This window comes from Triticum aestivum, chromosome 6B (genome assembly GCF_018294505.1).
Source record: "Triticum aestivum cultivar Chinese Spring chromosome 6B, IWGSC CS RefSeq v2.1, whole genome shotgun sequence".
In the NCBI taxonomy this organism is placed as follows: Eukaryota; Viridiplantae; Streptophyta; class Magnoliopsida; order Poales; family Poaceae; genus Triticum; species Triticum aestivum.
In genome coordinates, this window is record NC_057810.1 from 204,698,345 (window position 1) to 204,770,433 (window position 72,089).

Genomic DNA, 72,089 nt, shown 5'->3' on the forward strand with positions numbered 1-72,089 from the left:
ACCACTTTAGGCCCCTGCTGTCCCTACGCCCATATCGCTACTGTTAATGTAAAATCACATGAAGCATTAAGCAATGCCACCTAATGTCACTATAAGTAATGGTCTAGTGCCGTCAATAAATTGAAGCAATGCCACCACCATTTTATGAAGTGCTTCAATCTTGCTTTATTTCCCATGAATTGTGTTTTTGCAGTTACACTTAAATCTCACACCGCTAACATTGCTTCACCCCAGTGGAACTGCACAAATTTGATTGCACATTTACTGATCATGTGCTACTCTGATGACAGTAATACTAATGCTATTGTTCTGCATGTTAATATAGTGGCAGTGTTGATGTGATGTGATGCTACTTACTTAAGGGCACTTTCATATTGTCAATCTAGTGCCAATTATAACACGATAGATGCTGCTGTTAATCATACGCTACTGCAAATATCTATCACTGTTTAAATAACCGTATTTCGTATTTGCGCAAACAGGGATGTCTGTCTCCATATCGTTTCTTCTCTGCGCAATCAAAAGTACACACCTCAGATTTAGTACTACTGCACAAAATGAGATGGCTATTCCTAGCTGCCGTCCTCTAACCACCAGTGTTCCAGGTATTCCTACATTGGTAGTATCTAGGTAGAATGACCAATGCAATCTAAAAGAAGCTGATTCGTATGTTTTACTTCCTGATTGCAGTGCAGGGATGAGCGAAAACAACTGCATCCTAGTCCGGAATGCACTTTCTACCAGTTCATCCATGGACCGAGGACTAGCTGGCACAGCTGCACGACAGTTTTTTGGACAGGTGCGCGGACAAGAGGCATTGTGGTCTGCTTATTTCAGTAAATAGCGGTGCTTAAATTTAGTGGAATGCACAAGAATTTCAGCTGGTCAGTACACTGCATGGTTTAGTTCAGCATTCTAGCTGAGAACACAATTATAATTGGTTATTCTGGAAGGGGAATTTTTGTTTTTGCCACTCTAGATTTTGCCAATTTTCCTTATGCCACTCTAGATTTTGACATTTCACATTTGCCACTCTTAGTTTTTGACAATTATCACAATTGCCATTCCCGTGGCAAAAGCAAAATTTTCAGAGTGGAAATTGTGATACATTTCAAAAGCTAAGAGTGGCAAAAATGAAATAAAATTATTCTGCCTTTGCAACGGAATGGCAATTGTGACAATTGTCAAAAGCTAAGCGTGGCAAAAGTGAAATGTCAAAATCTAAAGTGGCATAAGGAAAATTGCTAAAATCTAGAGTGGCAAAAACAAAATTTTCCCAGTCTGGAATGAGAGAACCTAACCCTGGATGGTGGCAACAAGAAAAAACCAGAGTGGACTCCAGGAAATTTAAGCCTACCGGGAGACTGTCGGATATTGGGTTCCGGCAAAACCCTTAGGGTTCGAACACTGGGGTGCGCATGAAGATTTCTCCATACCGTAACACGCCCCCAACCTCGCTGCGATCTCTAAGGTAGCTCGATGAACAACACAAGAGACACAAGATTTATACAGGTTCGGGCCACCATTTTGGTGTAATACCCTACTCATGTGTGTGGTGGTGGATTGCCTCTTGGGCTAATGATGAACAGTACAACGGAAGAACAACCTCGTGAGGAGGGGTGTTCTTGAGCTGGTGAGGTGTTCTGCTTGGGAAGGATTCGATGAACTCAACCTGTCCCTTCTACTGTGGTGGCTAGCCCTATTTATAGAGGCCCTGGTCCTCTTCCCAAATATTGAGCGGGAAGGGATCCAACAACAGCCATTTTGAAAGTGGACAACTAGTACAGGCTATCCTGACTAAAGGTGGTCTTCGCCTGCCAAAGGCGCTGGTGGTGACGCTATCTTGGGCTCCATGGTGACCTCCATCCTGCCGTCCTGCTGGTCTTGGTCTTGTTGCACCGATATGGAAACCTTTGCCTGATGTGTCGGTACTCCGTGGCTGCGCTTGCCCCCTTAGCACCAAAGGGGAAACGAGGACACTGCGCGGCTGGCACCCGCCTGGTATTGAACATCATGGCTTGTGTCACAGGGACCTCGCGAGGTAACCCTTGCCTTGATCTCTCCGCCTCCTCGCGAGCCTGCCTGGTGAGGCCGCTCCTGAGGAGGCCTTGCATTGTCCGCCCCGCGAGGCTTGGCCCCTCGCAAGGGTCTTGAGCATTTGGTTGATGAAGACAGGCCGTACTGGGCCACTGGTTAAGCCACGCCGCAGGCAGGCAAGTCTGGGGACCCCCATTCCCAGAACGCTGACAGTAGCCCCCGGGCCCAAGGCATGCTCGGACTTGGCTTAGCAGCGAAGCCAAAGGGCAAGTGCAGAGCACCACGGGCCCCAACAGCCTGCGGCCTTGGTTGATGAGTGGCAACTGATTGGACATGGGCGTCTCCACTTCCCCACGCTGCCTCGGCAACTGCCCGACTTGACGAGTCCCTGCTGCATGCCAAAAAGGTCATCATTACCTGCGATCGTAGATGTCAATAGTTGGCCTTCCTTGGGCTATAAATGGGGAGGGGCGAGAGCCCCCGTCGCCCATCTATTTCCATCCCGCTCGCTTCTCCTCCCTTGGTCCGTTGCTTGTGGTGTCCCTCATGGCACCCGCGAAGAGGTTTTCGGCCGCGGAGAAGGGGAAGGCTCGCCAGGAAGGTCCTGGCTCCCCTCTGCCCAAGCGCGGAAGCAGTCGCCCTCGCAAGCACTCCGCGACCCCTAACGTGGATTCCCGTGGTCGCAGTGGTGGCTCTTCATGTGGTGGTGGTCGCGCATGTCGAGGCAGCCCGGTTGGTGGGGCAAGGTGTGCTGTGGCTGCGCGGCCTCCCCGGCCATGCTTCCACTCGATGGAGGTGCTGCCGGAGTTCGTCGTGTGGTCGGATAACCCGGTCGGCAACTAGCTTCAGCTTCCTCGTTCCTTCGTCGGCGAGCTGCCGGCCGCTGGCCCAGGCGGGCTCTGGCTACAGGCGGACGACTGCTGCAACAGGGCCTCCTGGGTCGCGGTGGAGATATCCATCGCCAGCAACGCAGCCCTGGCCCGGGGCTGGCAGATGTTTGCCCGCGCGCGTGGTCTGGGAAGGCAGTGTACCCTCCACTTCAAGTATGACGGCAACGCGACCCTCTACGTGAGGGTGTTCAGAGAAGATGGCTGCCGTGTAGGGTGCTGCCCTGAAGACAATGGTGGCGACGAGGTGCTCGGTCTCGGTGACGGTCGTGACGAGGGCGAATGCGAACCCGCTCCTGGTGGTGACCGCAGCTCGTCAAGCTTCAGCGGCTCTTCCTCCGGCGACAGCTCCTCCAGCGGTGGCTACGATCAACCACCACACTGTTGTGCCCGCCTCGAGGGCGGCAGTGGGTCATCCCGTCGCTGCGCTCCGGTGAAGCGTGAGGTGGAGTCTGACTGAGCTCAGGAGGACGCTGCAGATCCCTCCGTGTGAGCTGTTGCAAGGCGCGTGTGGCTTTTGTTTTGTTTTCCTTCTTTTCCTGCATCGAGAGAGAGAAGTATGGGGCCATGTGGGGGGCGTGCAACAAACTATGATTCCCTAGTTATTGTGATGCATCTATTATTCATGTGCTGTGTTATGGTGTCGTTGTTATGCGTCTGCGCGTCGGAACAACTTGGCTTGGCATGTTTGAAGTAGTTTCTGCCTCGCGAGGTGCCTGCTTCAGACCTCGCCGGGCGCCTTAAGAGCTACAAAAAATTCGTTGGGAGAATCATTTCCGAACCTTGGTCGCAAGGGTTGCCGACCATGGCCCGACGCTTCGTGTCGCGGTACCCAAGGGGCACAGACTGAGAGGGGTGCTCCCGCTGCGAACTCGAACGAGAAGGCCTCGTGAAAATCAGAGGGAAAAGGGTCGCAAGGGCACCCGTACAGCCCCCTCACGAGGCTTGTGAGAGAGATTAAATCATACAAAGAGCTGAAGATAGAAGACAGAGGCAGAAGACGATGGAACAGAACCAACAAAGAACACCAGAAGCAACTAAATCAAGGTTTCAACAAGGAAGAGCAAGCCAACTGCAGAAAGCAAATGAAAAGCCGCGTTCGGCACCTAGTCTAGTCTTCGATGTCTTCTCACCAGCGCGGAGCTAAGTGCTGCCACTAGGCGTGGGAGGGAGCCCCCGAGGACCGAGGGCGGCACTCCTGAGACTCCGGGGCATGTACAACCCCACTCATTATTACGTGAGAGTGTCACGGGCGGCGAGCTTCGCAGGCACTAGGCCTTGTTCACAGGCACCGGGCCTTTCTTCGAGCGGCGAGCTTCACAGGCACCGGGCTTTCTTCACAGGCACTAGGCCTTTCTTTAGGGGTAGAACTTCCGAAGGTGCTGGATGTTCCAGGCGTTCGGGATGGGTACCCCCTCCTGAGTCTCCAGGCGCGCGACGCTAGGCCTGGAGACATGGACGACCTTGAACGGGCCCTCCCACATGGGTGAAAGCTTGCGCAACCCTTCCCTAGAGAGCACCCGCCTTAGTACAAGATCACCTACCTCGAGCGTCCTAGAGTGGATGTTGCGACAGTGATACCGCCGCAACACATGCTGGTACCTTGGCGCTCGTAGTGTGGCTTCATGGCGGCGCTCCTCCCCCAGCACGAGGTCCATCCCCTGCATGACATCCTGCTGCGCCTCATCAAACACCAGGACCCGTGCGGAGCGACGCCTGACCTAGTGAGGGAGAACCGCCTCAGCTCCGTAGACGAGGAAGAACGGGGTCTCGCCCGGTGGCTTGGTGGCGGTAGTGCGGATGGACCACAACATGGACTCGAGCTCGTCGTGGCAGCCCCTACCACAAGCCTCCAGCTGCTTCTTGAAAGTCCTGGTCTTGAGGCCCCTCAGGACCTCCGCGTTGGCGCATTCGGCCAGGCCGTTTCTCTGGGGGTGCACCAACGAAGCGTAGCAGATCCGCGTTCCAAGGTTAACACAATACGCCTTGAAGAGGTTGCTAGTGAACTGTGAACCGTTGTCGGTGATGATGCGGTTAGGGACCCCAAACTGGCTCATGAGGCCTTGATGAGCTTGACCGCGGACTCGGCTGGGATGGTGCGGACGGCTTCCACCTCCACCCACTTGGCGAACTTGTCGATGGCGACATAGAGGTAGCGGTAGCCCCCGGGCGCTCGAGGGAACGGGCCCAAGGTATCCAGCCCCCAGACCGCAAACGGCCACGAGAGTGGAATGGTTTGTAGGCCCTGAGCTGGCTGATGGATCTGCTTGGCATTGAATTGGCAGGCTTCGCAGGACTTCACCAGCTCGGTCGCGTTGTTGAGTGCCGTAGGCCAGTAGAATCCGCTGCGAAATGCCTTGCCGACAAGGGTTCGTGATGACGATTTGTGTCCGCATTCTCCACCGTGTATGTCGGCCAGCAGCTCCTTCCCCTGTTCCCTGGAGATGCAACACAGGGAAATGTCATTCGGCCGCCTCCGGTATAACTCACCGCCTTGGATGCAGTAGGCCGTGGCTTGTCGGGCCATGCGCTCCGAGTCCTCCTCCTTCTCCGGCAGCGTCCCTTGCATCAGGTATTCCTTGAATTCCATGGTCCAGCATCCCTCCTGAGGCTCCAGCGCCAAGAGTAGGCATCTCCCGAGGTTGTGCCACAGGCTGGGGCTCCTATGGCAGGTGGCTGAGGGAGTCCTTCCCGAGGTTGTGCCGTGCTTGAAAGTGATGGTGCCGCCGATGGCTTGAAGAGTCGCTCCTCGAAAACGCCAGGCTCCTGAGGCAGCCGTCTCTACGCCCTCTTGGCGATGTCATCAGCCTCTTGGTTGGTGCTGCGGGGCACATGCTGCAACTCCAGCCCCCAGAACTGCTTCTCCATCTTGCGTACTTCCGCAAGATATGCCTCCATGTGCTCGTCCTTCGGCTCATACACCTTGTTGGAGAAGTTGACGAGGAGTTGTGAATTGCCCTTGATGATGAGGCGCTTCACTCCTAGTGCTTCTGCAGCTTTCAGGCCTGCTATGAGGCCCTCATATTCTGCTATGTTGTTGGAGACCTTCTCGCCCTACTGGAAACAGAGCTGTACGACGTAATAGTGCTTGTCCTGAGTGGGGGATATAAGCACCGCTCCAGCCCCCGCGCCCTGCCGTGAGAACGCACCATCGAAGTACATGACCCAACCATCTGGTGCCTCACTGTCGGCGTTCTGGGAACGGGGGTACCCAGACTTGCCTGCCTGTGGCCTGGGGCGTGGCTCAAGGAGTGGCCCAGTACGGCCCATCTTCATCAACACATGCTCAAGACCCTCGCGAGGGGCCAAGCCTCGCGGGGCGGACGACAGGAAGCTTCCTCGGGCACAGCCTCGTCAGGCTGGCTCGCGAGGAGGCGGAGAGATCAAGGCAGGGTACCTCACGAGGTGCCCATGACGCAAGCCATGACGACCGAAGCCAGGCGGGCGCCAAGCGGGCGCCGGCCTGCGCAGAGTCCTTGTTCCCTCTTTGGTGCAAAGGGGGCATGCGCAGGCAAGAGTATCAAGCAAAGGCAACCATTTTAGTGCAACAAGACCAAGACCAGCAGAACGGCAGGATGGAGGTTATCGTGGTGCCCAAGCCGACATCACTGTCAGAGTCTTTGGCAGGCGAGGACCGACTTTAGCCAGGATAAGTGTACTAGATGTTCCCCTTCAAAATGGCCAATTGTTGGTGCCCTTCCCGCTCAATATTTGGGAAGAGGACCAAGGCCTCGCTCTATAAATAGGGCTAGCCACCACAGAAGAAAGGGGGCCGGATTCAATCCTTCCCAAGAGGCATCACCTCCACAAGAACTCCTCCCCTCGCGAGGCAGTTCTTCCCTTATATTGTTCATCACCAGCCCTTGAGGCAATCTACCACACCACAAACTAGAGTAGGGTATTACACCACAATGGTGGCCCGAACTAGTATAAATCTCGTGTCCCTTGTGTTGTCCTTCATGTAGTTTAGATCCTTGCGAGGCGATGAGATGTGAGTAGGTAGGAGGTGTGATCTCCGTGCACACCCCAGAGTTCGAACCTTGAGGGTCTGCCGGAACCCGAAATCCGACATTTGGCGCGCCAGGTAGGGGTGCGCCGGAATCCGCCTTCCGCCGCCCTGTGTTTTGCCGCCCGTCGCATCCATGACAGACGCTCGTCGAGCCCGCGCCGAGCGCCGGGCCGCTCTCGTCACTCACGTCGCCCAGACGGCCCCCGTCGGCGGATGCCCCCGCTGTTCCCCATCGCCTGCCGTCAACGCCACCACCGGCCTGGCGGGAAACGAGCAACAGGTGTCGTCTCTGCATCCTTCGGTGCAGCGAGAAGGCTGCACCGCCACCCCGTCGCTGACTCCAGCCGGTTCCTCGTCCCACGCCCATCGCGCTCCTACGGACGCGCACGCCGCACTGCTCCTGGCGCGGGAGATCCTGCACTACCGTCCCATCGATGACCTCTACGACGAGTGGCTCGCCCGCATCACCGAGCTCGTCAGCGCCGCTGGGGGCTCCCCTGCGCCATCCCTCGCGCTGCATCACGCCTCGCCCTGTGCGGGCAACGAAGCTCCGGGGGCGCCTCAGTCGCCTCCCCCTCAAGAAGTCGCCTTGGCCCCAAGGCGCGTGGCCCCTGGACAGAACCCACTCCGTCTGGCGCTACCATAGTAAGAGAAGAGTTGCCAAGAGATCCCTCGTCCCCAAGAAGCTGCCCATGTGCTCCCCGCACCGGCCCGTCACGACCGCGCTCCTGCTCTAGCGCACCAAGACCCCTCGCTGCTCCTGGCGGCAGCGCACGGAGACTTCCAAGATCAAGCTCTCTGTCACCAAAGGCCTCCCGTGGCCACTGCAGGCTGCCGTGCCTTCACCACCGAGCTGTGCAGCGTGGCCTGGCTGGGCAAGTTCAAGCCAGATCTACCCCCGCGCTACGATGGCACAGCTGACCCTGCGGAGTTCCTCCGGCTCTATGAGCTGGGCATTGAAGCCGCCAACGGGGACGAGAAGGTCATGGCGAACTGGTTTCCCATGGCGCTCAAGGACGGTGCCGGCACCTGGCTCCTGGCACGATTTCCTCCTAGGAAGAGATGCGCACCCGATTCATCGCCAACTTCCAATGCACCCGCGATCGGCCCCCGGCCATGAGCGACTTGTGCCACATCAAGCAGCAGCCAGGAGAGACCCTGCAAAAGTTCATCCAGCGTTTCAACAATGCTCGCCTTAAGATCCCCAGGGTGTCTGAGGAGGCCATCATCTCAGCCTTCTCCGACGGCGTGTGTGACATCAAGATGAAAGAGGAGCTTGCGATCCATAAAGACCTGTGCACCTCCCTGGAGCTGTTCAATTTGGCGACCAAGTGCGCCAGGGCTGAGGAAGGACGCCTTTCCCTCCTTGAGCTGCTGGCTACCGACCCAGAAGAGAAGAAGCCCAAGGTCAAGGACGTGAAGCGCAAGGAGGCTGCCGTGCTTGCAGCAGAGCCGGACACCAAGTGTGGCAGGGATCAGCCTGAGTCATCCAAGGGCAGCCGGTACTGCATGTACCACGACCTCCACACCCACAACACCAACGAATGCCAAGAGCTCAGGGCCGTGCGGGACGTGCGTGCCGGCCGACGCCCCGAGCGCAATGACCGGGGCTATGGACGAGGAGGAGGAAGAGGTGGATGACGATGGGAAGACCGTGGCCCTCGCCAAGGGTTGCGTGACCGACCTTGCAAGGACCGCTGGCAGGACCAGCCTCGCGAGGGAGGTTGGAGGGATCAGCCTTGCGAGGATCGCCCACAAGGCAACGCGGGCCTCCCTCCTCTGCCACCACGGCTGAGGAGGAATGAAGACCATCATCAGGACGAGGGGGCTGGAGGCTTCCAGGAGCCGCGCACAATCGCTTGCATCTTGGGCGGCGCTTAGGCCCCGGCCTCTCAGCGCATCTTCAAGCAGTTTGCTCGTGAAGTGAATGCAGTCCTCCCCAAGCTCGAGGCCACACGCCCTCTCAGGTGGTCAGCATGCGCCATCATGTTCAGCTCAATGGATCAGCTCAAGTGCGTGGCCACAGCTGGAGTCCTCCCGATGCTTTGTTCCCCAATCATCAGCAATGTGCAAGTCACAAGGACCCTCATCGATGGCGGAGCAGGGCTCAATGTCCTGTCCGTCGAGACATTCAACAATCTCCAAGTGCCATACAATCAACTTCAGCCAACGAAGCCTTTCACAGGAGTCACTGATGGTTCCACGGTTCTGATAGGGCAGGTCCGCCTTCCTGTTACCTTCAGGAAGCGCGACAACTACCGCACCGAGCTCATCGACTTCGACGTAGCGCACATTCACCTGCTGTACAATGCCATCCTTGGGTACCCAGCTTTGGCCAAGTTCATGGCCGTGACTCATCACGGCTATAGTGTCCTCAAGATGCCAGGAAGCGGTGGAGTCATCACGGTGCCTTGTGAAGAGAGGGATGCTGTGTGTTCTCTGGAGCATGCTTTTCAAGCCGCGTCAATTGAAGACCCAGATCACAGGAGCGGAAGGCTTCCCGAGGCAGTCCCTAAGAAGAAGAAGACATTGCCTAGTCCGAACCCTCGGGAGGTAGGCCCCTCAAGGTCTGCACCTGTTCAGGGGGCGCCTCCTTCTGTCGCATAGGAAGGTGCACCCAGCGCCCTCCTCAAGTAAGGCTCGAGGGCTCTCTCCTGGAGGGCCATCGACTTTGCTAAGATCACGAGGGAGGCGCTCGGGCACCACTTGGAGGCGTGTTTCAAAGCACGTTTCCTTGAGGAAGGAGCGAGGCAAGGAGGGCCAAACCCTCAGGAGTTCGTCAGCGAGATCATTCAGGAGCTGCAGGAGTCAAGAGTCATGAGTAGCAGCTGCCGCTTACCCGTCGTAGCTCCCCATCCGGGCGAGGATGGTGGGCTGCACGTCTGCATCAACATGCCAGGACTCAACCGAGCTGCCTCTCAGGAGCGCCTCTGGCCCTCACGCGTGGGACGCTGCGAAGGTCCACCCCACAGCTATGTTCGCATGCCTTACGGCTTGCCGAACATGGCTGTTGTGCGTCAGCGCCTCATGAGGAGCATCCTGGAGGCTCAAGCGGCCAGGCATTCCACAGTCCTGGCAGAGATGGAGATGGTCCGCGAGGAGCCGCCAGCGCCTCCGGAGCCTCTCGAGGCTCCTGGGCCTGGGGGCTTGTAAAGATCGGCTTCCGCAGCGCACGCCGTCCGCTACTTCAGCCTCCCTTCATCTTCAACATCATCAGGTGACATCCTTTGATTTTCATTTTCAGCTGGGAGCGCCCCCAGGGCTGCATCATTCCCAGGCCGTGTGGGTCAGTCCCTGCGGCATGTATCCCTTTTCTTCATGTTTTTAGCTTACTTTATTGGGGGCGCCCCTTGGGCTGCATTATCCCCAAGCCACTCGGGTCTGACCCAGCGGCATGTATCCCTCTCGCGTTTATTCAGGTCGTGCGTTTGACCCACCATGATCATTACTTGATGCTTGTGGCGGCACCCTTCTTCCCTTATGCCGGCCGCTTGCACGTTAAAGAGGGGTACTGTCACATCCCTAGCTTCTGGTAATGCTCTAGGCTAGCTTCATGTGTGCATCATGTCTATATTCCGAAAGTTGAAATGAGGAAATTGAAAGCCTCGGAAATCATTTTAATAAAGGGGCAAGAAACCCTAAAATTGCAATCAGTAAATCCAAAATGCCCTAGAAATAGCTCTGACAATTTTGGCAAGAGTTATAAATCAAACCAAAATTTTGGGACATTTCTAAGGAATTATTTGGGCTCTGATTTTAAATCAATATTTTATTTGAATTTGGAGTTATATTCATAATATATAATGAATATATTTTCAAATGCCCTGAGATATTTTATGTTTATGAGGAGTAGACCTTAAGTGACATAAAATTATCCAGGGGAGTTTTGGCACTGTTTTCAAATTTGTTTGAATTTGAATTCAGTGGCAATTAAATAGAAAACAGAACAGAAATATATATAAAAAAGAGAGAAGCCCAGACACTTACCTGGCGCCCACTTACCTGGCCCAGCTCCTCCAGCCGGCCCAGCCCACCGCCGCCTCCCTCCCCTGTCGTCTTCCTCCCTGCTAGGAGGACGGGCACGCGCCCGGCGCGCGGCCACGCGCCCCGGCCACCTCCTCCCTGCCTGGCTGCCTCCTCCTCCCCCTGGACGTCTCCCGAGCGCCATGCACTCGCCCTCGACCCTCTCTCACTCTCCCGTGTCTCTCCCTCCGTCCCTATCCCCCTCTGCTCCCTCTCCCTCCCGCGACCGAACGGAGCTCGTCGCCGCCGCTCGCCGTAGCCACGCCTACCGGCCACCCCACACCTCGCAGACGCTCCGGAAAGCTCCGCCTCGTCTCCCTCTTCATCCTCACCCAGACGAAAGGCGCCGGAAGCCCCTGGATGCCGCTAGCTCCGTCGTTCCCCTCCTCGGCCACCGAGGATCCCCGTCGTCAAATTCGTTGCCGTTCGGCCTTCCCCGAGCTCGCCGTCCATCTCTTCGGGATCCACGTGAGCTCCTCCGTCGTTTCCCCCTCCCCGCTTAGTCGCGGTCGCCCTCTAGCTGTCGTCTCCACCATGGTCGAACCTTCACCGCCGCCTGCACTCGTCACCGGTGATGCTCCGGTGACCATTTGGTCCCGGGCATGCGCCCAACGCGCTCCCCGCATCGCGTAGAGCCTCCGTGGCACTTCGCAGTGCTTGTTTGCGCACCGCAGCCCCATCCCCACTTGCACCCGAGCTTCGGCCGCCGCTGAGCTCGTCGCCGGCACCACTCCGGCCACTCCCCGGCTGCGCCACCACCACAGTTGGATGCGGACGAGCGTCCGCATCCCGAAGCTGTGCTCCGCGCGACAAACCGAGCCCTGTGGGCAAAACCCGAGGCTCGCCACCGCGGCTGGCCTCGCCGGCGTCAAGCCGCCGGTGGGTTTGACCCACGTTGACCACGGCGGGACCCCCCCGCCTGTGTCCATGACAGGTGGGGCCGGCCTGTTAATTAGGTTAGGATTAGTGTTAACTAAAAATTAGTTAGACTAATTACACTGACACGCGGGACCCACTGTCAGGTTTGACCGGACAGTGACCTGTTGACCTGCTGACGTCACTATGAGGTCATGCTGACGCAATAATTCCTTTCTGGAATTTAAATAAATCTTAAATGATTTAATATTTTCAGAAAATGTCCACAACTTCTAAAATTCATAGAAATTCAACCGTAACTCAGAATGAAATAATTTATATATGAAAAATGATCAGAAAAATATGAAGAATCTGTTTATGCCATGATCATGCATATTTGAACAAGTTAACCTCATTGAATAGGATGAATCATGATTAGGGTAATTTGTGAAAGGACACTTGGAGTTGGAGTTTAACCTTGTTTGAATTCCACTTCAATTAATTTGGCTTACAGCTGCATTAGCTCAAAACACCAGCATATCGCCATGTCATGAGCATGCATCATATTGTGCATTGCATTAATTGTGTTCTTTCTTGTTTGCCGGTATTTGTCCCCTCTCAGTAGACGACGTTCCGACGATTGTTCGATGACACCGATGAAGAACTATATTATCTTCAGAAGTGCCAGGCAAGCAAAACCCCCTTGTTCATTCCGATACAATCCCACTCTCTCGCTCCTGCTCTCTTTTACTGCATTAGGACAACAACGATTCATCTGTTACTTGCTGCAGTAGCTGAACCCCTTTATCCTCTGCATGACCTGTCATTCCACAGTAAATAGATGAAACCCACTAGCATGAGTAGGAGTTGTTTGAGCCCTGTTGTGCCTACTCATTCCTGCTTGTTTGTCATGCCTGCTACTGCTTAGAGTTGAGTCTGGTCTGATTCATCGGGGATGAATCAGAGGTGTGTGATTATGTCCTACGGTGCGTGAGCTAAGTGTGTGAACACGATTTGGTAAAGGTAGCGGTGAGAGGCCATGTAGGAGTACATGGTGGGTTGTCTCATTGTAGCCGTCCTCAGGAACTGAGTTCTGTGTTTGTGATCCATGATTCAGCTACTACCACGCATTGGGCCCGAAACCAATGGACCCTCTCGGCTTCTTAATCACCCTTGTCCTCTGTCCAGGAGTTGCAAGTAGTTTCTGGTGTTTGTAGTATGCTGGAGACCGTGTGCAGCGCTGACCGTAGGGGTGGGCTGTGATGCGGTAGGCACGTGGCACGGTGTACCGGGCGCCCGTTTGGTGTCTCGGGAACCCTGTTCACATCGTTTGGGGCTGTGAGTGAAACTCCGGCCGGATCTCCTCATGGATGGAACCCGAATAGGCGATAAACCTGGACTAGAGACTCGAGTGTTTAGGCAGGCCGTGGCCGACACCCACGTTGGGCTTCCGCTTGAAGGTTGCCGAGTACATGTCGTGTAAACGACGGTAAGTGGTGAGAGCGTGTGTGAAGAAGTACACCCCTGCAGGTTAACATCATCTATTCGAATAGCCGTGTCCGCGGAAAAGGACTTCTGGGTTGCTTATATCAGTTCATAGACAAGTGAAAGTGGATACTCTAAAATACGCAAGATAAGCGTGAGTGCTATGGATGGCGTTCTCGTAGGGAGACGGGAGCGGATCCATAGTGGTGTATTGATATGGTGAATATGTGGACTCGTGTGCGCCACCTCAAAAAGAGTTGCTTGCAGACGTAGTTTAGGTTAGCCACCAAGTCAAAGCTGGCTTGCTGCAGTTAAACCCCACCATCCCCTTTGTTGATAATGATGCATATGTAGTTAGTTCTGATGTAATTCTTGCTGGGTACATTTGTACTCACATTGCTTAATTTATGTTTTTGCAGAGAGACTTCAGTCTCACTAGTAGTTCCACGTGGACCTCGATGTTTAGCTTGTTACCTCAGCTACGATCTTGTGCCCTCGGCAGGATCTGGTAGATAGTCAGGCTTCTCAGCCTTTTTCATTTATAATTGTCTGTACTCAGAAATGTTAAGCTTCCGCATGTACTTTGACTTGTATGCTCTGATTGTTGGGTCATGAGACCCATGTTTGTAATATCTCGCTCCTCGGAGCCTAATGAATAAATATTTGAGTCGTAGAGTCATGTTGTGATGCCATGTCGTATTTGCACATATCGAGCATATTGTGTGTTTGTTATTGAAATGCTTGGTATTTGTGGGATCTGGCTATCTAGTTGTTTATCCTTAGTAGCCTCTCTTACCGGGAAATGTCTCCTAGTGCTTCCACTGAGCCATGGTAGCTTGCTACTGCTCCGGAACACTTAGGCTGGCCGGCATGTGTCCTTCTTCGTTCCTGTGTCTGTCCCTTCGGGGAAATGTCACGCGATGAATACCGGAGTCCTGTTAGCCCGCTACAGCCCGGTTCACCGGAGTCCTGCTAGCCCAGTGCTACAGCCTGGATTCACTCGCTGATGACCGACACGTTCGATGCTGGGTCATGGATGCCTGTCCCTGTAAGTTTGTGCCACTTTGGGTTTACGACTAGCCATGTCAGCCCGGACTCCTTATCATATGGATGCTAGCGACACTATCATATACGTGTGCCAAAAGACGCAAATGGTCCTGGGCAAAGGTAAGGCGACACCCGTGGAAATACCGTGCGTGAGGCCGCAAAGTGATATGAGGTGTTACATGCTAGATCGATGTGGCATTGAGTCGGGGTCCTGACAGCGTTGGTATCAGAGCTTGACTGCCTGTAGGATTACCAAGCCAAACTGGTCGAAGTTGAGTCTAGAAATTCTTTAGTTATATAAGGGAATTGATTGTGGGATGGAACGTAAGGCTCTTTTTACTCCTTATACCTTATGCCCTTCTGATCTGAGTCATCTTATCTTTCCTACGGGGATTAAGAACTAGGCTATCTCTTCTTTCTATCAGGATCACGTGTTACTTATCCGTAGACTTATAAGATTGTTGGACTTAAGCCTCGTTTCAGTTCCTATTACTTCCGTATGTTAATTATTGATCTCGAAACCCTGATATTGTGCATCTGAGTGGTTATGCCACCATTTTTGTGAATGTCTTAAATCTTTTCTGAGCATTTACAGCCGTTATGCTGTCCGAGTCATCCCAGGTTTCTAAATAGTCTGATGCATTTGCAAAATCCTTTCCCTCTGGTTTCGATGTTCCTTTATGCCAGCTCAATCACACTAATTGTTGAGTTGAGGTATTCTATTGCCTTGACATTTATGTTGGAGTTATTATTATGACCCTAGGTGTCTCAGGGGATCATCTAGTGGTCTAGCCATGATTTGTGTCCTAGTGTGATGATTCTGGCCTTATTCTCGAAAGCATCTTGTGATGCTACTTAGTAGTAGGTATTCTATTCCTGGGTTTTGAACCCGAGATTCACCCTACCTACATCATGCTGATAGTGTTGCTAGTTCCTTTAGGATATTAGTAACCTTTGCGATAGTCCTTGAAGTCCGTGGTATCTTCTTCTTCCAAATACCATGAACTACTTATGGCAGAAGTTCCTCGTTGAACTGAACGATCACAACCAGAATGCTCTTGATGAGTTCTCCATTTTATATTGCGACTCTGCCAGTCCTACCTTTCCGCATGGGTTATCCGGAAGAAATGTTGAACTTGGTTCGACATACTAATCTACGCATCCACAACTCAGAAAGTTATATGTTCCTTTGAGTTGTCCCTCTTTAGTTGTCTACTGACCTTCTCTATCAATTGATAGTCAAGAGTATGTATGCATTCATTCATCGATGCCTATTATTCTTGTGGTCCGTCAAGCCATTCTATTCTGGAATGACTAGGAGAAACAAACTCCAGTACCTCATCCATATCTAGGATTGGGTCAAAGTAGTTGTATTCCGCAGATCAAATGCCAATCCAGCTTTTGGTTCTGTTCTACCTTGGAGTATTACCCCTTTTATGTCAGAATTGTCATGAGAACGGCACCAACTCTCATGAATTTTGACACAGTGATACTTCTCTCCATCATTATTCATTTCTCGGTTCCCGTGTTGATGCAACCGGAATACCGACAAATGAATTGTGATGTGTGAAATCAATACTCCCAGCAACCTCGTTGCTTGGTAGTTAAAGGATAATAATTTCATTCTTAGCGTGTTGGTTTTTGAATCATCCTTCTAAGACTGATCGTGCTATCTAGTCCTTATTTTGGTGCACCCTTCGATTGATGAGTTAGGATCTTGTCAAGTCCTCACTCATTTGATCATATCGTCTTGCCCTCAAAAGCGAGATTGTTCTCGAGCTTAGTAACATATCGGTGGTTCGTGACTTTCCAAATATCTTCTTGGAAGTGTTACCGGGTTGTTTCCTGACTGTTATGTTGAACTCGTGATCAAGTTGGTTTCTTGTGAACCACCTTCTCTCCAAGAATCGGTGTTAGATATCCCTGAGCTAGTTGGTTAAGCTAGACAACAACTTGGAGAATTGGAAGATAAAAGCTTGCCTAACTTAGTTCGTTCCAAAGGGATATTCTTGTGTAGAGTGTGTTGAAGAAAGATGATATCTTCATCGATTGGTCCCTGTGATCAGTTGCTGGACTTATTATCTTACCCAAACCTTTGATTGAGTATGGGCTATCGTCAAATCAAATCAGAACCAACGATATTCGTAATGTTGTCTTACTCGTGGTTTTTCCTCGAGCATACACCATTATATTCTTTGGTCTAACCAATGCTATCACCGTGTTCACTTAACTATGGAATTCCTTTTAAAAGGGAACCCGGATGAATTGTTGTTGAGCCCATTGACAACATCCTTATCTCCTCCATGATTTTGTTGAACATTAAGCTAGTGTTGGAAACTTGTGTAAGCATTTTCTTCATGCCCCGTTCAGGAAGTATATGTTTGGATGAAAGAAGTGACTTCCTTTGATTCACGTGCATTTGATGTAAGTTGCCATCGTGAATTCGAGGAAGATTGTTTTGTTTCCTTTGGAATCATCCCAAATCAGTCATGCACACGTGCGAAGTATTCTGTAGTCTGGAGACTTGCAACCTTCATTCTATATGTGTCCCTAGCACACTAAGCCACTGATTGACTTGTTCAAGGAAAAGAAGTCTATGCTTGGGATCTAATCCATGGACTTGCGTAAAGACTTCGATATCCTCGATTATGGTTCCCCACCTGAACTCGGTAGTGTTTAATTATAAGACTACCACGTGGCCATGCTTGTCTGGGACAACGTGATCACATGTTAGTAGCAGAACCAGCTCATGTTTGGAGCTTGCTATCGTAGTTCATTCCCGAGAATCTCGCAACGTCATCTCGTCGATTTGTGTTGCAAACTTTCATTTTTCTTCCTAGACTCGATGAGTCTGGAATATCCTGACACCAACCAGATCTGAATCTCAGGCAGATATGATGGTTTGGAACATTTTCCAAAAACTATAATATCGGTCCCTCGGAAACCGGTAAAGTGGATGTCGTGGCCAACACACCCAGCCGGAAGACCTGTTATTATAATATCTTGATTGAGGAAGTTGGCCACCTCCCCATAAGGATCTCGTAGAACTTATTCTAGTAGTTGTTCCTTATGGATTTTTGTGCTCCCAAAGTCCGACCTTTTTACTTGATGTTCTAGATATCAAACCATATCTATGGGTGGATTACGCTAGCACATCAAGGAGAACATTAGAAGCGGAGTGCTAAATGTCTCTCGGTCGATCATCCAGATTTTATTTGCTTGGCCTCGCTAAGGTGAAATCTGAGAAAGTGTTATCCTCCTTTGCATCTGCATCGTCCATCGCTATTCATCATGGTAGTATGTTGTGTTGTCAGCACCCTTGACGCGGTTGTTGATAAAACCTTGATGATTGTGGAAATGCTCAAGTTCTTGAGAGCATGCACAAGCGCTATGTGTTATCGTCGGCACTAACTCGGATTCCTCTCAGTTTCCTCGACAATGCTATGACCCTTTCAAACAGTGAATTCACTCTCTATTGTTGGGTTGTTCCCCCAGTTACCAGAATCATTCCCAGCATTTGCATTTTGTCCCCAGCTTGCACCGCCAATGTGCCATTCTACCATGGGTCTCTTCCATTTCCGGTGGTAAGCAAATTCATCCATTACGTTGTCTTCAACAAGGTAATCCACACCATCCAAGTCCGAGTATGCCATTCTACCGACCCCCTCCAAACGATCGCTCGAGATTTGCCTTAAGCTGGTATGAAGAGGTTCAATGATCTTTGAATCAAAGGTAATTCTTTTGCCACTTAAGGGGATATTTCTACGAGTCACCTTCCCTAAGGTGCATCGTTATGGTATCATGGCAATTCAACTCCTCGCTACGTTGACAACCGATCACCACATTCTTAAGTCTGGAATTGTTGTCTACCTAGTGAACCTTTGTCATCTGCTCCACTCCATCCCTCTAGAGGTGTGCTTCGTCTCTCAGCTCGAGAGATGTTGCTATGTCTCATTCCGAGAGTTAATCCTGAGTTGTTCGACCTTCGAGAAGATTGATCCTTCTAGAGTTCCCTTCTCCCCTCGTTGTCATGTTGGTTGGAGTTCTCGGAGCAAGACATCAAGATAATGATGGTGATCAAATCAACACTCTTATGGAATGCACCATGGATCGTGAAGATTATACTAGTTTGCGTTTCCCCTTCGTCTTACCCTACACTTGAATCTCGGGTCGAGATTCTTGTTTAGTGGGGGTGAGTTGTCACATCCCTAGCTTCTGGTAATGCTCTAGGCTAGCTTCATGTGTGCATCATGTCTATATTCCGAAAGTTGAAATGAGGAAATTGAAAGCCTCGAAAATCATTTTAATAAAGGGGCAAGAAACCCTAAAATTGCAATCAGTAAATCCAAAATGCCCTAGAAATAGCTCTGACAATTTTGGCAAGAGTTATAAATCAAACCAAAATTTTGGGACATTTCTAAGGAATTATTTGGGCTCTGATTTTAAATCAATATTTTATTTGAATTTGGAGTTATATTCATAATATATAATGAATATATTTTCAAATGCCCTGAGATATTTTATGTTTATGAGGAGTAGACCTTAAGTGACATAAAATTATCCAGGGGAGTTTTGGCACTGTTTTCAAATTTGTTTGAATTTGAATTCAGTGGCAATTAAATAGAAAACAGAACAGAAATATAAAAAAAAAGAGAAGCCCAGCCACTTACCTGGCGCCCACTTACCTAGCCCAGCTCCTCCAGCCGGCCCAGCCCACCGCCGCCTCCCTCCCCTGTCGTCTTCCTCCCTGCCAGGAGGACGGGCACGCGCCCGGCGCGCGCGGCCACGCGCCCCGGCCACCTCCTCCCTGCCTGGCTGCCTCCTCCTCCCCCTGGACGTCTCCCGAGCGCCACGCACTCGCCCTCGACCCTCTCTCACTCTCCCGTGTCTCTCCCTCTGTCCCTATCCCCCTCTGCTCCCTCTCCCTCCCGCGACCGAACGGAGCTCGTCGCCGCCGCTCGCCGTAGCCACGCCTACCGGCCACCCCACGCCTCGCAGACGCTCCGGAAAGCTCCGCCTCGTCTCCCTCTTCATCCTCACCCAGACGAAAGGCGCCGGAAGCCCCTGGATGCCGCTAGCTCCGCCGTTCCCCTCCTCGGCCACCGAGGATCGCCGTCGTCAAATTCGTCGCCGTTCGGCCTTCCCCGAGCTCGCCGTCCATCTCTTCGGGATCCACGTGAGCTCCTCCGTCGTTTCCCCCTCCCCGCTTAGTCGCGCCCGCCCTCTAGCTGTCGTCTCCACCATGGCCGAACCTTCGCCGCCGCCCGCACTCGTCGCCGGTGATGCTCCGGTGACCATTTGGTCCCGGGCATGCGCCCAACGCGCTCCCCGCATCGCGTAGAGCCTCCGTGGCACTTCGCCGCGCTTGTTTGCGCACGGCAGCCCCATCCCCACTTGCACCCGAGCTTCGGCCGCCGCCGAGCTCGTCGCCGGCACCACTCCGGCCACTCCCCGGCCGCGCCACCACCACAGTTGGATGCGGACGAGCGTCCGCATCCCGAAGCTGTGCTCCGCGCGCCAAACCGAGCCCTGTGGGCAAAACCCGAGGCTCGCCACCGCGGCTGGCCTCGCCGGCGTCAAGCCGCCGGTGGGTTTGACCCACGTTGACCACGGCGGGACCCCCCTGTGTCCATGACAGGTGGGGCCGGCCTGTTAATTAGGTTAGGATTAGTGTTAACTAAAAAATAGTTAGACTAATTACACTGACACGCGGGACCCACTGTCAGGTTTGACCGGACAGTGACCTGTTGACCTGCTGACGTCACTATGAGGTCATGCTGACGCAATAATTCCTTTCTGGAATTTAAATAAATCTTAAATGATTTAATATTTTCAGAAAATGTCCACAACTTCTAAAATTCATAGAAATTCAACCGTAACTCAGAATGAAATAATTTATATATGAAAAATGATCAGAAAAATATGAAGAATCTGTTTATGCCATGATCATGCATATTTGAACAAGTTAACCTCACTGAATAGGATGAATCATGATTAGGGTAATTTGTGAAAGGACACTTGGAGTTGGAGTTTAACCTTGTTTGAATTCCACTTCAATTAATTTGGCTTACAGCTGCATTAGCTCAAAACACCAGCATATCGCCATGTCATGAGCATGCATCATATTGTGCATTGCATTAATTGTGTTCTTTCTTGTTTGCCGGTATTTGTCCCCTCTCAGTAGACGACGTTCCGACGATTGTTCGATGACACCGATGAAGAACTATATTATCTTCAGAAGTGCCAGGAAAGCAAAAACCCCTTGTTCATTCCGATACAATCCCACTCTCTGGCTCCTGCTCTCTTTTACTGCATTAGGACAACAACGATTCATCTGTTACTTGTTGTGGTAGCGGAACCCCTTTATCCTCTGCATGACCTGTCATTCCACAGTAAATAGATGAAACCCACTAGCATGAGTAGGAGTTGTTTGAGCCCTGTTGTGCCTACTCATTCATGCTTGTTTGTCATGCCTGCTACTGCTTAGAGTTGAGTCAGGTCTGATTCATCGGGGATGAATCAGAGGTGTGTGAACATGTCCTACTGTGCGTGAGCTAAGTGTGTGAACACGATTTGGTAAAGGTAGCGGTGAGAGGCCATGTAGGAGTACATGGTGGGTTGTCTCATTGCAGCCGTCCTCAGGAACTGAGTTCTGTGTTTGTGATCCATGATTCAGCTACTACCACGCATTGGGCCCGAAACCAATGGACCCTCTCGGCTTCTTAATCACCCTTGTCCTCTGTCCAGGAGTTGCAAGTAGTTTCTGGTGTTTGTAGTATGCTGGAGGCCGTGCGCAGCGCTGACCGTAGGGGTGGGCTGTGATGCGGTAGGCACGTGGCACGGTGTACCGGGCGCCCGTTTGGTGTCTCGGGAACCCTGTTCACATCGTTTGGGGCTGTGAGCGAAACTCCGGCCGGATCTCCTCATGGATGGAACCCGAATAGGCGATAAACCTGGACTAGAGACTCGAGTGTTTAGGCAGGCCGTGGCCGACACCCACGTTGGGCTTCCGCTTGAAGGTTGCCGAGTACATGTCGTGTAAACGACGGTAAGTGGTGAGAGCGTGTGTGAAGAAGTACACCCCTGCAGGGTTAACATCATCTATTCGAATAGCCGTGTCCGCGGAAAAGGACTTCTGGGTTGCTTATATCAGTTCATAGACAAGTGAAAGTGGATACTCTAAAATACGCAAGATAAGCGTGAGTGCTATGGATGGCGTTCTCGTAGGGAGACGGGAGCGGATCCATAGTGGTGTATTGATATGGTGAATATGTGGACTCGTGTGCGCCACCTCAAAAGAGTTGCTTGCAGACGTAGTTTAGGTTAGCCACCGAGTCAAAGCTGGCTTGCTGCAGTTAAACCCCACCATCCCCTTTGTTGATAATGATGCATATGTAGTTAGTTCTGATGTAAGTCTTGCTGGGTACATTTGTACTCACGTTGCTTAATTTATGTTTTTGCAGAGAGACTTCAGTCTCACTAGTAGTTCCACGTGGACTTCGACGTTTAGCTTGATACCTCAGCTACGATCTTGAGCCCCGGCAGGATCTGGTAGATAGTCAGGCTTCTCAGCCTTTTTCATTTATAGATGTCTGTACTCAGACATGATAGCTTCCGCTTGTGCTTTGACTTGTATGCTCTGATTGTTGGGTCATGAGACCCATGTTTGTAATATCTCGCTCCTCGGAGCCTAATGAATAAATATTTGAGTCGTAGAGTCATGTTGTGATGCCATGTTGTATTTGCACATATCGAGCATATTGTGTGTATGTTATTGAAATGCTTGGTATGTGTGGGATCTGGCTATCTAGTTGTTTATCCTTAGTAGCCTCTCTTACCGGGAAATGTCTCCTAGTGCTTCCACTGAGCCATGGTAGCTTGCTACTGCTCCGGAACACTTAGGCTGGCCGGCATGTGTCCTTCTTCGTTCCTGTGTCTGTCCCTTCGGGGAAATGTCACGCGATGAATACCGGAGTCCTGTTAGCCCGCTACAGCCCGGTTCACCGGAGTCCTGCTAGCCCAGTGCTACAGCCTGGATTCACTCGCTGATGACCGACACGTTCGATGCTGGGTCATGGATGCCTGTCCCTGTAAGTTTGTGCCACTTTGGGTTTACGACTAGCCATGTCAGCCCGGACTCCTTATCATATGGATGCTAGCGACACTATCATATACGTGTGCCAAAAGACGCAGACGGTCCCGGGCAAAGGTAAGGCGACACCCGTGGAAATACCGTGCGTGAGGCCGCAAAGTGATATGAGGTGTTACATGCTAGATCGATGTGGCATTGAGTCGGGGTCCTGACAGGTACCTGAGCATCGTGACTCATGGACTCTTACTGGCTCTCCAGCCATCACCTCCTGGCCTTGTCCACGGCATCGCGACCTGGCATACCAGCGACGGCTGAGCTCGCTCGAGGGCCGAGACCTGAGGACGTAGAGCGTCGGCATCTAACCAAATTTGCAGGAGCACATTACAAGTAAAGGCCCAGAGCCAGGCGCAACCCGCCTTGAGGTAGGGCCCCATGAGTCCTGTGCTGGCTCACGGGTGCCCAGATACACCTCGTCAGGCCCTACCGTGCCAGCCACATGTCAGGGTGGGGCTGTACACACCCCGGGGGCTCCTCCCGGAGGGGAGCCCCCTCCCACGCACCAGTGGAAGCACCATGCTCTGTGCTGGCTGACGACATTGCCGAGGAGCGGCTATGCCTGTACATATATGGAAGCGCTATGCTCCGCGCTGGTGATAAACAACTGAGGGTGGCCCCCGGCCGCATCAACCTGAGGGAGACCAGAGCTCAGTGTCCGGCCCCATCGTAACGCCTCCCCTCGGGAGTGCTGCGTGAGGGGGCTGGGCACGGGGGCTACGCCTGGGTCATGCCCAGACGCACGCCACCCAGCCAGGCCCCTTGGGCCTGGTTCATCGCACGTCTCTCCCCGAGCGGAGCCAAGGTACGAAGGCCGTTTGAACGTCAAGGAGGACTCCTGAGCATCGCGACTCAGGAGCCTAACTGGTCACGTAGACCCTCACCCCTTAGTTCCGAAAGGCTAACGGCGGTTGAGGTATGCGCGGGGCCGGGCTCTGCCGACTTAGAACGGTATATTTACTCATACATCTCCCCTCCCTACTTGCTATTCGCGCGTCAAGGGGGACTCCTGAGCATTGCGACTCAGGAGCCTAACTGGTCATGTAGCCCCTCACTCCTTGCTCCCGTCCTGGTTTCTGGTCGGGGCTAACGGCGGCTGAGGTATGCGCGGGGCTGGGCTCTGCCGACATAGAACACAAGCAAGTAGGAAGGAAAAACGCAAATCTCAAGGAATTCAAAAGAAAATATTACAGTCCATAGATTGTTTTCACAATGCCAAACACAAGTTTAAACGCCTCCACGAGGCATGATGCATGTTACAGGAGCTAAAAACAGGACAAGAGCCGCGAAGGGGTCACTTTCCGGCAGTGCCATCGCTGGTGACGGAGCTGCGCTGGGCGGCTTCGCCTCGTGGAGCCTCAGGATCGGCAACATCTCGCCTCGGCTTGGTGCTGAAGGCACGGAACCTCGCCAGCAGAGCCTCCGCTCGACCCTTCACAGCCTCAGCAGCGGCAGCGGCAAGCTTGCCGCTTGAAGGCTCCAGCAGGCTGTCAAGGTCAATGTTGGGGTCATGAAGGTAGACGTGGGTGAAGACGCGCGTCAGCACTGCAGAATAAAGGACACGCGCCTCAGCCTCAGCCGTGGGGCCAAGACCGATGGCGACATCTTCAAGGGCGCGAACCAGGAAGGGAAGCAATTTGGCGGGGCCATCCTCGGCGTCGGCCAGCGGTTTCTCCAGGCCGCCATCATAAAGCGTCTTCAGCGAGGCGCGAGCCCTCTCCTCCAGCTTCACGAAGGCCACGCGTGTAACACCACGGATGTAACTTTCCATCTTTGTAACTCCAACTCTTGCCATTTTCGGCTATGTGATATGATATTCCCTCCGTGGTTGGGTTTTGTCTTTTGTTTTTGCATTTTATTCATGTCATGCATATCATATCATGTCATCATGTGCATCTCATTTGCATACGTGTTCGTCTCATGCATCCGAGCATTTTCCCCCTTGTCTGTTTCGCAATCTGACACTCCCACATGCACCGGCGCACCCCTCTTGTCTCTTTTCGTGTGCGTGTGTTAAACGTTCTCGGAATGGACCGAGCCTTGCCAAGTGGCCCTGGTATAGCACCGGTAGACCACCTGTAAAGTTTCGGGTCATTTGGAGCTCATTTGGTACTCCAACGGTTATCCGCATATCCGCAAAGGCCTCTTTTAAGTTGCAGCCCAACACCCCTCCAAAACAGCCCAATAACCCATCTAACTCCCCTCCATGCTCTCGGTCGTTCGATCACGATCGTGTGGGCGAAAACTACACCTCATTTGGACACTCCTAGCTCCCTCTACCTATAAATATGCCTCCTCCCCTGAAATCCCGGATCAAATCCCCCTAACCCTAGCAGATTCGTCCCCGCCGCCACCGGACACGTCCGGCCGCAGCCGGACACGTCCGGGTCGCCCCGCCGCCGCCACATGGCACGCCGCCACTCGCCCGCGCCCTCCGTCGCCCGTGGCCCGCCAGGCCCTCCACCGGCCCCCGCGGGGCCCGTCCTCCGCAGCCGCCGCCCGCGCCGCCGCCCGCCGCCATCTCGCGGGCCCAGGGTCACCCGCATCCCGCGCCGGCCGCCGCCCGCCGCCGCCGGTGGCTGGATCCGCCGCCGCCCGAGTCCTCCTCCGGCAACCGCCGCAGCCGGCGCCTCCCGCTCCGGCCTCCCGGATCCCGCAGCCGCCCCGACCGCCTCCGTCTCCGGCCGCCGTCGCCTCCGACTCCGGCGACCTCGACCTCGGCATCCGCGCGATCCGGCCAGATCCGATCGATCCGGTTCACCTCTTCCCCCCCCATTTTCGACCAAGTCTTTTTCTGCTGTTAAAAATCATTGCATCTTCATCGCATCACATCTTTGCACTCGTAGCTCCGTTTCGTGCGTGTAATATGTCAAATTGTTTGTCTCGAAGAGTACATAATTTCATTCCATTGCATCATTTGCATTTGAGCTCATCTTGATGCCCGAAATGCTGTTGGAAGAGGGCTTCATATTGTTAGTTTCAGATTCTTATCAGCACGAGCTCTTTTGTCATTTTTGCCATGATTGATGTGTGCATCCTATGAGGTTGATCCCTAAATGTGTTTTGAGCTAGGCTATGTCTTATTTACAGAGGTGCTTACCATGTATTTTTGTGATCAATGTGGTGACTAGCACAAGCATGCAAACTAGGCTTCGTGATAATGCTGATTTTAGTTCCTGTTCTGCTGTAATTTTGATGCCATGTAAACATGTTGCTACAGAGAGATCCATGCATAATTTGAGATACTTCAGTAAGGGTGTTTTGAAAACATTGTTTTTCTCTATCCATCCATGGTCCTGATTGCAATTATGGAGTAGTCTAGCATGTCATTTTCGTGCTCTACTTTTGCTTCAAATTGTTTCCTGGCAGATTGTTTACATGTTATTCAATTTGGCCGAGGTTGTTGTAGTTGGTCCGGGTATGCTATGATGTTGTTCCTTGCCATGTGTAGCTTCTATGTCATGTCTTCTTGATGGATATATGATTAGTTTATCATGAGATGCTCTGTAGTGAGTGCATCGAGCTCGCGAAGGTGCCTTCATAATTATTTCAATGCCATGCTTTGTTTGCTGAAATCTGTTAACGAAACTTGCTATGTTTACGTGGGTGCCATCATATTTTCTAGTCCTTTTTGGCTTATGGTCAGTAAGGGACTTTTGATCTATGCTTTGAGTAGATTCATGCCATGTCTTATTTTGCTATTATAAGTTCCTGTAGCATGTTGATAACCTGCTCTGAACATTGCTTCGTGCTGCTGTTTATTGCCATGTCCAGCCTGTTAATTTTTGCTCTTTCTCCATGCTTGTTTGAACCTGTTATGATGTGAATTAGCCGTAGCTCAGTGTTCCTCTTTTGTAAAGCATCTCCTGTAGATCATTGCCATATGCTTTGTTTTTATTTGGGGTGCTGTAGCATAGTTTCTTGTTGCATGCTAAGTAGCATCGTGCTGTTAATCGCAGCTTTGTGCCATCTTGTCTTGCTTGCCATTTGCAAACCGTGCATCCGTTTCCGGTGATCTTTATATCGATTTCAACCGAAATCATCTCATCTTTCCAGCGGCATACTTGGTTTGCCAAGTTGATGCCTTGTTCATCCTTTTTCCTCCCGTAGCACGCATATGCATTGCATATCACATCTCGCATATCATGACATGTATTGCATCATGTTGCTTGTGCATTGCACCGTGATTTATTGTGGTTCCTTGCTTGTGTTCTTGCTTTGGGTAGAGCCAGGAGACGAGTACGTGCACGAGGAACCTGTTGAGTACGCTAACGAGGATCCAGCCTTCGACAACTCTGAGAACCTTGCAGGCAAGATGATCATACCTTCGAAATCATTACTATCTTTGCTTGCTAGTACTCGCTCTTTCGCTATGTTAGCCCTACCTGCCTTTGTTCACCATGCCTACCTATTGCCATGTTAAACCTCTAACCATCCTGTCCTAGCAAACCCTTTGTCTGGCTATGTCACCGCTTTTGCTCAGCCCCTCTTATAGCATTGTTAGCTGCAGGTGAAGATGAAGTTTGTTCCTGGTCGGAACTTGGATATTTTGGGATATCACAATATCTCCTGTTTATATTAATGCACCTTATATACTTGGTAAAGGGTGGAAGGCTCGGCCTTATGCCTGGTGACTTGTTCCACTCTTGCCGCCCTAGTTCCGTATACCGGTGTTATGTTCCTTGATTTTGCGTTCCTTACACGGTTGGGTGATTTATGGGACCCCCTTAACAGTTCGCTTTGAATAAAACTCCTCCAGCAAGGCCCAACTTGGTTTTACCATTTGCCACCTAAGCCCTTTCCCTTGGGTTTTCGCGAGCCCAAGGGTCATCTTTATTTAACCCCCCCCCGGGCCAGTGCTCCTTCAAGTGTTGGTCCGAAATGAGCCGCCTGCGGGGCCACCTCGGGGAAACTTGAGGGCTGGTTTTACTCGTAGCCTGTCTCATCCGGTGTTGCCCTGAGAACGAGATATGTGCAGCTCCTATCGGGATTTGTCGGCACATCGGGTGGCTTTGCTGGTCTTGTTTTACCATTGTCGAAATGTTTTGCGAACCGGGATTCCGAGACTGATCGGGTCTTCCCGGGAGAAGGTCTATTCCTTCGTTGACCGTGAGAGCTTGTGATGGGCTGAGTTGGGACACCCCTGCAGGGTATATAATCTTTCGAAAGCCGTGCCCGCGGTTATGAGGCAGATGGGAATTTGTTAATGTCCGGTTGTAGATAACTTGACACTTGACCTCTTTAAAATGCATCAACCGAGTGTGTAGCCGTGATGGTCTCTTCTCGGCGGAGTCCGGGAAGTGAACACGGTTTGTGTTATGCTTGACGTATGTAGTTTCAGGATCACTTCTTGATTGCTTCTAGCTTCTCGACCGCCGCGTTGTTTCTCTTCTCGCTCTCATTTGCGTATGTTAGCCACCATATATGCTTTGTGCTTGCCGCAGCTCCACCATATTACACCTTTCCTACCTATGAGCTTAAATAGTCTTGATCTCGCGGGTGTGAGATTGCTGAGTCCTCGTGGCTCACAGATTCTACCAAAACAGATGCAGGTGCCGAGGATACTGGCGCAGATGGCGCAACTGAGCTGAAGTGGGAATTTGACGAGGCCCTTGGTCGTTACTATGTATCATTTCCAGATGATCAGTAGTGGGGCCCAGTCGGGACGATCGGGGATCTAGCATTTGGGGTTGTTTTCTTTTTATTTGAACTTGACCATAGCCGGTCTATGAGTGTATTTGAATGATGTATGATCTTAAATTATGTATTGTGTGAAGTGGCAATTGTAAGCCAACTCTCTTTATCCCATTCTTGTTCATTACATGGGATTGTGTGAAGATGACCCTTCTTGCGACAAAACCACCATGCGGTTATGCCTCTAAGTCGTGCTTCGACACGTGGGAGATATAGCCGCATCGTGGGTGTTACAAGTTGGTAATCAGAGCCATCCCCGACTTAGGAGCCCCTGCTTGATTGTTTGCTGGCGATGTTGAGTCTAGAACAAAAATGTTTTGAGTCTTAGGATTATATATATCGGAGAGTAGGATTCTTTTTACTCCTCAGTCCCTTCGTCGCTCTGGTGAGGTCTCCTGACGTAGATGTTTTGACTATCCTCTTCTCAAATTTCACTAAAATTTTTTAGGATCACGCGGGTATCTTGGAATCGTTCCGATGGTTTTGTGACGAGAACATTGTTCTTGGTGCCTCCTGACATTTAGGGGTTGTGGCAGTGTCCCGGGGAGTTGAGCTCCGAGGTGTTGTCGTCACAATTTTATCGTTGCAGTTCTGGAATACCTGAGTTTGCCGACATCGAAAATCTCTTTTATGCAGTTGTTGGTGAGATAACCCCGATAACCCAGTACTGGGGCGAGCTCGGGAGTATTGCCATAACTCGTATAACGGATGCTTTTCGAAGGTTGAGGTACACGATTTCCGAAGGTTTCTTGGTTATGTGTTGACGGATGGATACAGCTGGATGTAGGGATTGTTAGTTTGGGTGAGATATTGTGCTTCCCCTGTATCCCCAACACCAGATTGCATAACCAGAAAGTTTCGGGAGTTTATAGGTGGGATTCAAGTAGCTCTAGCATTTCTTCCCGCAGATATTTGGTTTGTGATTGGGTAATCCTTACCACTTATTTGTTCCAGTTGTACCTTGTTTATTTCATTCATCAATCTCTATTCAAGTGGCTTCTCACCTTAATGGACGTGTGATGTTTACTTTGGAATTCATTCGTTCATCCTTGTTCGAATGTTTATTGTGAAGACTATATGTTGCAATTTCTATCCGTTGATTCAACTTGTCTATCTGTCTATCAAGATGCTAACGGATGTCACCCTCTTCAGGATGGCTCCGCCAACGCGTCTGAATCCGGAACGCAATGATGGGAGTCAGGCGAACCCTCCACCTCCACCTCCGCCTCCGGAGGCATGGCAAGCTTTGATGGCAGCCTCTAACGCCCATGCTCAGATGATGATCCAGCTCATGCAAGAGCGCAACCAAGGCCAAGGCAACCAAGGGAATCAAGGTCAAGGGCAGTTCAATCATCAGCCTCAGTTTCCTACCCTCAACCAATTCCTTGCAAATCAGCCGAAGTCTTTCAGCTATTGTGTCGAGGCCACAGACGCCGATGATTGGCTCGTGGATATCAACAAGCATTTTGAATGCAGCAATGTCAGGCCTGAGGACTATGTCAAGTTCGCTTCTTTTCAGCTCAAGGATCAGGCAGCTGATTGGTTCCAGCAATACAAGGATTCCAGAGGTGGTCGAGTGATTACTTGGACTGATTTCTGTCGGGACTTTAAAGCTCACCATATTCCTACCAGTGTTGTTGAGAGCAAGCGTGAGGAGTTCCGCAATCTCAAGCAAGGCAACATGTCAGTGTATGAATACAACAAGCAGTTTCAGAAACTTGCTCGCTTTGCTAAGCAAGATGTTCCAGATGAGAAGAGTATGATCTATCAGTTCAGAGGTGGCCTTAGAGAGGATCTGCAGTTAGCTCTCGTTCTTGTTGAGCCTACTCAGTTTGATCAATTCTACAATATGGCACGCAAGCAAGAAGGTGCTCAGCTCAAGTGTGAGGCTTCTAAGAAGAGAATCAGAGATGCAGTGCAATCTTCTTCTTCCTCACAAGTGGCAGCTAAGCAGCAGAAGTTCTACCTGCCTCCTCCTCCGTTTCGTCAGCCTTACCAACAGAAGAACTCAGGTGCTCGTGGATCTTCCCACCCACCCAACCCAAGCTATCAGAACAAGTCTCAGCCTCAAGCTCCAAGGTCAAATGCTCCTTATCATCGTCCGCTCTCAGAAGTGACTTGCAACAAGTGCCAGCAAAAAGGTCACTACGCGAACAAATGCTTAAATCAAAGGCGCCTTCCTCCTCCTCCTCCTGTCAGATCTTCAAGCAATGCAGTGGTCAAGCATAATCCAAAGGCTGCAAAGGTGAACATGATGAATGCAGCTCAGGTAGAGGATTCTTCAGATGTGATCATGGGTAATCTTCCTGTTAATGATATTCCTGCAAAAGTCTTATTTGATACTGGCGCATCACATTCTTTCATGTCATATCCTTTTGCATCGAAGCACAATTTTGACACAGAGGAGTTACCTAGTGCTATGCAAGTTATTTCTCCAGCCAAGCGTTTGAGATCTACCTTATTGGTTCCAAATGTCAGTATCAAGATGGGCGACTATAAATTTCTATCTTCTCCAATTGTTCTTGGCGATTCTGATATTGATCTAATTCTCGGGATGGACTGGCTTTCTAAGCACAAGGCTCAGCTTGATTGTGCTGCCAGGCAAATTCAATTGACTCACCCTTCTGAGGATGTTATCATCTATGCCGCTCGTGATGAAACCATTCGGTTGTTTTCTCTCAATGAGAAGGGCGAATTGGATGCTATTTCTCAAATTCCAGTCGTTTGTGAGTACCAAGATGTCTTTCCAGAAGAGCTTCCGGTATGCCTCCTCATCGGCCAGTCGAGTTCGTTATTGATCTTGAACCTGGTACGGAACCCGTTTGCAAGCGTCCTTACAAGCTTGGACCCAAGGAGCTGAAGGAATTGAAGAAGCAGCTCGATGAACAAGAGCGTCTGGGTTTGATCAGACCGAGTTCTTCCCCATGGGGTTGTGGAGTTCTTTTTGTCCAGAAGAAGGATGGCACGGACCGACTTTGCGTCGATTACCGTCCATTGAACAAGAAGACAATCAAGAACAAGTATCCACTTCCCAACATCAATGAGCTTTTCGAGCAACTCAAAGGTGCTAAAGTATTCTCCAAGCTTGACCTTCGTATGGGTTATCATCAGATTCGCATTCGTGAACAAGACATTCCCAAGACAGCATTCAGAACAAGCTATGGTTCTTATGAATATACTGTCATGTCTTTCGGCCTTGTCAATGCTCCTCCAACGTTCTCTCGCATGATGAACTTTATCTTCAACCCCTACACCAATGAATTCGTTCTGGTGTATCTCGATGATATTTTGGTCTTCTCCAAGAATAAGCAGGATCATGCCAAACATTTGCGATTGGTGCTCGACAAGCTCAGAGAGCATCAATTCTATGCGAAGTTTTCCAAATGTGAGTTCTGGCTTGATGAAGTTCTTTACCTTGGCCATATCATCTCCGCCAAGGGAATTGCTGTTAATCCCGCAAAGGTTTCTGCAGTTCTGAATTGGGAACCTCCTCAGAATGTCAAGCAGCTCCGCAGTTTTCTTGGTCTTGCAAGCTATTGCCGAAGATTCGTTGAGAACTTCTCTAAGATTGCAAAGCCTCTTTCCAACCTCCTCCAGAAGCATGTCAAGTATGTCTGGACGCCTGAGTGCGACGTCGCTTTCAACACCCTCAAAGAGAAGCTAGTCACAGCTCCTGTTTTGACTCCTCCTGATGAATCCAAGCCATTCGAAGTTTTCTGTGATGCTTCCCTTCAAGGTCTCGGTGCTGTGTTGATGCAAGAGAAAAAAGTTGTGGCCTATACCTCTCGTCAGTTGAAGCCCAACGAAAAGAACTACCCCACTCACGATCTTGAGTTGGCGGCAGTTGTCCATGCATTGATAACATGGAGACATCTCTTATTGGGAAGGCAAGTGGACATTTTCACCGATCACAAGAGCCTCAAGTATATCTTCACTCAACCCAACCTTAATCTCAGGCAAACTCGATGGGTCGAAATGATTCAAGAGTACAATCCGAGTATCGAATATACTCCTGGCAAGGCGAATGTGATTGCAGATGCTCTGAGCAGAAAGGCTTATTGCAACAGTCTAATTCTCAAGCCGTTTCAACCGGATCTTTGTGAGGCTTTCCGCAAGCTGAATCTTCAAGTTGTTCCTCAAGGCTTTCTTGCCAACCTCATAGTCTCTCCTACTTTGGAAGATCAAATTCGTGAGGCACAACTCCTGGATACCATGGTGAAGAAGGTGAAACGTGGTATTGACAAGGGCATTCCCAAATACAAGTGCTATCGCTTGGATGACAAAGATACTCTTTTCTTCGAGGATCGAATTGTGGTTCCAAAAGGTGATCTGAGAAAAGTCATCATGAATGAGGCACACAATTCCCTCCTATCCATTCATCCTGGAAGTACAAAGATGTACCATGACCTCAAGCAGTCATATTGGTGGACTCGAATGAAGCGAGAGATTGCTCAATTCGTGAATGAATGTGATGTCTGCAGAAGAGTGAAAGCAGAACACCAACGACCAGCTGGTCTCCTCCAACCTCTTGCTATTCCGGAATGGAAGTTTGACCATATCGAGATGGACTTCGTGACTGGTTTTCCTAAGTCCAAGCGTGGAAATGATGCTATCTTCGTTGTCATTGACAAGCTTACCAAAGTGGCTCATTTTCTTCCTATCAAAGAATCTATCACAGCAGCTCAGCTGGCAGAGCTATACACCTCCAGAATTGTCTCCTTGCACGGCATTCCACAATTGATATCTTCAGATCGTGGAAGCATCTTCACTTCTAAGTTCTGGGACTCCTTTCAGACGGCCATGGGTTCCAACATTCGTTTCAGCACAGCTTTCCATCCTCAAACAAGTGGCCAAGTCGAGCGAGTCAATCAAATTCCTTGAAGATATGCTCAGGGCTTGTGTCATCTCTTTCGGTATGAAGTGGGAAGATTGTCTTCCATATGCCGAGTTTTCCTACAACAACAGCTTCCAAGCGAGTTCGGGCAAGGCCCCATTCGAAATTCTCTATGGCAGAAAGTGCCGTACTCCTCTCAACTGGTCTGAGACAGGTGAACGCCAACTTCTTGGCAACGACTTGATCACAGAAGCCGAAGAAATGTGCAAAGTCATTCGTGAGAATCTCAAAGCCGCGCAATCGCGACAGAAGAGTTACTATGATAGCAAGCACCGTGACTTGGCTTTTGAAATCGGAGACCATGTCTACCTCCGCGTCTCTCCAATGAAAGGCACTCGTCGCTTCGGTATCAAAGGGAAGCTTGCCCCTAGATACGTGGGTCCTTTCAAGATCATTGGCAAAAGAGGCGATCTCGCCTATCAACTTGAGCTTCCATCCAACTTTGCAAACGTGCACGATGTGTTTCACGTGTCACAGCTTCGCAAGTGCTTCAAGACTCCTGAGCGCACTATCAACTTCGAAGAGATCGACCTCCAAGAAGATCTCTCTTATCATGAGCATCCCGTTGCTATTCTTGAAGAAACCGAGCGCAAGACTCGCAACAAGTCAATCAAATTCCTGAAAGTGAAGTGGTCACACCATTCCGACCGAGAAGCCACCTGGGAGCGCGAGGATCACCTCCGTTCCGAATATCCGGAGTTCTTTCAGTCCTAGATCTCGGGACGAGATCCTCTTGTAGTGGTGGAGTGTTGTAACACCCCGGATGTAACTTTCCATGTTTGTAACTCCAACTCTTGCCATTTTCGGCTATGTGATATGATATTCCCTCCGTGGTTGGGTTTTGTCTTTTGTTTTTGCATTTTATTCATGTCATGCATATCATATCATGTCATCATGTGCATCTCATTTGCATACGTGTTCGTCTCATGCATCCGAGCATTTTCCCCGTTGTCCGTTTCGCAATCCGACACTCCCACATGCACCGGCGCACCCCTCTTGTCTCTTTTCGTGTGCGGGTGTTGAACGTTCTCGGAATGGACCGAGCCTTGCCAAGTGGCCCTGGTATAGCACCGGTAGACCACCTGTCAAGTTTCGGGTCATTTGGAGCTCGTTTGGTACTCCAACGGTTATCCGCATATCCGCAAAGGCCTCTTTTAAGTTGCAGCCCAACACCCCTCCAAAACAGCCCAATAACCCATCTAACTCCCCTCCATGCTCTCGGTCGTTCGATCACGATCGTGTGGGCGAAAACTACACCTCATTTGGACACTCCTAGCTCCCTCTACCTATAAATATGCCTCCTCCCCGAAATCCCGGATCAAATCCCCCTAACCCTAGCAGATTCTCCCCGCCGCCGCCGGACACGTCCGGCCGCAGCCGGACGTCCGGCCCCGCGCCGCCACGTGGCACGCCGCCACTCGCCGCGCCCCCATCGCCCGCGCCGCGCAGGCCCGCCGCGGCCCCCGGGGCCGTCCTCCGCGCCGGCGCCCCCGCCGTCCCGCGTGCCCGGGTCGCCCGCCCCCGCGCCGGCCGCCGCCCGCGCGCCGGTGCCGGATCCGCCGCCGCCCGAGTCCTCTCCTCCGGCCGCCGCCGGCGCCTCTCGCTCCGGCCTCCCGGATCCCGCCGCCGCCGGCCCCAGCAGCCGCCCCGACCGCCTCCATCTCGGCGCCGTCGCCTCCGACTCCGGCGACCTCGACTCGGCCTCCGCGCGATCCGGCCAGATCCGATCGATCCGGTTGACCTCTCCCCCCCCATTTTCGACCAAGTCTTTTTCTGCTGTTAAAATTTGCATCTTCATCATCACATCTTTGCACCCGTAGCTCTTTCGTGCGTGTAATATGTCAAATTGTTCGTCTCGAAGAGTACATAATTTCATTCCATTGCATCATTTGCATTTGAGCTCATCTTGATGCCCGAAATGCTGTTGGAAGAGGGCTTCATATTGTTAGTTTCAGATTCTTATCAGCACGAGCTCTTTTGTCATTTTTGCCATGATTGATGTGTGCATCCTATGGACTTGGTCCCTAAATGTGTTTTGAACTAGGCTATGTCTTCTTTACAGAGGTGCTTACCATGTATTTTTGTGATCAATGTGGTGACTAGCACAAGCATGCAAACTAGGCTTCGTGATAATGCTGATTTTAGTTCCTGTTCTGCTGTAATTTTGATGCCATGTAAACATGTTGCTACAGAGAGATCCATGCATAATTTGAGATACTTCAGTAAGGGTGTTTTGAAAACATGGTTTTGCTCTATCCATCCATGGTCCTGGTTGCAATTATGGAGTAGTCTAGCATGTCATTTTCGTGCTCTACTTTTGCTTCAAAATGTTTCCTGGCAGATTGTTTACATGTTATTCAATTTGGCCGAGGTTGTTGTAGTTGATCCGGATATGCTATGATGTTGTTTCTTGCCATGTATAGCTTCTATGTCATGTCTTCTTGATGGATGTATGCTTAGTTTATCATGAGATGCTCTGTAGTGAGTGCATCGAGCTCGCGAAGGTGCCTTCATAATTATTTCAATGCCATGCTTTGTTTGCTGAAATCTGTTAACGAAACTTGCTATGTTTACGTGGGTGCCATCATATTTCTAGTCCTTTTTGGCTTATGGTCAGTAAGGGACTTTTGATCTATGCTTTGAGTAGATTCATGCCATGTCTTATTTTGCTATTATAAGTTCCTGTAGCATGTTGATAACCTGCTCTGAACATTGCTTCGTGCTGCTGTTTATGCCATGTCCAGCCTGATAATTTTTTGCACTTTCTCCATGCTTGTTTGAACCTGTTATGATGTGAATTAGCCGTAGCTCAGTGTTCCTCTTTTGTAAAGCATCTCCTGTAGATCATTGCCATATGCTTTGTTTTTATTTGGGGTGCTGTAGCATAGTTTCTTGTTGCATGCTAAGTAGCATCGTGCTGTTAATCGCAGCTTTGTGCCATTCTTGTCTTGCTTGCCATTTGCAAACCGTGCATCCGTTCCGGTGATCTTTATATCGATTTCAACCGAAATCATCTCATCTTTCCAGCGGCATACTTGGTTTGCCAAGTTGATGCCTTGTTCATCCTTTTTCCTCCCGAAGCACGCATATGCATTGCATATCACATCTCGCATATCATGACATGTTTTGCATCATGTTGCTTGTGCATTGCACCGTGATTTATTGTGGTTCCTTGCTTGTGTTCTTGCTTTGGGTAGAGCCGGGAGACGAGTACGTGCACGAGGAACCTGTTGAGTACGCTAACGAGGATCCAGCCTTCGACAACTCTGAGAACCTTGCAGGCAAGATGATCATACCTTCGAAATCATTACTATCTTTGCTTGCTAGTACTCGCTCTTTCGCTATGTTAGCCCTACCTGCCTTTGTTTACCATGCCTACCTATTGCCATGTTAAACCTCTAACCATCCTGTCCTAGCAAACCCTTTGTCTGGCTATGTCACCGCTTTTGCTCAGCCCCTCTTATAGCATTGTTAGCTGCAGGTGAAGATGAAGTTTGTTCCTGGTCGGAACATGGATATTTTGGGATATCACAATATCTCCTGTTTAATTAATGCACCTTATATACTTGGTAAAGGGTGGAAGGCTCGGCCTTATGCCTGGTGACTTGTTCCACTCTTGCCGCCCTAGTTTCCGTATACCGGTGTTATGTTCCTTGATTTTGCGTTCCTTACACGGTTGGGTGATTTATGGGACCCCCTTAACAGTTCGCTTTGAATAAAACTCCTCCAGCAAGGCCCAACTTGGTTTTACCATTTGCCACCTAAGCCCTTTTCCCTTGGGTTTTCGCGAGCCCAAGGGTCATCTTTATTTAACCCCCCCCGGGCCAGTGCTCCTTCGAGTGTTGGTCCAAATGAGCCGCCTGCGGGGCCACCTCGGGGAAACTTGAGGGCTGGTTTTACTCGTAGCCTGTCTCATCCGGTGTTGCCCTGAGAACGAGATATGTGCAGCTCCTATCGGGATTTGTCGGCGCATCGGGTGGCTTTGCTGGTCTTGTTTTACCATTGTCGAAATGTTTTGCGAACCGGGATTCCGAGACTGATCGGGTCTTCCCGGGAGAAGGTCTATTCCTTCGTTGACCGTGAGAGCTTGTGATGGGCTGAGTTGGGACACCCCTGCAGGGTATATAATCTTTCGAAAGCCGTGCCCGCGGTTATGAGGCAGATGGGAATTTGTTAATGTCCGGTTGTAGATAACTTGACACTTGACCTCTTTAAAATGCATCAACCGAGTGTGTAGCCGTGATGGTCTCTTCTCGGCGGAGTCCGGGAAGTGAACACGGTTTGTGTTATGCTTGACGTAAGTAGTTTCAGGATCACTTCTTGATCGCTTCTAGCTTCTCGACCGCCGCGTTGTTTCTCTTCTCGCTCTCATTTGCGTATGTTAGCCACCATATATGCTTAGTGCTTGCTGCAGCTCCACCTTATTACACCTTTCCTACCTATGAGCTTAAATAGTCTTGATCTCGCGGGTGTGAGATTGCTGAGTCCTCGTGACTCACAGATTCTACCAAAACAGATGCAGGTGCCGAGGATACTGGCGCAGATGGCGCAACTGAGCTGAAGTGGGAATTTGACGAGGCCTTTGGTCGTTACTATGTATCGTTTCCAGATGATCAGTAGTAGGGCCCAGTCGGGACGATCGGGGATCTAGCATTTGGGGTTGTCTTCTTTTTATTTGAACTTGACCGTAGCCGGTCTATGAGTGTATTTGAATGATGTATGATCTTAAATTATGTATTGTGTGAAGTGGCCATTGTAAGCCAACTCTCTTTATCCCATTCTTGTTCATTACATGGGATTGTGTGAAGATGACCCTTCTTGCGACAAAACCACCATGCGGTTATGCCTCTAAGTCGTGCTTCGACACGTGGGAGATATAGCCGCATCATGGGTGTTACAATGCGGTCCTCGGCCAGGACCCGCGCCCTGCCGTCCAGCTCGATCCTCTTCGCCTCCAACGCCTGCTCCAGCATATCTAAGCGGCCATGGCGTTCATCAAGCTATGCATCCCGGTCCTTGGCAGCAGTCTCGCGAACCTTCATCTCTTCCTCCTTCTCCTGGCGGTCACGGGCCTCCTTGGCGAGCTGGTCGCGCAGGCCTTGCAGCTTGCTCTCCAGCGCCTTGCAGCGACCCCGGACACCCGCAACCTCACCCAAGGCGGCGTCGCGAGCGGCCTTGGCCTGAAGGATGGCCTGATTCTCCTCGTCGCAAGCCGTCGTGGCTTGAACCAATGCCGCTCGAACTGAAGCATCAGAGCGGACCCAACCGGAGGCCAGCTCCAGGCGCCCGGCCACCAAGCGAGGGTCAGCGCCCTGAAGATCTTCTTGCAGCCGGTCCAGCTCAGCAGCAACACGATCCAGGACAGTATAAGGAGTCAGAGAAATGGCAGTTTGCGGAGTAGGAGGAGAAGACGACAGCGTGATGACAACACCATGAGTTGGGACCTTCTTCGCCCCGATGACTGCGACAGTGGCGTCAGGCGAGGACGCCTCGGGAGTCGCTTGGGCCACGGGGGCTAAGCTCACCCCAGCACGCCCCGCCTGGCCTCACGAGGATGACCGTGCAGGAGAGGCCCGGGCTTTGCCGCCCCCTTCTCCCGCGGGTGGAAGTGCTGCCCTGGACGAAACCTCAGGGCCCCCCTTCAGCCTTTTCGGCGCAGGCACCGGCCTAGCCAAGGAATATGGACGTCAAGCCTCAGCAACAAAGCAAGAAGCAAAACGAGAATCAAGCACTTACTGGTCATCGCCCGCGGGCTCAAGCAACCTCCGGCCGAACTTGAAGCCCGAGAGCCAGCTGCTGGGGTCAACCTCAGGAGACTCGGGAGCAGGAGGCACGTCTGCAGATCGCCTTGGAGCCAGAGCAGGCCCGCGGAGAACCAGCCCCGTCCTGTCCTTCTTCGGGATCAGGGGCAAGCACTCACCGCCTCGGTCGTCGCCATCCTCGTCGTCGTCTGGCATGAGGCAAACAGCGCGGGACCTGCGCCGAGGGAGGGGCTCTCTCGACTCCCCGTTGGTCGCCTCGGAATCGGGCTCCTCTTCTTGCCCCTCTTCTTCCTCCTCTCTGCCGGAGTCGCTGGAGGATACGTTCACCGTCACCAGGGCTGCAGGTCCTCAGGAACCTCTGCGGGCACAGGCCCGTCCCCGTTGAAAGCAGGCATGGAGTTCACCACCTGCTCCCAATCATCCTGAAGGAACAGGGGTACAGGAGCACCCTCCAATCTCGCCACGTCTCCCCAACCAAGGATTGGAGGACCACGGCCATATCTCCGTCTGCCAAGACTACGGAGCTCAGGCGAAGCGCGACATTGTCCCCCCTGAGCCTCCACAGTGGGAGCGAGTGTTCCTGAAGCGGAGCCACCCGGTGCTACAGGAACTCCCTCAGGAGCGACACCCCGATCAGCTTCGCCGTCGCCATGTTGCCCGGCCACAGGTCCGCGTCCATCCTCTCCAGCACTGGCTTCATGCGGGGATCGACGAGCTCCGCGTGGGACCAAGCGTCGATGGACTCGGGCTACCTCGTAGGCAGGATCAGTCGGGGGGGGGGGGATGCACCCAGCATCCACCATGACCCACTTGCTTCGGAAGCCTTTGATCCTCTTCCCGGGCTTAGAGATAGCATTGGAGCTGGAGTATGCAATAAAGCTCGCGAACGCGGTGATGGGGCCGCAAGAAACCCGGAGGTAAAAGTAATGGCGCAACAAGGCCACCGAGGGCCTTTCCCCAACATGAGCCTCGTAGTAGTAGGTGAAAATCGCCACGAGAAGAACAGAGTTGGGATGGAGGTGCAGAGCTTGCAGGTTGTAATGGCAGAGAACATAAAGGAAGAACTCAGAAAAGGGAGGCACCAGACCGGTGGCGATGGCGCTCACGAAGAGCGGGTAGAAGGTGCTTCCTTTGTCCTCGGGAAGGGCGAAACCAACCTTGAGCGCGGCCGCCCCGTCGTTGCCTTGCGCCGCCGTCATCTGGCGCGTCCGGGCAAGGTTCTTCTCCGACACGTTCGGAGGATCCAGAGCGGGCGAGTACCAAGCTCCGGCCGGGGTCTGGCGAGGTGCCATGCCTTGCTAAGATGCAGGGTTGGAGTAGAACTGGGGATTTTGGAAGCAATAAGGATGAGAGCGAGAAAGGGGATCTGGGCAATGACTGGAGAAGGCAAAAAAGGTAAGCATGGCCGGGTACCGCTCTCTTGTCAATTCATGCAGTTGCTGAGGCATCATGGGGAAGTAGGGACGCCCACGTCCAATCAACCACCACGTGGTGCCCAAGGCCGTAGGCTGTTGGGGCCCGCGGCGCTTCGCACTTGCCCCTTCGCTTCTCTGCTAGGCCAAGTCCAGGAGCGCCTTGGGCCCGGGGCTACTGTCGGTGTTCTGGGAACGGGGGTACCCAGACTTTCCTGCCCGCGGCCTGCGGCGTGGCTCAAGGAGTGGCCCAGTACGGCCCATCTTCATCAACACATGCTCAAGACCCTCGCGAGGGGCCAAGCCTCGTGGGGCGGACGACAGGAAGCTTCCTCGGGCACAGCCTCGTCAGGCTGGCTCGCGAGGAGGCAGAGAGATCAAGGCAGGGTACCTCATGAGGTGCCCATGACACAAGCCATGACGACTGAAGCCAGTCAGGCGCTGGCCTGCGCAGAGTCCTTGTTCCCTCTTTGGTGCAAAGGGGGAAAGCGCAGGCAAGAGTGTCAAGCAAAGGCAACCATTTCGGTGCAACAAGACCAAGACCAGCAGAACGGCAGGATGGAGGTCATCGTGGAGCCCAAGCCGGCGTCACCGTCACAGTCTTTGGCAGGCGAGGACCGACTTTAGCCAGGATAAGTGTACTAGATGTTCCCCTTCAAAATGGCCAATTGTTGGCACCCTTCCCACTCAATATTTGGGAAGAGGACCAAGGCCTCACTCTATAAATAGGGCTAGCCACCACAGAAGAAAGGGGGCCGGATTCAATCATTCCCAAGAGGCATCACCTCCACAAGAACTCCTCCCCTCGCGAGGCAGTTCTTCCCTTGTATTGTTCATCACCAGCCCTTGAGGCAATCTACCACACCACAAACTAGAGTAGGGTATTACACCACAATGATGGCCCGAACTAGTATAAACCTCGTGTCCCTTGTGTTGTTCTTCGTGTAGTTTAGATCCTTGCGAGGCGACGAGACGTGAGTAGGTAGGAGGTGTGATCTTCGCGCGCACCCCAGAGTTCGAACCTTGAGGGTCTGCCAGAACCCGAAATCTGACACTCACTTCCTGGGGAAAGAGACCGATCCTCGCCTCCCTTGAGCCCTAGTGCTTCTGTCCATTCTGCCACGAAATCAGCAAGCGCGGCTCCCTTGACGACCCTGGTTGTGCTGAACTCCAACTGAAACGCCTATAGCTCGATGTTCCATTCGGCGACCCTCCCAGCGGAGTTGGGGCTCCTGAGTACCCTTTCCAATGGGTAGGCTGAGACGACCTTGATGGGGTGACCTTGAAAGTAGTGCCGCAACTTACGCGAGGCCACCAAGAGCGCGAGTAAAAGCTTCTGAGGCATGGGGTACCGTGCCCTTGTATCCCGCAACGCCATGCAGACGAAGTACACCAGATGCTCGACTAGGGTGGGTGTGCAGACATGGCCTGTGTCTTCCGGAGGTTGAGGCATTTCCTGAGACGATGGAGCCCCCAGCGCCTAGTTTCTTGGTGCGGACTCTTCAGCCCTGGGGGCGTCTTCCTGCTGAGCTTAGTCCCTTTCTACTGCTGTCGTGGTCCTCGCGAGGCCTTCATGGTCTTGTGTCGCCATGGCTGAGGCCGCGGCTGGGCTTGACGCGGCCTTAGCCTGGTGTTCCTCCCGAACCGCCACCAGGGCTGCGCTGGCAGAGTAGGGAGTGGCGGCAAGGTAGAGCACCAGAGACTCGAGAGGGCGCAGTGCCACCATCACCGGAGGGATGGTCAGATATTTCTTGAGGTCTTGAAGTTCTTGGTCGGCCTCCTGTGTCCACTCAAACGGGCCCTCCTTCTTCATCAGCTTGAAGAACGGCAGGGCGCGCTCCCCCAGCTTTGAGATGAAGCGTCCTAACACAGTCATGCGGCCGGCAAGCTTCTGCATTTCTCTGAGGGTCTGTAGTGGACTCATGTCTTCAATTTCCTTGACCCTCTCTGGGTTGGCCTTGATCCCCCTGTGGGACACGAGGAAGCCTAGCAGCTTGTCGAAAGGGACGCCAAACACGCAGTTCTCCGGGTTGAGTCACAGGTCTACCTGGCGAAGACTCGCGAAGGTCCCCTCCAAATCCTGGATCAAGGTTCTTGCCTCTCGATATTTCACCACAATGTCATCGGCGTAAGCCTCGGCGTTTTTCCCAAGCTGCCGGCCCAAGGCAATGTGCATCAGCCGTTGGAAGGTCGCGCCTGCGTTGCGCAACCCGAACGACATGCAAGTGTAGCAGTACACTCCACATGGGGCCAGGAAGGCTGTCTTCTCCACGTCTTCCACCGCCATCTTGATTTGGTGATAACCCGAAAATGCATCCAGGAAACACAGTAGGTCGCACTCGACAGTGGAGTCGACAATTTGGTTGATGCGGGGGAGCGGGAACGGATCTTGGCATTCCTTGTTGAGGTTGGTGAAGTCGACGCACATGCGATACTTTCCTCCCTTTTTGGCACGACAACGGGGTTTGCCAGCCATTCGGGGTAGCGAACCTCGTGAATAACACATGCTGCCTCTAGCTTGCATGTTTCTTGGACGATGAAGGCCTGCTTCTCGGTGGACTGCCGCCTCACTTTCTGCTTCACGGGGTGTACATTGGGGCACACATTCAGGTGATGCTCAATCACCTCCCTTGGGACCCCCACTAGCTGCTTGGGTTCCCACGTGAGCACCTCCTTGTTCGAGTGCAAGAACCTCACCAGCGCCTCCTCTTGGTCGGGGTCGAGGTTGGCACCTATGGTGAAGGTGGCTCCCGAGGACCCGTCTTCCTCAACTGGCACCTGCTTGGTCCCCGCCTTGTCCTGAGTGAACAACTGCTTCTTTTTGGTCGGTGCAACTTCCTTGGCCTTGGAGGTGTCCGCGCCGGCGGGCTGCGCTGCTGCGACGGCCTTGAGGGCTAGCTTGAGTGCCAGCAGAGCCTCCTTGGTATCTCCAGCTATGGTGAGGACGCCGCTGCTCCCGGGCATCTTCATGAGGTTGTAGGCTGGATGGGTTGCTGCCATGAACTGAGCCAAGGCAGGGTATCGGAGGATGGCATTGTATGGGAGGCCGATGGGGGCGATGTCGAAGTCGACCAGCTCCATGTGGTAGTTTTCATGGGTGTCGAAGGTCATAGGAAGGCAGATCTGCCCCAGGGAACTGGAGGAACTGCCTCCGACGCCCGAGAAGGGCTTGCTGGGTCGGAGCCATTCCAGCGGTACATGGAGGAGGCTGAAGGCCTCCACCGAGAGCACATTGAGGCTGGCACTATTGTTGATGAGGGTTTTGGTGACGGCCACCTAGCAGATGGTGGGCGTGCAGAGCATCGGGAGCACGCCCGAGCAGGCGGTGTTGACGGGGTGATCGTCCAAGTTGAAGGTCAGGTCGTACTTGGGCGCCACCCAACCCGGTGGAGCTCCTTGCCGCGTGAGGGCGGCGCCGATCTGGCGAAAGAAGGGCTTGGTGTGGCAGTCTGAGGGTGGCGCCTGCGAGCCACCCAGGAGAGCTGCGATGACCGGGGGCACCAGCACCGCGTGGTGGGCGAGGAAGAGGTCGCGCAGTTCCTCCCAGGAGGCCACAGAAGATGTCGGCAGGTTGAGCACCCAAGCGCACGGGATGCCAGTGAGGGCCATGGGAAGCCAGTTGGCCATGACCTTGTCGTCGCCTCCGGCCTTGAGGACGGCCTCCTTGTATGCCAGCAGGAAAACCAGCGGGTCCGCCACCCCATCATAGCGCGGCGGCATCTCTGGCTTGAACTTGTGCGGCCACTGCACCAGCTGCAAGGCAGGGGCCAAGGCTCGGAGCCCCCTGGCCCCAGCGCTGGCACCGGCCGCCAGAGCTGGAGGCACGCTGTCTGCCATGAGGGCGAAGCGTGGTGTTGGTGGAGAGCGGGTTGACGGAAGGAAGAGCTCCGGTGCACCCCTACCTGGCGCACCAAATGTCGGATATCGGGTTCCGGCAAAACCCTTAAGGTTCGAACACTGGGGTGCGCACGAAGATTTCTCCCAACCGAAACACGCCCCCGACCTCGCCGTGATCTCTAAGCTAGCTCGATGAACAACACAAGAGACACAAGATTTATATAGGTTCGGGCCACGGTTGTGGTGTAATACCCTACTCCTTTGTGTGGTGGTGGATTGCCTCTTGGGCTGATGATGAATAGTACAAGGGAAGAACAACCTCGTGAGGTCGGGGAAGGTGTTCCTGAGGAGACATTGCGTCATCCGCCCCGCGAGGCTTGGCCCCTCGCAAGGGTCTTGAGCATTTGGTTGATGAAGACGGGCCGTACTGGGCCACTGGTTGAGCCACGCCGCAGGCCGCAGGTAGGCAAGTCTGGGGATCCCCGTTCCCAGAACACCGACAGAGGCCCTTTGCTCAGAGAAGCCTTGCTTGTTTTTTCCTGATTTGTAAACCTTCTCACAACTTTGTCTTTTGCTGTGAACTAGTTTATGTTTGTTATGTTCAATGAATCATTGAGATGTATAAAATTGCTTAACTTATGCTTTTCAAGTTTTTTATGAAGACGAGTTTAATATGAGTGTTCCACATGAACGCTGGACTAGCATGTGACCGTTTGGAATTTACATTGTGGCCTCAGTTAACTGCATGAACCACTGTAACAAGATACATAGTTTCTTATATGTCAGACAACAGATTGTTGATTGTTAGTTGGTCGATAGCCTAGTGTTGAAGCGAGTTGAGCCAATGTGTCGTGTTTTGCACAACTGCTTACAAGTGGGGTAGCACCAACAATATTTACAAGTACTTATGTATACGTCAGCGCACAGTTCTCGAACGAGTGCTCTATTTCATCAAACACACACTGCTCGTATGATAAACTGTGACAACTTATGTCTTACCATGCCATATTCATGAAAAAACTAGTGAGGACGCATCTGTTTCGGCAACAATTACGATGGTTCTCACATGATTCACGGGCACACAAAAGTAGTGGCAGTTCCAATAGACGGATTCAAACAGAGTACTATCCCCAGAGGGCTCGATAATAGGAAAGGTTCGGATAATTAGACACAATCCAAACTACTATTAAACACTAGCTGGGGCAACTATTTCATGCCTCGATCTAATTTGGGCCGGACACAAGACGGTCCTTGCCATGAACATCATCGAGGACGTCCGGCAGCAGCTCAATCATGTGAACCTTCATGAAGACAACCTTGTGGCCTTGCCACGCATAAACTTGTTTGTGGAGGCATGCCTCATCATCTTCCTGCGTAAGCTTGACAAGAATAGTATGCCTCACAAACAAAGGAGTAGCTTTGAACTTCTTGTGCTTCAATACACCCTAGACAACACGCCTGACATCAGTGAGGCTGGAATACAACTCGAGATTGGTATAAGCGCAAATGGCTTCCAGGATCCAACAGCCTAAGAGCTCTGTTTTCCCAGTGCATATATTCTGAATTACTTTCCAGTATAAGAAACACAAGTTATTTAAACCACTATGTATAGCATGGCATCGAAGCTAATAAAATTTTGCATTATTCATCACCACATACTTAGATGAAAAACCACAATCGAGATCGGCAAAGAAGAAAATGACCTCGAGCAGCTCAGCGGGGGGGGGGGGGGGGACACATCCTCGAAGGGGGAAAACTGCTCCTGCAGTGCCACGGGGGCTGTAACCTCAAACGAGGCATTGACCATCTCAGTAGTGGCCGTGAGCGTATCTGGGGTCGACTTGGTGGCTGCATCCATCTTCTTGGAGCTCTCTGTCTTGTGGGGATCAGCCTCCCGCGTCTGCTCCAATATCGGCAGATCTTTGCCTGGTTATCCTTGGTCCATCATGAAAATGATGAATACTAGGTGACCACTGAAAGGAAAACACAATCGCAATGACAAAGAAACAAAAAAGAGGGTGAGGATCGGTTACTGCTTTGCAAAAGTTCTTGTTTTTTCTCTGAACGAAAATATACCAACATCATGGGTCCACTTACCTTCCCTTTGTTGGGAAAGAAGAACAGTGGCAGATGCGAGTGTTGCCTTTCTTGAAGATGGTGAGGGAGAATGAAATGATGGTTGCTTCGTCCGTCAAACTTAGACTGCGGGGAGGTGGGGTTTTGTGATACGACAGCTCGTTACTGCCGCACTATGACCGGGCTCACTCTCGCCTGCATACTGCCTTCTAATTTGGTGGATGGCATTTGGGCCCGCGCGCTGCATGGCCCGCATGTCGGTGAACAAAAGTATAATGACATTCAGTAGAGGGAGACGTTTCGATGACCTAGGAGGAGCCAAAAGCGATAGTGTATCCACTTTATTAGTAGTAATTGTTTTTCTGGGTAGCTGTAGAGTGTCTCCACTGTACTAGTAGTAATTGTTTCTCTGGGCCCAAGACAAAACAGCCCATCCACCCTAGTAAATAGTAAAATCAATTCAAAAGCCCATATATTTACTTAATGAGAGGCGCTACCCAGACCCAGCACACAGCCCCCCCCCCCAAAAAAATCCTGGGTGCTCTTCTTCCTCCTCACTCCCACCCACCTCACGTCAGCTCGCTCCACCCGCACCCCCAAATTCCTCACCTCACTCCTACAGAAAAGCCCAGCTCCCCTTCTTCTTCACTCGCACTACAAGTAGGCTTGTCATTCGTTACTCTGCTCAAATCTGTGAGCATGACGCGACGCCCTCGAGGAAAATGGAGTCGACTGACCCCATCGCCAAGAAGATGAGGCTCCCGCCAGCAGCAACACCTGTTGTAGATCCCGCACCCGGCAGCGCGGGGAGAAGCAGCGACCCTGCCCTCATCGGATCCCAGGAACCCGTAGAATCTCGGGTGGACTGCATCAACGATCTTCTGGACGCCGTCCTTGGGGAGATCATCTCGCTTCTCCCCACCAAGGATTGCCGCCGCACCCAAGTCCTCTCAAGTCGGTGGTGCCCTCTATGGCGCACCATGCCGCTTAATCTTGATTGTCGTCAGCTATCTCTCTTCAATCATTTTGAAATCCCCAGAGCCATCATCTCCTCCCACCAGGGCTCCGTTCAAAGCCTCTGCATGCCGTCATGCTACCTGAGCAAGCATACCATGCCTTGCACAGTGGACGCCTGGCTGAAATCCCCTGAATTCACAGAACTATAGCTGCTTGAGTTCTACTATTCCCCTGGAAATCACCTACCACATACCGAACACCATGTACTTGTGCCCTCAGCACCGATGTCCATCTCGCTATTTTCCTCCTCTCTCCACACCGCCACCTTTGCGCTGTGCTACCTACCAGACAATCTGGTACTAAACCTTCAACTCCCATTTCTCAAGAAACTCTCACTTGTGTGGGTTCGTATATCGGAGGCCTCATCGCGCAGCATCATCCACTCCAGTTCCCTTGCCCTAGAGTGCTTGGTGCTTGTTTTCACAGTTAGAATCGGTTGTCTCCAAATAAAGTCGCCTAACCTTGTAAGAATTGGATTTTCTTTTGACGGAAGGCAACTCATCATCCAAGATGCCCCTTCACTTCAAAGGTTGATCCTAGATTCTAGTTATTCACAGTTGCAAATAACCGTCCTCTCTACGCCTAAACTGGAGACCTTGGGTGTAATACATGATCTATGTGCTCATTTCAATATGGTGTTTAGCTCCATAGTTCTTCAGGTACTTTATATTATCATCTACACTTGTAACCATAAGCTGCATTTTAAATTTCTGCGCATAAGTTATATATCATCTTGGAGTACACATTTTGTACTAATATTATGTTATATGCTCAATGAAGAGTTTCTCCATGGATGGCCTATCAATGGTGCTGGATTCTGTCAAGATCTTATATATCCAAATGAATAGTTTTGATCAGAACAAGATTATTGGCTTGCTGCAATGCTTTCCGTGTCTGGAGAAGTTGTATATAAAGGTGATAGTTTCACGCACATTGGAAGCCCGCATATAGTGTACAAGAATTAACCGTTCAGCTGTTGCTCTTTCGACACTCTTTTTTTAGACCTTAACTGTTTTCAATCTTCATGTCTATTTAGGCAACAGGACGGGATAAGAAAGTTATAACCAATCGGTGGATTCATAAGCACCGAGATTTTCTCACTTCTCATGAGATTCGATTGAAGACAATAACGCTAGAATGATATGTAGCCAACCGTGCAAACACTAGACTTTTCACATTCTTCCTGCTGAATGCGAGGTTACTATTGTCCATCAGGCTTAAGTTTATCAGCAGCATGGTTTTGACGGATGGGTATGTCGAAGAGCAAAAAAAGGAGTTTTAGGTGGGCAAAAGAGCTTCTGAACGTGCCGGGCTTCTATTTACAACATATTGTGGTCATAATCCAGTAAATTTTATGACCTAGGATGTTCATTCTATGGACCTGACCGATCCATTTGACTATGACTGCCAAAAACAGTGCTAGAGTTAGATGTTGTTGCCCTTTTCAACCTGGGTTTTGTGTAAACCTGATGAACAATTAGCCCTCGTGCTTTTGTACAGTTTGTAAGCGGGAGTTAGATGTTCTTTCCCTTTTCAAATCGGCTATGACTGTCATATTTTCTTTGAAACAAGGCAAATGGCTTCCCATTTGTTTAATTTAGAGTGAAATATTGTAACAAATCCCAACCAAAGGAAATAACATCATTCTTGCCGGCTACTTGAGCTCATTGTGCATTACAGAAGCCAAGGGATTAGCCCCCACCAGCACCCACAAACTTATTTCGAACTAGCACATCAAATGGGCTGTAAATTTTCATAGGAAAGGCTGCATGACCGTGATAGATTTGGATTCTGAAATTTGGGACCCACGAGGAAATAGCCTATCCAAGGTGGTGTCGACTTACTAGCCAGTCAACAAACGATTCTGCCTACCAGCCGTTGGATTGACATCCAATATATGTCGTGTATCTTCTATCTCTTGTCTTCTTCTTCCTCCAGTCGCCCAAACCAAACCACCCCATCGGCTCCGCTTGCTCCCGCCTCCCATGGCTGGCTGCGCCTTCGCCGCCCTATCGTACCCTCCAATGTTGTCTAGTCCCTCCCTCTATTCCCCCACACGTCTTGTATTCTCCAACGACGTCAGCCCCAACACGCACCCGCACCCGAACCAGTCAACCCTCGTACTCCCCTCTGCCTGCGACTGGACTGATGCATCTTCCATGGCTCCTGTTCGTTCCGTCTGAGGCCTCACCGTCGTCCTCCGCCTTGGTTCGCTCGCCGTGCGCGGTGCGCCGCCCTCTTGCATTCTCAACATCGTCAACAACCGAGAGGAACAAGGAGATGACTGTACGTGGAGAGGATGATAGTAGGGACCCACCATCGTCATGGCAGTACACAAGCAAGTGCCTCGTTATTACAAGCACCAAAAAATGGTTCCTCCTAATGGTTGGACATCTGGGGCTCACGCCATTGTCAACATAGTCAATAAACGAGAGAATTGAACTACGAGCGGCTGATACCAGGGATCCAACAGGTCGGGCGTTTTTTTGAGGAACAAGCAGTTGTTATTTATACTAGTTTTAGCGACGAATCAGGGTAACAACGGGGCTATGCGGGGGCTGTGGCCCGTCTAGCCAGGGTTTTATTTATGTTTACCACATTATGAGCCCAGCTATATTTTTTTCTTGCTGAAAATGGCTAGCCCAATTCTATTTTTTTTTGAAAGAAATACCCAAACAAGGCCTACTTGCTTTATCAGCCCTGCTGGGCTGCAAATCTTTCAAGACAAGGAGAGTTTCATTCGGTTTGCCCAAAAATGGGTTGTACATTTTTAAAACACATCAAACCGGGAATTAGTTTCATTTTTTTCATTACAAGATTTTAAATTCCATAGATTTTTATGCGTGGATAATTATTTGGATTTTATATTTATAAAAATTATTTTTTCAAAATAGTTTGAGTGTGAGTCAATATTTTGGGATTAAAAACAATTGACCGCACCGAAATATGCAAAATTTCGTATAATTTTTAACCATGGCCACAATATGGGCGGTAATGCTAACAAAAAGAAGATGGGCTCCAAAAAAATTCTTAGGAATGAGCAAATGAGTTGTACATTATTAGAAATAATTGCAGATGGGTTGTATGATGTTTTCCACAGATTTGACGCTAACTTGTGCGCCTACTATAGGTTGATGCATATCTTTTCCTAAAAAAGGTTGACGCACATGCAATGCCGTGCCAACTTAGTCAACACATGAGAGTAGTGACTGTTGGATGTCCATCCAATGGCCGTTGTGCTTATTCAATCTCTGCTCTTCCCGCTCCAGCCGCTCAAACAAGCGCCGGTGGGACTGCCTGCTCCCTCCTCCCACGGCTTGCTATGCTGCCGCGTAGGCCTCACCGCCCCACCGTACTCCCATCGCTGGCCTAGCCATCCTTCTACTCACCCACACCTGATGTTATTCTCCGCCGACGGCAGACGAACCAGTAAACCCTTGTACTCCCCTCCGCATGGGAAACAACTGCCGAGTCTTCCCTGGCTCCGTGTCGTTCCCTTCCTAGGCCTCACTGTCGTCCACCGCCCTGGTGCTCTCAGCGCGGCCTGGTCAACGTGGTCAGTGAACGACATCCATCGGAAGTGGACTGTACGTGGAGAGGCTGATAGCTGGGTCCACGGCCGCACGCAAGGAAATGCCTCCTTATTACATGCAAAATAATGATTCCTCCACCTGACAGCTAGGACCCACCGGAAGGGCATCTATATTTCATGAAAAAACATTCCCCCCACTGACAGCTCAGACCCACCAGTTATATCTTCGCACGCAAGGAAGTTGTCGGCGTTCCGGATATGGGGGTATCCAGCCCTGCCTGCCTGCGACCCACCACATGGCTCCATTGACGGCCTGGTACGACCCAGCTTCAACACCAGCAGCTCAAGACCCTCGTGAGGGGCCAAGCCTCACGAGGTGGACGATGCCAAGACCCCCAAGGGGATCGGCCTCTTCAAGCTGGATCCAGAGGGGCAGAGAGTTCTACGCAAGGTATACCTCACGAGGCTCAGCTGACGTGAGCCATGATGACCAAGGCCAGGTGGGCTCCAGGCGGGCGCAGAGCACAGGGTTCCTCTTCGATGCAAAGGAGGCAAGCCACAGGCGCGGTGTCCCAAGGAATCATCCAAAGTTTCCATTCTGGTGCAACAAGACCAAGACCGCCAGGATGACAGGACGAAGGTCATCGCCGAGCCCACAACAGCGTCACGACCAGAGGCTTTTCACATGCGAAGACTACTTTTGTCAGGATAAGATGTACTACTTCTCCCCTTTCAAATCTAGCCGTTGTGGGATCCCTTCCCGCCAACATTTGGTAAGAGGACCAAGGCCACTATAAATAGGACTTAACCGCCACCATAGAGAGCATCCAAATCACATCCCCTCAACTCTCTCGAGCTCAAGAACACCTCACCTCCTGAGGCCAGTTCATCCACTATACTAGTTCTTCCTCAGCCCTCTGAGGCAATCCACCAAAACGCTGGAGTAGGGTATTACACCATAAGGTGGCCCAAACCAGGATAAATTGTTGTGTCTCTTTGTCTCTTCGAGCTCGTCGCGCTAGGATTAGGAGGATCGCGAGTAGGTAGGCTGGGTAGGTTGAGATCTTTGCACGCACCCCAGTGTCCGAACCTCTAAGGGTTTGCGGAACCCGTAATCTGACATTTGGCATGCCAAGTAGGTGTGTGTCGGGTCTTCTCTTCCGTCGATCGATCCACCGCCACTCCGACACCTCCATGGCCGACGCAGGCCGAGCTCGCGCCAAGCGTCGGGCCGCAGTCGCCGCTCGTGTTGCTCAGACGGCTCCGGCGGGTGATGGTTGTGCATGTTGTGCTTCATCTCCGGTGGCCAACACCGCCATGGGCCCTGCCGGCCACGAGCAGCAAGCTTCTTCACTGCATCCTTAGGTGCGCCGCGACGGGTGCACCGCTACTCCGTTGCTGACTCCAGCAGCTTCGTCCTCCCACACGCGCCACGACCCAGTGGACGAGCAAGCCAATCTGCTCATGACGCGGGAGCTCCTTCTTTACCGCCCAGTCAGCGACTTCTACGAGGAGTGGCTCGAGCGGATCGCTGAGCTCATCAGCGTGGCTGGGGGCTCCACCGCCCCATCCCGCTCACTGCCTCAGCAACCACCTGCAGCGGGCGGCGTGGCTCACGGGGCTCCTCCACCACCTCTGGCCCAGGGCGTCATCGTCGAGCCAAGGCATGTGGCACCACGGCGCGTCCCGACGCGCCCTGCGCCAGCTCGGGAGGATGTGAGCTGCCAGGTGGTGCAGCGACCTCAAGGAGAAGCATGCGTACTTCCATCGCACCCGCACGAGGCCTGTGTATAGCCGTAGGAGGTGGCGGTGCACGTGCACCAGGACCAGGTTCCACCCCCTCGACGGGCTCCAATGGCCACGGCAGGATGCCGCGCGTTCACCCCGGAGCTCCGCAACATCGTCTGGCCAAGCAAGTTCAAGCCTGACTTGCCTCCACGCTACGACGGCACCGCCGACCCCGCCGAGTTCCTGAAGCTCTACGAGCTGAGCATCGAGGCGGCCAGCGGCGACGAGAAGATCATGGCAAACTGGTTGCCGATGGCCCTCAAGGATGGCGCGCATTCTTGGCTCCTGAACCTACCCGAGGGGTCGGTCTCTTCTTGGGAGGAGATGCGCGACCGCTTCATCGCCAACTTCCAGGGCACTCGCGATCATCCGCCGGCCGCGGGTGACCTACGTCACATCAAGCAGCAACCTGGAGTGACCCTGTAGAAGTATATCCAGCGCTTCAGCAACGTTCGCCTCAAGGTTCCCAAGGTTTCGGACGAGGCCATCATCTCAACGTTCACTGATGGCGTTCGTGATGTCAAGATGAAGGAGGAGCTCACCATCCATGAGGATCTCTGCACAACCCTGGAGATGTTCAACATGGAAAACAAGTGTGCAAGGGGTGAGGAGGGGCGCCTCTCCTTCCTCGAGTTCCCCGATGCTCACCCAGAGGACAAGAAGACCAAGGCTAAGGACGTGAAGCGCAAGGGGCCGGCCGTGCTTGTGGCCGAGCCAGAGACGAAGCGCGGCTGCGACCACCCCGAGTCATCCAAGTGCAACCGACCATTCTGCGTCTTCCACAACATGCACAGCCACAACACAAACGACTGCCAGGAGCTCAGGGCCCTCCACGACGGGCGCCTCGGTGCCGCCCTGAGCACAATGATCGAGGCTACGACCATGGAGGTGGCCGAGGTGGAGGACACTGGGACGGACGCGACCACCGTCAGGAGTGGCGTGACCAGCCTCGTGAGGACCGCTGGTAGGGTCAACCTCGCGAGGACGCCTGGAGGGAGCAGCCTCGTGAGGAGCGCCCTCAGGGCAGCGTAGCTCTGCGTCCTCTGCCTCCACCGCCAAGAAGGAACGAAGATCACCACCAAGACGAGAGGGCTGGGGGCTTCCAGGAGCCACGAGCCACCGCCTGCATCTTGGGCGGCTCACATGCCCTAGCTTCCCACCACATCTTCAATCAGTTCGCGCGCGAGGTCAATGCGGCGCTCCCCAAGCCCGAAGCAACTCGCCCTCTCAGGTGGTCCAAGTGTGCCATCACCTTCAGCTCCTCAGACCATCTCAAGTGCACGGCCACTACTGGCGCGCCCCCCATGCTCTGCTCTCCCATCATCAGCAACGTGGTTGTCACCAAGACTCTCATCGATGGTGGAGCAGGGCTCAATGTCTTATCTGTCCAGACGTTCGACATGCTCCAATTGCCGTACTAGCAGCTTCACCCAACCAAGCCATTTTCAGGAGTGACCGACCGTTCTACACATCCGATAGGGCAGGTCCACCTCCCTGTAACCTTCGGCGAGCGCAACAACTATCGCACCGAGCTCATCGACTTCGACGTCGCTGACATCCGTCTGCCCTACAACGCCATCCTAGGGTACCCAGCACTGGCCAAGTTCATGGCAGCTACGCACCACAGCTACAATGTCCTCAAGATGCTAGGAAGCGGCGGCGTCATCACAGCCGCATGTCAAGAGAAGGATGCGGTGTGCTCCCTCGAGCGTGCCTTCCAGGCTGCAGCGGTTGAGAACCCTGAAGACGAGGGCGGTGCCCTCCCTCCTGAGGTCGCCCCCAAGATGAAGGAGCTGCAGCTGGGACAGGGGTCTCGTGAAGGAGCATCGTTCGAGGATGCCATGCTGAGTCTCGCATCCCCGGACGCGGCCCCTTCACCCATCGCATAGGAAGGCGCGCCCGACGCCCCCCTCAGGATGGGCTCGGGGGCTCTCCTCGGGAGGGCCTCGGACCTAGCTAGGGTCATGCGGGAGGCCCTCGGGCACCATGTGGAGGCACTCTTCAGAGCACGCTTCCCAGGAGAAGGCATCAGGTGGGAGGCACCACGCGTTCAGGAGTTCATCAGCAAGGCAATCGAGGAGATTCAAGAGGCAAGGGTTCTGCAAGGTGATCGTCGTCTGCCATGAGGCACTGATCACTGCCCCGACGAGGGTAAGGAGTTCCGCATCTGCATCGACATCCCCGGGCTCAATAGGGCCGTGTCTCAGTAGGTCATCTGGCCATCTCGTGTCGGTGATGTGAGGGTCCACCCCACAGCTACGTCCGCATGCCCTTCGGCCTGCTTGGCGCGGCTGTGGTGTTCTAGAACTGCATGAGGGTCGCCCTGGCGGCTCGCAAGGCCAGGCATTAGGCGATCTTGACGGAGATGGAGGAGCACCTCCAAGAGCCTCCCGGGCCCTCTGGGCCTCCCAAGGCTCGGCGCCAGAGCGGCTCATGAGGAACGGCTCCAACAGCGCGCGTTTTTGGCTACCTCAACACCTCTTCAGTGACGGTACCAGGTGACATCTCTCTAGTTTGTTGAGTTTGGGGGCGCCCCTCGGGCTGCATCATCCCTGCGGCATGTATCATTTTGCATTTCACTAGGACTGTCTAACCGTCTTCTATGAGTTTACCTATGATCGTCATTCTACGGCCGTGAGTCTTAGCCGCCTCACGACCCCCCTCGTGTCTGTTGGTTCGTCCCTCGCTCGCAACGCTGCATGACAACTCACGTCGGCACGACGCTTGTGCTCCGGTCTGTCCCTGCAGCACTGACAAACCCGAGGATCAAGCTCTGGTTCGCAACCTGCCTCACGCACACCACCTCACCAGGTCCTCGGTGCCTTCATCCGGTGCCCTAGGCGTCAGGCTGCAGGCCCGCTCCATAGGGGCTCTCGACCTCTTCTATCGCCTAACCTGCAGGCTCATCTGACGGTGGTTCACGGGTTGGCTTGGGCGACTGCCATCTTGCCTCACGAGTCGCTTGCATGTTAAAGGGGGGCCTCCCAAGCATCGTGCCTCGGGAGTTCCTACTGGCTCTCCAGCCCTCACCCCCTAGCCTTGACCATGGCATCACGACCTGGCATACCAGCGGTGGCTGAGCTTGCTCGAGGGTCGGGACCCGAGGACGTAGAGCACCTGGGCGAGCGAGGCAAGAAGGTAGCTGTTGCGGGCCCTGCCCAATGGTATCACCATGAACGCAAGAGAAAGCACCCTCTTCTTGACGGACCAAGACATCAAAAGATAAGTCATGATTCGTTGAGGCACCGGCTTCACTCCTAGCACACCCCGCCTTGCAGTCCCATTCCGGCGATTTCACTCCCCTTTTTGACTCTCTGGACGGCTGCTTGCATGCCAAGGGGGACCTCGCGAGTATCGCATCTCAGGAGCTCTTACCGGACGTCGGGCCGCTCGCCTCCTAGCCTTGACCACGGCATCATGACCTGGCATACTAGCGATGGCTGAAGCCTGCTTGGGGACTAGGTCCCGTCGGTGTAGAGCGTCGCGCTGTCTAAGAAAAAGAAAAGGGTGGAACCGTGCCAAACTGGGATACACAAATTCCTCACTAAATCAAAGAAAGCAACGCTGATATCGAATACATTCCGATCCTTACAAAACCCATGGGGGTTATTCTTCATTCCGCGCATGGAAAGCAAAAGAAGGAAGGTAGCTACTGAGCCCTGGGGCATCGCTGGCGATGCCTGGCGGCAGCCGCTGCCGCACTCCGACTTTGGCGGGAGCTTGGTGGCACGTAGCTGTCATTGCTCGACTCCGGAGACTCACTAGGCTCAGGAGAGTCACCGGATTCCCAGGAGTCGCCACTGCTGCTGGACGAGGTGTCAAGGGGGACAACAACAGGCCCGGCGCCCGCAGCAGCATTCCGCGGGCTGCTTCCTCCGGGGCAGCATTCCAGTCGTTTGCCCTCCTCATTGAAGACCTTGAAGAATAGAGTGGCCGCACTGTCATACTCGAAGTGAATCGCCATGGCTCCCTCTGCGCGCCAAGCTCGGGCAACCTCACCCCATCCGCGCGTCACGAAGATGTCTCTAGGGGGCACCACCTCGACTTCAGCTCTGGTGGCCAAGTTGCAGCAACCAGCATGCTGCAGCCACAACTCAAGCGGCCCCCTCTGAGGCAGCTCACTGGCAAAGAACCTCGGGAGCCGGATCCAGGTGTCGGGAGGCATCGCCGCCCACACCACAAACTCACGCGAGCTGCCCTCGGTGTGGGTGCATGGTGCGGTCGTCAAGGCAATGGCGGCCCTACCATCATCGTCAGGGACTACTTGACGATGCAAATCTCCATCCTGAGCTCGGGCGTACATGGGGAGGGGGAAGCCAGGCGGAGGCCTCGATTGCCATGGCCTGGTCACCTCTCGCCCCGTGCTGGCATCATGAGGGAGTCGAAGCCGCTTCTTCAACGGGAGAGGATCGGGCCCCTTCCTAGGGGCCTTCCCCTTCTCAGGCCCAGAGTACCTCCTGATCGGCGTCATGGAAGCATGAAAGATAATAAGCAGGCGAGAGAAAGACGAAGGAGAGATGGGCGAGGGGCCCTACCCATCCCTCGCATTTATAGCCAAGGGAGGCCAACCGCGGGCCTCCACGACCTCGTGCCATCATGATCTTCTCCATGCCGCATCATTCTATCAAGTCAATTAGTTGCCGAGGCAGCATGGGGAAGCAGAGTTGACCACATCCCATCAATCTTCACATGTCATCAAGGCCACATGCGGTTAGGGCCCGCAGCGTTCCGCTCTTGCCCTATGGCTTTGCCTGGAAGCCAAGTCCGAGCACGCCTTGGGCCCGGGGGCTACTGTCGGCGTTCTGGATATGGGGGTATCCAGCCCTGCCTGCCTACGGCCCACCACGTGGCTCCATCGACAGCCTGGAATGGCCCAGCTTCAACACCAACAGCTCAAGAACCTCGTGAGGGGCCAAGCCTTGTGAGGCGGACGACGCCAAGACCCCCGAGGGGTTCGGCCTCTTCAGGCTAACTCCCGAGGGTCGGAGAGTTCTATGCAAGGTATACCTCACGAGGCTCAGCTAACGTGAGCCATGACGACCAAGGCCAGGCGGGCGCAGAGCGCAGGTTTCCTCTTTGATGCAAAGAAGGCAAGCCACAGGCGCGGAGTCCCAAGGAATCAGCCAAAGGTTTCCATTCTGGTGCAACAAGACCAAGACTGCCAGGACGACAGGACGGAGGTAATCGTCGAGCCCACCGCAGAGTCACGACCAGAGGCTTTTCACAGGCGAAGACTACTTTTGTCAGGATAAGCTGTACTACCTGTCGCCTTTCAAATCCGGCCATTGTGGGATCCCTTCCTGCCAACATTTGGGAAGAGGACGAAGGACACTATAAATAGGACTTAGCCACCACCATAGAGAGCATCCAATTCACATCCCCTCAACTCTCTCGAGCTCAAGAATACCTCACCTCCTGAGGCCAGTTCGTCTACTGTACTAGTTCATCCTCAGCCATCCGAGGCAATCCACCAAAACGCTGGAGTAGGGTATTACACCGCAAGGTGGCCTGAACCAAGATAAACTGTTGTGTCTTGTTGTGTCTTCGAGCTCGTCATGCTAGGCTTAGGAGGATCACGAGTAGGCAGGCTGGGTAGGTTGAGATCTCCGCACGCACCCTAGAGTTCAAACCTCTCAAGGGTTTGCGGAACCCGTAATCCGACAGAAGTGCCTCCTTATTATGCACAAAAAAATGAATAGGCCCACCATAGTGGGAGGCTGACTTGTTGGCCTACTAACTTGACGGGGATGGAGGGCTTTGTCAACTTAGTCAATATGAACGATTCTAGCTTCAGTGACCGTACGATGTCCATCCAACGGCTGTAGTGCTTGTTTAACTCTGGTCTTCTTGCTCCAGCCGACCAAACCAGCGACGGTCGTGCCGCGTTCTCCTGCCTCCCATGGCCAGTTCTGATGTCGCGGAGGCCTTACCCACACCTCGTGTTATTCTGCGGCGAGGGCAGTCTCACACTGCAGCCGAACCAGTGAACCCTCGTACTCCTCTCTGCATGGGCTTCCACTGTCGTGTCTTCCCCGGCTCTGCGTCATCCCCTTCCTAAGCCTCGCCGTCGTCCATCGCCCTGGTGCTCTCGGCGCAGCATGGTCAACATGGTCAAGGAATGACTTCCATCGGAAGAGTACTGTATGTGGAGAGGCTGACAGCTGGGTCCACGGCAGCCGCAAGGAAGTGCCTCCTTATTACGTGGAAAATAATGATTCCTCCACCTAACAGCAGGGACCCACCGGACGGGCCACCATATTTCGCGAAAAAGCATTTCCCCCTTGACTGCTGGGACCTACCAGCTACATCTTCGCACGCAAGGAAGTGCATCCATATTATGGAAAAAATGATTCGCCCCCTGACTGCTGGGACCCTCCAGCTACATCTTCGCATGCAAGGAAGTGCCTAACAATCGGGACCCACCTGGTGGAAGCGTATGTAGAGTTGTAATTCCGGTCGCGAACGTGTACGTACATACTGGTCGATCTAGAGGCATGCACGTCGTAGTAGAGGCGTGCACATAGCATATACACGTACCTACAACAGCCAGGGTGCAAGAAAGTAAATACGGCCACGTACGTACATACGGGCGGGGTCTCGCACGCCTACTTGCGCATACATACGACCAGAGCTCGTGTACATGGCTGGGTCAATACAGAGAAACTGCGTCGTCGTTGTGTTCATGGGGAGGCAACGAAATGCGTCGTGTTCATCGGGAGGCAACGGAACGTGTTGGAGCCAACCAGCTTGGATGGAACAGCCGATGGAAATGAGGCCCGACGTACCACAGAACGGAGGAAACAGCCTTGTGTTCGACCGGCCACGTTCGAAACAGGATCATGTTCATTGGGAGGGGTCTAGCATACCGCAAAACGGAGGAATTGGACTTCTGTTGGACCTCCTACTGTCGAAACGGGGTCCTATTGATCGGGAGGGGTGTGGCGTACCGCAAAACAGAGGAAACAGACTTGTGTTGGAGCGCTATAGTCGAAATGGGGGTCCTGTTCATCAGGAGTGGTGTGGCATACCATAAAACGGGACTCCACGGGATACTGTTCATATCCACCGTCGACTTCCTCCAGCCTCCACGGGCTACTGTTCATCCATCGTCGACCTCCTCCAGCCTCCACCTGCGACTGTTCATCCACGGGCTCCTGTTCATCCAGCCTCCACCGCGCGCTCCTCCATCGGCTACTGTTCAACCAACCCTCTCCACGGGGTCCTGTTCAACCACCCCTCCACGGGCTACTGTTCATCTAGCCCTCCACCGACTACTGTTCAACTAGCCCTCCACCAGCTACTATTCAACCTTCCATCCACGGGGTCCTATTCATCCAGCCCTCCACGGGGTCCTGTTCATCCACGCCCAACCAGCACAATCGATCGGGGTCCTGTTCATCCAGCGGCAACACCACGGGGTCCTGTTCATCCAACCCCCACCAGGAACTGTTCATCCAACCCCCCCAGCAATGCTCACTGTTCATCCAAAGGAAGCATCGATAGGCTTCGGTTAGCAGCAGTCGTGAAGGAATCGCTCGATCGCTCAGGTTTAGTAATGCGTAGCCTACAGTGCAATCGCTCAGGTTCAGTTAGGCGATGCCTCACTCGGGTTCTGTTAGAGCCCAACGCCTTGCACCCATATGCATACGTGTATGAGAGAAACACATATCTCTCGTCCCCCGACCACCCACCGTAACCGGGAACTCCCCGGTATTTTCATCGCCCGTGCTTATACCACGGTATTTTCTATCATGGACGGCCCAAAGAATGTCATGCAGCTGCGTCGGCCAGCCCAGGACAAAAAGCCCATTTTCTGTCATGATTTTTTGTCATAGAAGTAGGAGCCCACCACATCTATGATGATACCGGGTTTTGTCACAATTATCGTCATAGAAGTTTCATAAGTATGACAGAAAAAAATCGTTTAGCCCAAAATGTCACGGATGTGTCTTTTCTTTTGTAGTGTGCACAAACAATCAAACAACTTGCACCCAACGCAATAAAGGGGTTGTCAATCCCTTCATGGTTACTTGCAAAAGTGAGATCTGATAGAGATAGATAAATGATAAAGCAAATATTTTTGGTGTTTTTGGTTTATAGATCGGAAAGTAAAAGATTGCAAAAATAGTAGATCGGAAACTAATATTGTAGATCAGAAACTTATATGATGGAAAATAGACCCGGGAGCCATAGGTTTCACTAGAGGCTTTTCTCAAGATAGAAAATAATATGGTGGGTGAACAAATTACTGCCGAGCAATTGATAGAAAAGCAGAAAGTTATGACGATATCCAAGGCAATGATCATGAATATAGGCATCATGTCCGTGTCAATTAGACCGAAATGATTTTGCATCTACTACTATTACTCCACACATTGAACGACTCCTACCTACACCTAGAGTATTAAGTTCATGAAGAACAGAGTAACACATTAAGTAAGATGACATGATGTAGAGGAATTAACTCAAGCAATATGATGAAAACCACATCTTTTTATCCTTGATGGCAACAATACAATACGTGTCTTGCTGCCCCTACTGTCACTAGGAAAGGACACCGCAAGATTGAACCGAAAGCTAAGCACTTCACCCATTGCAATAAAAATCAATCTAGTTCGCCAAACCAAACCGATAGTTTGAAGAGAATTACAAAGATATCAAATCATGCATAAAAGAATTCAGAGAAGATTCAAATAATATTCATAGATAAGCTGATCAAAAATCCACAATTCATCGGATCTCGGCAAACACACCGCAAAAAAGTATTACATTGAATAGATCTCCAAGAACATCAAAGAGAACAAGGTATTGAGGATCAAAGAGAGAGAAGAAGCCATCTAGCTACTACATGGATCCGTAGGTTTGTGGTAAACAAATCACGCTTCATCGGAAGGGCAATAGAGTTGATGTAGAAGCCCTCCGTGATCGAATCCCCCTCCGGCACGGTGCCGGAAAAGGTCCCTAGATGGGATCTCATGGGTACCGAAGGTTGCGGTGATGGAAAAGTGTTTTCATGGATTCCTCTGGTGGTTTGGGGATATATGGGAATATATAGGCGAAAGAATTAGGTCAGGAGGGTCATGGGGGGCCCACAAGGGTGGGGGTGCACCCTACCACCCTGAGCACACCCTCCGTCCTTGTGGCCCCCTCGTCGCTCCTCTGACTTCATCTCGAAGTCTCCTGGTTGTCTTCTGGTCCAAGAAAAGTCATCGCGAAGGTTTCATTCCGTTTGGATTCTGTTTGGTATTCATTTTCTACGAAACTCAAAAACAAGGAAAAATCAGAAGCTGACACTGGGCTCTAGGTTAATTTGTTGGTCCCAAAAATAATATAAAATAGCATATTAATGCATATAAAACATCCAAAACAGATAATATAATAGCATGGAACAATCAAAAATTATAGATATGTTGGAGATGTATCACTATCCTTCCTTCTCAAGCAGGTGGGAGGTGTCTCCTCCCTTATAGATAAAGCTTCAAACGAGGCGATCCGAGCCCGAGTGCTGCAACGTGAGTGCTCCTAGATGTTCGAGGCCCAAGGGCGCAGGGCCAACCAGGCCCTAAGCAACATTTGCAACGAGAATGTTTCCAGCCCGCTTGTTGTTGACGATGCTAACTACCTCAGCTTCTTCACCCAGGTCGTAGCACACCTCGAAGGAGGGGCCGTGAGGGCAAGCTGACTCATCGAGGAGAGGAGCTGTGACCTTCTCACGCGTGCGTTCTCACGCATCTTCAGCCACCTTATACGCTCTGACCCTGACTTTGACTTCGAGGCCGCAATGGCCCCCGTGCCTGGAGAAATCCACGGCTCCCTAGCGGACTGGGTGGAGGATCATGTGGATGACCTGGTCGTCAAGTTTGCCCCTGCAGAGGTCGAGGGTGCGCCCATGGTGGAGGAGCACGGCACCAACAATGATGGCAACAGCAACAGCGAAGGGACACACCCCTAGGATTGTTTTCTCTTGTTTTCCTGTCAAGATTTTGGATGTGACCCGCGGGGATGCAAAAGTATTTTGTGTAAGAACTTTCTCTATGATGTACTAAATAGTATTGCACTCCCTGATGTCGCCTTTCCTTTAATTTTCATGTGCCCGCGGCCCGTGAGCAGGGGCGACCGTCATTTTCATGCCAGGCCACGGTGTCCGACCAGAGTCTGTAGGCAGGCTCCTACCGAGAGCCCTGGACAATGCACACCCGCTAGCTTGCTCGAGAGCGCCGCGTGAGGATCCGGGCACCGAGGCCCCGGAGAGGCGTGCACGCGAGCAAGGCCACAGCGGCTGTGGCCTGGGTCCTTAGGGCATTTTCAACACCGCTGGGCCGACTCAAGCGTGCGTACCGCACCCAGCCCCCGCTCGCGGGGTGCGATGGAGGGAGCCACTAGTGCCCACCATCCTTTGCAAAGACGGAAACCAAGTGAAGAAAAACCACTAAAAAGAAGAAAAGCCAGGAAACTCCCCCTTTTTCGAGTAAAAGCGCAAGAGTCGCAAGTTTATTCTAAAAAGCTGCAAATTCGATTACAAGAGAAAGCAAAGAACAGCCGCGTCCGGCACCTATGCTAGTCTTCTAGTCTTCCCGCTAGCATGGGACATGGGGCTTCCACTGGGTGTGGGCATAGTCATTGGCAGACCGTGTCGTCCGCCAGCGTGGAGCATCGGGCTTCCACTGGATGTGGGCATAGTCATTGGGGGACCGTGTTGTTCACCAGCGCGGAGCATGGGGCTTCCACCAAGACGTGGGTGGGATCCCTTGTGAGGCTCAGGGGCGGCACTCGGGAGATTCCGGGGCATGTACAACCCCACTCGTTATTACGTGAGAGTGTTACAGGCGGAGACTTGGGAAGGCGTAAGGCGGTCGCCTGCTTTCAGTCGGGGGCCCCACCCCTTGCCATGGGCTGCGCACCTGCAAGCCTACGTGCTGGCAGCCCTGGGCGGGGCTTCTGGACCAGCGACAGCTGGTGGGCGATGTAGGGCGCCACCATGTTGGCCGTGGGCCACTTGGTCGGCTCGTGGGGCCCGCTCCCAGGCTTCTCCTGAGCCCTTTTGGCCCCTAAGCCCCTAGCATCGAGCAGTTGTAGCTTAAGTGGCCGCGGGACCTTGTGAGGTTCCCTGGCCTCGCGGGCCTCTCGAGCCCCCGGGACCCTATCTTGGTCTGAGGCGCCACCTCACCGGGGGCACTCTTGCTCGCACAATCTGGCTGTCGTCTTGCTGGCATGCCACCGAATGTGAGTCTCCGGCGCTCCAAATTTAGCTAAAATATGTTATGAAAGTACTTGCCTCAGCAGTCAAGGCCCTGCTTGCAGCCCCCAGGCCTCGAGAGGCCTTGACAGTCTTCGAGGGCCATACGAGCAGAAGCCTGCCTTTCGCCAACCCGCAGGTTCTTCAGGCTTGCCGATCACCACCCCGTCTTCGTGTCATGATGGCCAGGAGGTGGCCCGCCATAGTGCCTCCCACTAGGGGGCACTTACCTTGCCTGAAGCTCGGAGGGAAATCTTGCTCGCCTCCTTTTCGCCGCCCGGCCCTCCGGGTCCTCTCCCTACGCGGACGCAGCAAGAGCATGCCCGAACCTACAGCGGGGGGTCAAGACTCAAGTGGGGGGCAGAGGGGGTCCGTGCCCCTACAAACGACGTCGAGCAACTCAGCGACTCGGTCAAGCCAAGCGGCACGGTCGCCCTCTACAGGGCGGTAGCGCATCAACTCGTGCGTCGTGAGGAGCATGGCTTGCGCACCTGTCAGCCCCCGGTGGGTGCGGCGGGGCAGAGCCGTGGAAATGCCAATCAAGTGCGCGGCAGCTCGCTCGTTACACCGCGCGGGGGGTTGCGATGGTGAACCTTGACGTTGGCGACGGTACGCTAAGGAAGGCGAGGTACGATGAGGAACGCCGCGGCGGAAGGTGATACGTCTCCAATGTATCTACTTTTCCAAATCCTTTTACCCTTGTTTTGGACTCTAATTTGCATGATTTGAATGGAACTAACCCGGACTGATGCTGTTTTCAGCATAATTGCCATGGTGTTATTTTTGTGCAGAAATAAAACTTCTCAGAATGACCTAAAACTTCACGGAGACACTTTTTGGAATTAATAAAAAATACTAGCGAAAGAATCAATAGAAGGGGACCCACACCCTGGCCACGAGAGTGGGGGCTCCCCCTTAGGACACGCCCCCTTCCTCGTGGGCCCCCTGGAGCTCCACCGGCCTCAACTCCAACTCCATGTATTCACGTTCGGTGAGAAAAAATCAGAGAGAAGGATTCATCGCGTTTTACAATACAGAGCCACCACCAAGCCCTGTTCTTCCTCGGGAGGGCTGATCTGGAGTCCGTTCGGGGCTCCGGAGAGGGGAATATGTCGCCATCGTCATCATCAACCATCCTCGATCACCAATTTCATGATGCTCACCACCGTGCGTGAGTAATCTCATCGTAGGCTTGCTGGACGGTGATGAGTTGGATGAGATTTACCATGTAATCGAGTTAGTTTTGTTAGTGTTTGATCCCTAGTATCCATTATGTTCAAAGATTGATGTTGATATGACTTTGCCATGCTTATTGCTTGTCACTAGGGATCGAGTGCCATGATTTCAGATATGAACCTATTATGTTTTCATGAATATATGAGTGTTCTTGATCCTATCTTGCAAGTTATAGTCACCTACTATGTGTTTTGATCCAGCAACCCCGAAGTAACAATAATCAGACCACTCCCGGTGATGACCGTAGTTTGAGGAGTTCATGTATTCAGTAAGTGCTAATGCTTTGGTCCGATACTCTATTAAAAGGAGGCCTTAATATCCCTTAGTTTCCAATAGGACCCTGCTGCCACGGGAGGGTAGGACAAAAGTTGTCATGCAAGTTCTTTTCCATAAACACGCATGACTATATTCAGAGTACATGCCTACATTATATTGATGAACTGGAGCTAGTTCTGTGTCACCCTATGTTATAACTGTTGCATGATGAATGCTATCCCACATAATTATCCATCATTGATCCGCTGCCTACGAGCTCGCTTCATATTGATCTTTGCTAAGTTACTTCTTCGTTGCCACTGTTACGATTGCTACAAAACTGCTACTGTTACTTCTGCTACCGTTACTGCTACTTCCATACTACTTTGCTACTAAATACTTTGCTGCAGATATTAAGTCTTTCAGGTGTGGTTGAATTGACAAGTGATCTGCTAATACTTGAGAATATTCTTTGGCTCCCCTTGTGTTGAATCAAGAAATTTGGGTTGAATACTCTACCCTCAAAAACTGCCGCGATCCCCTATACTTGTGGGTTATCAAGACCTTTTCTGGTGCCGTTGCCAGGGAGCATAGCTCTATTCTCTGAGTCACTTGGGATTTATATCTGTTGATCACTATGAGGAATTTGAATGTTCAAAGAACCAAGATTTTTACCTCAACTACGAGGGGAGGTAAGATTAACTGCCATCTAGCTCTGCACTTGATTCACCTTCTGTTTTGACTAAACTTGTGACACCTGCACCTGCTATTGATTCCGATATGTCGCATGTTATTGATGATGCCTCTTCTGCTATGCATGATGCTTATGATGATACTACTTCTTTGCTTGATAATAATGTGCCACTAGGTGAATTTCTTGATGAACAACTTGCTAGGGTCAGAGCGAATGAAATTACTAAAACTGATGATATTAATGAAAGCGATGATGAAGATTCTCCCCCTAGATATGAATTGCCTGTTATACCTGAGGGTTATGTTATGGATGAAGAAACTGCTGGAGACTTTCTTGCTTGCAATGATAGGTATGATCTTAAGAAACTTTTAGCTAAGCTGAAAAAAGTCTTTGAATGCTAGAATGAAAATTGACCCTGCATTTGCTACTTCACCAATCTGTGTTACTGATAAGGATTATGAATTCTTTGTCGATCCTAATTTAATTAGTTTGGTTGAATTTGATCCTTTCTATGGCTATGAATCCGAAACTGTTCTGGCACATCTTACTAAACTAAATGATAAATACACCCTATTTACTCATGAGGAAAAAATTCGCTATTACTATATTCTTAAATTGTTTCTTTGTCGTTAAAGGGTGGTGCTAAAACATGGTTTAATTCTTTTGCTCCTGGTTGTGTGAGTAGTCCCCGGGATATGATTTATTACTTCTCTGCAAAATATTTTCCCGCTCATAAGAAATACGCTACCTTAAGGGAAATATTTAATTTTGTGCAAATTGAAGAAGAGAGTCTCCCACAAGCTTTGGGGAGGCTTCTCCGATTACTTAATGCTTTGCCTGATCATCCTCTCAATAAAAATGAAATACTTGATATCTTTTATAATGGACTAACCAATGCTTCTAGAGACCACCTGGATAGTTGTGTTGGTTGTGTTTTCAGGGAAAGAAGTGTTGAGCAAGCTGAATTGCTATTGAATAATATACTGAGTAATGATAATGATTGGACACTTCCTGAACCAACTCCTAAGCCAACTCTAAAGAAAAGGGGTATCTATTTCTCAGTCCTGAAGATATGCAAGAGGCAAAGAAATCTATGAAATAAGAAGGTATTAGAGCCAAAGATGCTAAGAATTTACCGCCTATTGAAGAGATACATGGTCTTGATAACCCAACACAGGTAGTAAAGGTAGATTCTCTCTATAGATTTGATAAGGGTGAAGTACCATCTACTAAGTTTGCTAGTCAATGCTTGGATGAGTTTGATAATTTTATTGTTAAACAAGAAGACTTCAATGCTTATGTTGGTAGACAATTGAAAAGCAATGCTTATATGGTTAAACACTTGAGTGATTATATGTCTAGAGTTAAAAGTGATCTTAAGCGTATTAGTAAACATGCTTCCATGGTTACCACTCAAGTATAACAGGTACTTAAGGAACAAGATGATTTGCTCAATGAGTTGAATAATAAGAACAATGTTAATGTTGTTAGAGTTATGACTAGAGGTGGTAAATTGACCCAAGAACCTTTGTATCCCGAGGGCCATCCTAAGAGAGTTGAGCAAGATTATCAAAGAATTAATACTGATACACATAGTCCTTCTAATAAAAATAAAAATAAAAAGAATAATGATAGGACTTTGCATGCTTCCAGTGAACCTGTTATTGACACACCTGAGAATCCCAATGATATTTCTATTTCTGATGCTTAAACACAATCTGGTAATGAACATGAACCTGGTGATAATGTTAAAAATGATGTTCATGTTGATGCTCAACCTAGTAATAATAATGATGTAGAGATTGAACTTGTTGTTAATCTTGATAACCCATAATCAAAGAATCAACATTATGATAAGAGAGACTTCGTTGCTAGGAAGCACGGTAAAGAAAGAGAACCATGGGTTCATAAACTCATGCCCTTTCCTCCTAAGCCATACAAGAAAAAGGATGATGAGGACTTTGAGCGCTTTGTTGAAATGATTAGAGCTATCTTTTTGCGTATGCGTTTGACTGATATGCTTAAAATGAATCCCTATGCTAAGTATATGAAAGATATTGTTACAAATAAAAGAAAGATACCGGAAGCTGAAATTTCCACCATGCTTGCTAATTATACTTTTAAGGGTGGAATACCAAAGAAACTAGGAGATCCAGGAGTACCAACTATACCATACTCCATTAATAAAAACTATGTTAAAACTGCTTTATGTGATCTTGGAGCTGGTGATAGTGTTATGCTTTTCTCTTTATATCGTAGACTTGATTTGAATAAGTTGACACCTACTGAAATCTCTTTGCAAATGGCTGATAAATCAATTTCTATACCCATCGGTATTTGTGAGGATGTGCCTGTTGTGGTTGCAAACATTACTATTTTAACGGACTTTGTTATTCTTGATATTCCCGAGGACGACAGTATGTCGATCATCCTTGGTAGACCTTTTCTGAATACTGCAGGGGCAGTTATTGATTGCAACAAAGGCAATGTCACTTTTCATGTTAATGGTAACAGGCATATGGTACACTTTTCTAAGAAACAACCTCAATTCATATTATGAATTCTATTGGAAAAATATTCAACTATTACTATTGGAGGTTTTGAATTCCCTCTTCCAACTGTCAAAAAGAAATATGATATTCTTATTGTTGGGAACATGCATATCCCCTTTGAGGTAACCTAGTGTTATTCGAAAATTCTTCGGTTTCATGTTATTCGAAAGAGGTTTGTTAAAAAGACCTGATCAACCTTGTTAGGGATTTCTTTTGATGAGCATTGATACGTCTCCAACGTAACTATAATTTTTTATTGTTCCATGCTATTATATTATATGTTTTGGATGTTTAATGGGCTTTAATATGCTCTTTTATATTATTTTTGGGACTAACCTATTAACCGAAGTCCCAGTGCCAGTTTCTGTTTCTTTGCCTATTTTAGAGTTTTGCAGAAAAGTGTCGGATTATGGGATCTGCAAACCCTTGAGAGGTTCGAACTCTGGGGTGCAAGCGGAGATCTTAACCTACCTTGCCTGCCTACTCGCGATCCTCCTAAGCCTAGCACGACAAGTTTAAAAAGACACAGAGACACAGCAGATTATCCTGGTTCGGGCCACCTTGTGGTGTAATACCCTACTCCAGCATTTTGGTGGATTGCCTCGAAGGGCTGAGGATGAACTAGTACAGTGGATGAACGAGACTCAGGAGGTCAGGTGTTCTAGAGCTGGTGTGGTGTGTGCTAGTCATACTTGCCTTGGTTCCCCCTTCTATGGTGGTGGCTAGTCCTATTCACAGTGGCCTTGGTCCTCTTCCCAAATGTTGGTGGGAAGGGATCCTACAACAGCCGGATTTGAAAGGGGACAAGTAGTACAGCTTATCCTGACAAAAGTAGTCTTCACCTGCGAAAAGCCACTGGTCGTGACACTGCGGTGGGCTCGTCGATGACCTCCGTCCTACCGTCCTGGCGGTCTTGGTCTCGTTGCACTAAAATGGAAACCTTTGGCTGATTCCTCGGGACTCCAAGCCTGTGGCTTGCCTCCCTTGCACCGAAGAGGAAACCTGCGTTGTTTGCCCACCTGGCGCCCGCCTGGCACTTGCCTAGCCTTGGTCGTCATGGCTCACATCAGCTGAGCCTCACGAGGTAACCTATAGAGAACTCTCCGCCCCTCAGGAGTCATCCTGAGGAGGCCGATCCCCTCGGGGGTCTTGGCGTTGTCTGCCTCGCGAGGCTTGGCCCCTCGTGAGGGTCTTGTGTTGTTGATGTTGAAGCTGGGCTGTACCAGACCATCGATGGAGCCACGTGGTGGGCTGCAGGCAGGCAGGGTTGGATACCCCCAAATCCAGGATGCTGACAGTAGCCCCCGGGCCCAAGGTGCGCTCAGACTTGGATCCCAGGCAAAGCCAAAGGGCAAGTGCGGAGCACCGCGGGCCCTAACCGCCTGCGGCTTTGAAGACACGTGGCAGTTGATGGGACGTGGGCGTCTCCACTTCCCCACACCGCCTTGATATCTGGCAGACCTAGCAGTCGCCCATTGCTAGTGCAGCTTGCCCTTCGCAAATTACCGTGCTCGGCTCTTGTTTCCTCCTTCCCAACCTTGCCGTCGCGTCGATAGATCCGGTGCCGCACTTCGCCCTTTTTAGCACTCGCCATGGCCCCCAAGCAGACGAAGAAGAAGGGGAAGCCGCTCGCCCCAGCCGGTCCTCCGCCGGCCCTGGAGCCAGCCCTCGAGCAGTCGACGGTGATCAATGAGGAGGGGCTGGACAAGGTTCACCATGCGCTCGCTGCCGATTCCAATGAGGGGAGGGCAGCGACTGTCCGCCCTGCATCTTGGCGAACGAGAGACATGAGCGCCACTGAGATCCCCATCTATCTCCATGCTCTCCTTGCTGGGTTGATTCCTCCCTTCTCCCCTTTCTTCAATGTTGTGATATCGCATTACCAGATCCATCTGCTGCATCTGGATCCCCGCTCTGTCATCCTTCTCGCCGTCTTCACCTTCCTTTGTGAGGCCATGGTAGGCATCACTCCTTTCATGGCCTTTTTTCGCCATTTCTTCTTGCTTCGGTTGGTCGACTCCCGCTAATGCTCTGGGTGTGTAACCTTCGAAGCCGTGGGCGCAACCGCTGGTTCGGGGATTGACTTCGAGCTCTCGCCTGCTGCGAAGGGATTCCGGAAGCATTGACTTCTTATGGATGCACGTGCGTTCAGCCCCCTGCTCTTGACTCCTGGGGCGCCGGCCTCGCCTAGATCTGGCTGGCGCCATGAGAGGCTCTCCGACCGGTGTCTTGTTTTCATCTAGAAGAGATTAGCAAGGCTTCAGGAACTGGGTGTGACAGCGCCAATGGTGGTGAAGGAATTTGTCAAGCAGTGCATTTCCCCCCTTCAGCGCCACTCTCGCCCAATGTGGGACTTCACAGGCGTCGGATATCTGATGAGTCTGCAGAGGCCATCGCTGGCCGCTGAGACCTTGAGCATGGTGCTCAAACTCCTGACCGGCGAACCTGAGCCCGCCGACCTTCCGGGAGGCGGCTGCCTTCTTTATTTGTGCTCGAACAAGGCGGCCTTCGCTGGGTAGATGCCTCTGTTCGATGAGTGTGGGTTGCTTTCAAAGGGCCTTGAGGGGCCCCACGAGAACCCCGTCTTCATGGCTCCTCTCCTGTTCGAGCCCGCCGCATGCGCCCCGAGTGTGGAGGCAAGAGGACGCGCGCCTCCTTCAGCTGTCGAGAGCTCCTCCGGAGGCCCGGCCCCGCTAGTGGCTCAGGAGGCCGAGGCTTCTGGTGCCCTGGAAGGAGCTGCAGCAGAACCGATGTGACCCTAAGCTCCGGAGGTAGAGGCTCCTGATGCTTAGGGTGGTAGCTCCAGAGTGGCTGCTCACCACGAGGAGCCCACCAACGGCTCCGGAGCCGTGAGCCAGGAGGTCTCGTCAGGTGCCCCTGCCCTCGGGACCCTCGCCCTGGATGCCCCGTCGAGCGCTCCCCCTCCCAAGGATTGCCCGTTGGGGTCTGGTCGGCCCCGCCTGTGCCTTGAGTCGCTCCTGAAGAGGAAGATGTCCCCGTGCCGCAACGATGGCACCCGTCGGCCACTAAAGTCGAGGAGATACGTGGCTGCCGATGAGTAACTACCCTTGTTCTTGATTTCCTTGCACGCCGCATTTCCTCATGACTGAGGTTTTGTAGGACTCCCCTGAAGGCGGAACCTCGGGAAGCAGGCGTCCCCAAGGATCCCATCTTGACGCCTGTGCACAGCCCCCGATGCCCTGATTCTTCGCAAGGCGCGGGGCCATCTCCAGTTGCCGCGATGCCGCAGGGGTGCCCCGAAACCGGGCTCCCTGCTCCTTCTCCCCGAGATTCAGCCCGTGAGATGGGGAATGCGCCGGTGATCCTCCCCCTTGTTACTGCCGGTAGGGGGTGCCCCCTGGGCGGCTTTCGTCTTCAAGTTGTGGGGCTACAATAGCCAGCCCCCGGCCGGCGGCTTGAGGGGCATCCAGCGCCTCCCGAGCGGCCTCCGGGCCGGCGAAGGTCTTGGCGACAAGCTTGCGCTCGCCCGTGGGCGCAGCGCCGTGCGCTTTGGGATCTTTGGTAATGCGATGCGTGCGATGATCCATCTTGGCGGGGAGCTCGCCATCGTTGACACAAGGCTTGAGGTAGAGAACTACCGACTGGAGCATGGGT